General features: G+C 54.9%; 3 protein-coding genes and 1 long non-coding RNA gene across 9 annotated transcripts; 2 read left to right on the top strand and 2 right to left on the bottom strand.

Annotated features, from left to right (window-relative positions):
• The first annotated feature begins 267 nt into the window (after positions 1-267).
• Positions 268-31,586, top strand: DPP9 (dipeptidyl peptidase 9). 6 transcript variants are annotated; one of them, XM_084795912.1, is made up of 21 exons: positions 268-404; positions 1,742-1,794; positions 7,298-7,551; positions 12,851-12,963; positions 13,876-14,049; positions 14,120-14,288; positions 14,412-14,525; positions 15,653-15,781; positions 17,134-17,195; positions 19,887-19,987; positions 20,971-21,148; positions 21,239-21,401; positions 22,897-22,976; positions 24,100-24,252; positions 24,638-24,773; positions 27,080-27,225; positions 27,300-27,446; positions 27,910-28,062; positions 28,606-28,748; positions 30,017-30,128; positions 30,874-31,586. In XM_084795912.1, the coding sequence occupies exons 3-21, from the start codon at positions 7,329-7,331 to the stop codon at positions 30,964-30,966; spliced, it is 2,589 nt and encodes an 862-aa protein (XP_084652038.1). In that variant the 5' UTR covers positions 268-404; positions 1,742-1,794; positions 7,298-7,328; the 3' UTR covers positions 30,967-31,586. The 6 variants fall into 6 exon arrangements, 5 of the variants coding, with proteins under 5 accessions (XP_084652038.1, XP_084652036.1, XP_084652039.1 ...); XR_014781930.1 differs by lacking the exons at positions 268-404; positions 30,874-31,586 and adding exons at positions 467-1,533; positions 28,201-28,321; XM_084795910.1 differs by lacking the exon at positions 268-404 and adding an exon at positions 474-1,533.
• A 1,798-nt stretch (positions 31,587-33,384) lies between these two features.
• LOC311605429 lies at positions 33,385-34,643 on the bottom strand. The gene is made up of 2 exons (XR_014781938.1): positions 34,532-34,643; positions 33,385-33,575 (listed from the first exon to the last, which is right to left on the bottom strand). It is a non-coding gene; the product is annotated as an uncharacterized lncRNA (long non-coding RNA).
• On the top strand, positions 34,484-41,536 carry MYDGF (myeloid derived growth factor). The gene is made up of 6 exons (XM_084795945.1): positions 34,484-34,775; positions 35,838-35,888; positions 39,042-39,103; positions 39,393-39,474; positions 39,998-40,070; positions 40,660-41,536. Exons 1-6 carry the CDS (start codon positions 34,623-34,625, stop codon positions 40,737-40,739), a joined length of 501 nt encoding a protein of 166 aa, XP_084652071.1. The 5' UTR covers positions 34,484-34,622; the 3' UTR covers positions 40,740-41,536.
• TNFAIP8L1 (TNF alpha induced protein 8 like 1) lies at positions 41,370-54,350 on the bottom strand. The gene is made up of 2 exons (XM_084795946.1): positions 54,212-54,350; positions 41,370-43,623 (listed from the first exon to the last, which is right to left on the bottom strand). Exon 2 carries the CDS (start codon positions 43,616-43,618, stop codon positions 43,058-43,060), a length of 561 nt encoding a protein of 186 aa, XP_084652072.1. The 5' UTR covers positions 43,619-43,623; positions 54,212-54,350; the 3' UTR covers positions 41,370-43,057.
• Positions 54,351-60,948: the final 6,598 nt, after the last annotated feature.

Genomic DNA, 60,948 nt, shown 5'->3' with positions numbered 1-60,948 from the left:
GTCTTCCATTCCCGTATCTATTTAATTGGTGTCACCTCAGGGTCGGGTTGGCTGACAGGAAGCGGTGCAGGGGTGTCCACCCCGCAATCCTCTCCCGGACAGCGCGGCGACATCGGTTTTGCTGTCCTTCCCGAGTCACTCCCGCACATTGCGCCCCTAGAGCTTCGTAGATGTTGGTTCCTCCCTGATGTTATCCAATCAGAAGCTGCCGCTTTTGCAGCTCAACTTCCGGGTCAAAGGAGGCGCAGCCGGCGGGTCCCCCCCCCCCCCCCGGTGTCCGCCGCCTTCGCTGTCCCCCCGCGCCCGCCACTTCCGGGCCCTCGTCCGGGGCATGGAGCGTCGCTCGTGAGGCGCCGCCGGCCCCGGGGACGCCTTGCCCAGCTCGTCCTCCGCCCCGCGCCCCGGTGAGCAGCGTCCGGCCCCGGCTCGCCGCCTCCCGCCCCGGCTGGCGCCGTCCGCCCGCCTCGGCACCGCGCGCCCTGTCCTCGTCGTCCCCGCCGCCCCGATCGCCGCGCTTCGCCCGTTCCGGGCCGCGCCCAGGAGCTGCTGCCGCACCGCTGCGGAGACGCAGCCGCCAGCTTCATCGCACAGCGCGGCTCAGCCCGGCGTCCGCGCAGCCTCCGCCAGCCTCTGCCAGCCTCGTCTCCTTCAAACCCTCCCTCCCGGCCTCATCCCACCCCCAACCCCCGGAATCTGATCCCCTCAAGCCCTCATCCTCTCCCATTTTGATCTCCCAAATCCGGATCCCCGCAAGCCTGATCCCTTCCAAGCCTTATTCCCCCCCAAACCTGACGCCCCTTCGAGCTTGATCCCTCAAGCCTGATCCCCAAAACTTGATCCCGCTAACTTGTTCTATCAAGGCCTGCTTGCCCAGATTGTCCCTTTCAATCTGGACACCCCAAAGCTTGACAGCCCCAGCATGAACCTCTCCAAATGACCCTACTAGCCTTACTCCTCTAAGACTGATCAACCCCAGCTTGATTCTCCCGAAACCTGATCCCTCAGCCCTTAGCCCTCAGCCCTTATCCTTTGCCTCAGTTTCCACGTTGTCCCACGCAAAGCTTGATACCCTCCCAGACTCTAGTCACATCCTCTGTCTCACCCTTTTCTTTCGCTGATTAGCTTGAGCCCCCTTGGTCCTCAGCCTCAGCTTCCGGCTTCAGTCCCCCGCATCTTTAGCCTCACCCTCAGGGTCCAGGCCTTAGGCCCGCCCATACCCTTCCCCGTGCACTCGATAGCCCAGCCTTCCATCCCAGTGGTCCTCTCGCTGCCTCCCACCAGGCTCCCTTGGGAGCCCCCTGGGCAATCACCAACGTGCTTTCGAGGAGCTGGGACTGGTGCCCAGGAGGAGGTGTGGACCACAGTCACCAGTTCCCGGCCGGGTCCCGGGGAGACCGGGCGCTGAGGGACACGTCTCTTCCAAGTGAAACCCAGGGCATGCTGGCAGCCCCGAGGGGCTGGGAGGCTCAGTTAGAGTCTAGCCAGGTAGATAGGGTTAGGCCGCACAGGCGGAGACTCCCGCCCGCATGGAAAGTGAGTGAGAAGACGCCAAGCACATCACTGGCCCCCTCCATCCTTACCATCCTCACCGGTCCCCCAGTCCTCACCAACCGCTCCATCCTCGCCAGCCCCTCATCCTCGCCAAGCCCCTCATCCTCGCCAGCCCCCATCTTCACCAAACCCTCCATTCCCGCTAGCTTTTCCCGTCGGCCCACCTTAACGCCACATTTGTTCTGTCAAGGTCCGTGCCCCTCGCCTGCAGCTGCCATGGAAGCTCCTCGGACCCTTTAGAAGGTCAGTTGTGCTGGGATCGGCATCGAGGCAGGCTCTGGGGTGGGCCGGGGCTTGCTCTGGAACGTACAGGTTGAGAGAAAGTGCCTTGGGGGTTAGGGACCCCGGAGTTGCGGTGCCTGCTGCAGTGTTTTGCACATCTGACACTTCCCCACTTCCCTCACTGCAGTTGCCCTCCAAAGACTGGGGGATGGGGGGAAAAAAGAAGAGTTGCCAGTAAGCTAGGTTTAGGGGGGCTTGGCCCCCTCTTCCGAGTTCATATGACACAGCACCCAGCACGTGGGCATCAATCTCTGTGGTACGTTTTGCCTCAGAAAGACCAGTTGGGTGTGATTTTAAGTGGCTCATTCGGCTGACAGCTGTCATTATGAAAACCTTCTGTGTGCGAACTCCCGTCAATCCCCAGCCCCAGGCCTAAGTATTGTGGTTCCAATTCGATAGCTTTGGGAGATTGAGGCACAGAGAGGGTTGCTGCTTCTCCAGGGTCACAGCACAGATGTGGCTAAGCTGGGGGTTGAATCCTTTTCTCTAACATGGGAAGCCCTGCTTTTCAGCACTGGACAGAGAACACTGGTGACATGTCCATTCTGTGTCCAGGTGGCATCAAATATCTGGAAGGCTGTCAGACTCTTCTGAGAAGGCATCTGGGTGGTGACTGGGGACAGTAATTCAGAGGGGACAGTGGGTTGTGCCTTTAGACACTGATGGAGTGCTGCTTGGGGGGGGGGAAGCTGTCCTTCTTCTGGGATGGGTTGTTCTCTTGTGAGGCATCCTGGGCCCTGTGAGGTCCTGAAGTTGTCCCAGGCCTCCACCCACTCCTGACCAAGTTCTGGTCAGGACAGCCACACATGTCCCCAGACATCTCGTGGGGTCCCTAGTTGGCAGAGTTACCTACCTCAAGACCATAATGTCATCCAAGTAAGTTTTCCTAGTATTTCCTAGGTGGCATGCAGGGTGAGCACCTGCCTTGGGGGTGCCATTCTGTCTCCACAGTCCCCTGCGCTGGAAGTGTCTCCCCTGTCTTAGGGGAGAGAGAGCAACAGAGCTCATCAGCTCTGTGGTCTCAGCCCTCCCCACCCCCAACCCCGTACACACAAGATGTTGAGACAAACAGGAAAAGGTGTGTTTGGGCTTGGTTTGGGGTGAAAGTCTGAAGTGCAGGCGATGGTGGCCTTGGGTGCTGAGGTACCCTGGAGACAGGAGGGTGCTCAGCGGCTTCACACCCCCAAAGATGCTGTTGCTTGGGACCCAGGGAGACTCTTAGCACTGGGTGTCCCTGGTCCCCAGTACCCGCCTGAAGGCAGAGGTGAACTGTTGGCATTGCAGACCCTCCAATGGTCCCTGGTGCCAGTCAGTGGGTCAGGGTTAAAGGTCAAGTTGCATCTGGATTACGAGGATGGAGAAGAAGGTGAGGGAGGCCCACGTCGGGTAGAGTTGGGCCCCGCTGGTGGAGTTTAGGAGCCCCCTGCACCTGCTCTCCCTCTGCTGGTACCCAAGGACCAGGGCACTCTGGGTTATGTGTCCTGTCATGTCAGAGTGCTCCACAGTGTCTCCAGACTCTATTCTTTCTCCATCTCCTCCTCCATCTCTTCTTCCTCTATCTCCTCATTTTTCTCTTTCTTTCTTTCTTTTTTTTTTTAAGATAGGTTTTCTCTGTACAACAGCCCAGGCTATCCTAGAACTCTCTTTGTAGACCAGGCTGGCCCCAAACTCCCAAAGATCTGCCTGCCTGCCTCTGCCTTCTGAGTGCTGAGATTAAAGGTGTGAGCCACCTGGCCCGGCCCGGCCGTCATTTTTCTTATTCTCCATCTCTTCTTCCAGGTGGCAGGAGGGGAAGATGGGGGTGTCTAGGGCTGGTCCTCCCAAGATAAAAGGTCTAGGCGCGGTGACCCTGGCACCTGTGGTCCTGACACCAATGTTTCCCTGTGTCTCATGAAGCCACACCCTGTGAGACCTAGTCTTGGTCCCCGAAGTGCTGGGCATGAGCCAGGACAGCTCAGGGAGGACACAGGTCCTCTGTCTCTGGACTCCCTGTACTGTGGGGCATCTGCCAGTCACCACCTTCCAGCTGCCATGCCTCTTCACCTGAACTCCGGGGTTCTCCCCCCCCCGCCCCCACATCACCAGCCTCTTCAATGACCCTGCCCTCTTCCTTCCCAGGGGCTCCCTCTGGGGTCTAAGGCAGGAAGTCAGGTGTGTAAAAGTCGGTTGCTTCCAGCTTGACCAAGAGTTTTCAACCTTGTTTCCTGGTGGCTTTTCAGGCCACTGATGGGCGGGTGGGAGGGAAGTGTAGGTGGCTGGGTTAAGTGGCTTGGCATCGACTTCACCCCCAGCTGTGTAAACTCTTGCGCGGGAACTGCACTGCGGGGCAGGTTGGTGCAGGCGGAGGCCTTGCTGCCACCTGTTTAATTCCCCAACCCCTCTCTGGGTCCCCATTTCGCACTGGGATATAGTAGAGAGGCAAGTGGCACAGTTAAGCAATAGCCTGGCTGGAGCTCACGCTGGAAGGTGCTAGAACACATCCCAAAGCTCCCCGATGTCTCATTTCGTTTTGAGTCTCCTGGAGCGGATCTTTGCGGCCTGGGCCCTCTGCGATGACTCAAGGCAAGAGGCCCTCCTAGGCTCTCGCCTGTGCAGGTGTGATGGGATTCTAACAGCGCCTGAAGGGCACCCACAGGGCACAATTTGTGTTTCCTGCTGTAAGCTGGGCTGGGCCAGAATGAAGGTACTTAAGCCAGTCAGATCTGTGGGCTTGTCTGCCAACTGCTCCTACCTGTCCTTGCCCCTGGCTTCCGACTACCCTGAGGCTAGACTGCAGCTCTGGGAATCCCTGGTCTCCTCTGGGGTCTTTGACTCAAGGACCCTGGCACACCTGTGGTTTCTGATCTGAATTCTCAGAGCATCTCTTGAGCAACTGCCATGGCCATGCCCTGTGGGGGAGGGAGAAAACCGAGCCTGGTGGGGTGAGCCTGCTGCTTGGGGAGGTTCCTTTCTGTCCTGTCCAAGGTTTCCGCCACACTCGCCTTTCAGGGACTTATTTTGCTGCTGGTAGTCACAGTAAGGCAGAGTGAATTGAGAGCAGGAGCTCTTGCCTCAGTTTCTCCATATGTACAATGGGCTCCTATAAGTCAGAGTGAAATGTCTGTTGACCAGCCTGGCTCTCACGTTGACGTCATCACTTCCCTCCTGTACTTTTTTTTTTTTTTAAAGATTTATTTATTATTATGCATACATTGCTCTGCCCACATGCCAGAAGAGGGGGCATCAGATCACATTATAGATGGTTGTGAGCCACCATGTCGTTGTTGGGAATTGAACTCAGGACCTCTGGATGAACAGTCAGTGCTCTTAACCTCTGAGCCATCTCTCCAGCCTCTCTCCTGCACCTTTTAAGGCACCCTGAGCCGTTACTGCTATCACCTAACTATGTGAGGCTTATTTCTGATTTTTTTCCCCCTTTCATTGATTAATGTCTGTGAGTGCCTGTGTGGGCTTGCGTGTCCTGAGGAAACCCTGGAGGCCCTTTTGTGAAGTCATTTTCCTCTCTCCATTTTAAAAAGTGGGCCTGGGTGGAAATCAGGTCCCAAGTACCAGCCACCTGCACACTTCCCCCTGGGTTTGGGTTTGAGACCGTGTCACCTATGACTTGGATGGGACTTGTCATCAATCATCTTGCTTTGGCTTCTGCGTGCCGGGGTCACAAATGTGTGCCACCGCCACCATGCCAGGCTCTGTGGGTCTCTTTGTTTGAGACATGGTCTTACTGCGCAGCGCAGGCTAACTTGGGACTCGGAGATGTTTTCCTCTGCTGGGGTTAAAGGTGTGGCCAGCCCAGCCACGGTGGTCTGTTGCTGAGGAACTGGACAGCAGCTGACCAGCTGTGCCATGGGCCCCTCCACCGACTGCCCCCACAGTCCTGACCCTTTTTTGGTGCCACCTTCAGTTCTTACCGCCTGCCAGTGCTGAGGCCAGGTGGGCACAGTTGCAGAGGTTCCTGGAGCTTTTTTCCAGCCGCTCTGGCACGTCTAGAACTGGGTCACTGGCTCGAGTAGGTGTTTAGATTTCTATAAAGCAAATATTTGCCTGGTTGGTCCAGCTCCGCTCAGACTGAGCTGAGCCCAGTGGCAGTGACGGGGAGAGAGCTGCTGGCTTGGTGGCCACTCTCAGCCATGGACAAGGGTGGCTTGGAGGACACTGTCCCCTGGATGATGTCTATGTGAAGGTTCCTGTGGGTGTCCCCTGTGTGCAGTGACATGGCTGGCTTTTCATCTGGAAGCCTCAAGCATTTGTTCATTGTCAGTGATGTCCGTGGGGTGCTGGGTTCCACAAGCAAAGAGCGGGACAGAAGTGGGGCGGGGCAGGCATCCATCAAGTAACCATGGTGAAAACGCTTGAGGGAAAGCGACAGCCAGGTGGACAGGGACAGACTATTGAACCCATCTCAGAATAGGATGGCACTAGAAGGTTCCTAAGGACCTATTTAATACTTTCCTGAGATTGGTTTAGATGTTAGTCAACCTAGGATGAAAAAGCCCAGCCCAGAAAGGATGACATGTACCCTGCCATAGGAGTAAAAGGGGTCTGCCTTCTCTGAGGATCTGAGTAAGGCCTGGCTTCTCTAGGCACAGGTATGAAGAGGGGCATGTGCAAGAGTCTGGGGGGCGTAGGAGGGGGGCCTCAAACACCAGGAAACACAGTGGGTTTTTGTTGTGTGCTTCTGGTTCTTCATTTCCTCCTCCTCCTCTTCTTCCTCCTTCTTCTCCTCCTCCTCCTCTCTCTCCCCCTTCCCCTCCTTCTAAGATTTATTTATTATGTATACAGTGATCTGCCTGCAGGCCAGAAGAGGGCACCAGACCTCATTGTAGGTGATTGTGAGCCACCATGTGGTTGCTGAGAATTGAACTCAGGCCTTTGGAAGAGCCATCTCTCCAGCCCATGTTGTATGGTTTTTTTGTTTTGGTTTTTCAAGACAGGGTTTCTCTGTGTAGCCTGGACTGTCCTGGACTCACTTTGTAGACCACGCTGGCCTCGAACTCACAGCGATCCACCTGCCTCTACCTCCTGGGTGCTGGGATTAAAGGCGTGCGCCATCACACCCAGCCTGTTCTGTGCTTCTTGCAGCCTTGAGTTCCTATTAGTCTAGCATCCATCCCTGATCAAGCCCCAGCTAGAGGATTCTAGGCAGGAGCTCCATGTCTGATCTCATTGGGGGAATTTTAGGTGGTGGCTCCACCCTGAGGCGCAACTCAACCAAGGGATGGAAGACCAGGAAGGGTTTTTCAGATGACTGAGTGGTGCCGCTCAGGTGGGATCCAGTGTTACTAGCAGAGCCTTGGCTTTGAGAAGGGTAGAGGCAACAAGTTGCAACAACTTGAGAGATCCTTGTAACAGTGTAACTGCCCAGAATGACTGATGAAGAAGCGTCCGCCGTGAGGGCCGCTTGTCAGGAAGACAGCGCCTCCCCCCCCCCCCCCCACCTTACGCTTTGCACCGTCTCCTTGCACAGCTTCTCGCTGCCAGCACAGGAGCCGCAGAAGATGTCCAGCGGGGTCTCCCCAGCTGAGCAGGTGGCGGCCGGCGACATGGATGACACGGCAGCGCGCTTCTGTGTGCAGAAGCACTCGTGGGACGGGCTGCGCAGCATCATCCATGGTAGCCGCAAGTCGTCGGGCCTCATCATCAGCAAGGCCCCCCACGACTTCCAATTCGTACAGAAGCCCGACGAGTCTGGCCCCCACTCTCACCGGCTCTATTACCTGGGTAAGCCACCCCCCACCCCCGCCCCTTTCCCCTATGCTGCCAGGCCCCAGGCGCCCAAAGGTTTCGTTCAGGAGCGACCAGCCTGGGGCAGACAGTGTTGGTTCACTTCTAAGGTCAGCCATGCAGGTAGGTGACAGTTCAGGGTTATTCAGGTGGCTCTGAGCTGAGAAACTGCTCCCAGCGTGTGCAGTGCCCAGACACTGTCCTAGGCCTAAAGGGTTATAGAGCTAAAAGAAAGAACCCTCTGGGCCAGGTGGTGGTGGCGCAGCCTTTAATCCCAGCACTTGGGAGGCAGAGGCAGGTGGATCTCTGTGAGTTCGAGACCAGCCTGGTCTATAAAGCTAGTCTAGGACAGCCAGGACTACACGGAGAAACCCTGCTTTGAAAAACAAAACAAAACAAACAACAACAACAACAAAAGACAGAAAGAAAAGAAAAAGAAAAAAAAAGAACCTTCTGGAAATCATCTAGTCTTTCGTTTGCAAACAGTGTAACTTGTGCTGGTGACTAGAGGTACGGTCCCCTTGTACTGTGACACCAGGCTGGGCCACTTGTGGGTGGCCAGGATTCCTGGAGGTTGGTGTCACCACATACAGTTGAGAAAAACACTTTTAAGGCATGGTTCTGGTCATCTTCCAAGCCAGTCTTGTTGCTGCTGGTCTTGTGGCCTTGGTCCCCAAGACCACGTCTGTACGCGTCAGGGGCCCTCAGCATTTGAATACATGGATAAACGAACATTGTCACCTGCCTACCCCTGGCTATACATGGATGACAGGAATCAAGACGGACACTGGGTGGCTGTCCTCTTCCCACTACCCCCGTGCTTCCTCCTCAGAGCTGTCCCAGGAAGAAGTCACCAAACTGAAAATGCAGAGTAGTTGAGAACAAGCCGGCTTGATGTCATCAGTCGGCCGAGTGACTGTGTCAGCTGTGAGCCACAACAGCCGGGTGCATGGTCACGCTACCACAGAGGAAAGCAGGAGATGCTTCTGAGGCTCTTATCATAGCTGGGCCAGGAGGACAGGATTGCCTCAGGTCAGACAGCAGGTAGTGGCCTTCTCCACCTGAGGCCGCAGGATCCTCGCTTTCAGTGGTAGCCCCACCCACTCATTGCCTGGTCTGTCTTTGGTGAGTTAGCCTCAGCCTGCACCTGTTGAAAGGAAGCGGGCAGCCAGAGCTCTGGGCAGGACCTTCCTGTGACGTGGGTAACACCCATCTGCTTGTGGCCACATGGGAGCATCTCTGCCTCTGTGAATACATGGCCTTCTTCTCTTTCTGTCTGAGATTTCCCTCTTTGCCTCAGTCTTCTGAAGATGCTCATGGCATCGGCTCTTCTCCCGAGTCTGAGAGCCTTAATACGCCCACAGCTGCAGAGACCTGTCTCAACAAAGGCCCCAGGCTCCAGCTCACACTCTCTCTCTCTCTCTCTCTCTCTCTCTCTCTCTCTCTCTCGGGATCTCTCAGCCTCCCAGGACTGTGAGAAAGAACAGAATCCTCTGAGCTCTCAGCCACAAAGTGTACCTGGTAGTAGTGACCTTAAGACAGTTTAGGGAGCCAGGACATAATGCCACGAGGCTCAGAATGAGGTGCCTGTAACACAGAGCCTTGTAAGATCCTAACTTCGGCTTTGGGTCCACCTAGCACCTCAGGTCTCCTGTCTTCCCACCAGTGGAGCGGGTTGGGGGGGGGGCAGCGATTGGGGGGAGGAATTGACCTTCTGGCTCCAGGTTCCTGGGAATCCGATTGGCTCAGCCTCAGTCCCATTAACTCTTCCTTCTGTGTGCTTGGAGTAGGATTGTAAAGTCTCACCCACTTTCTCCATGTTTCTGGGAGGAATCTGTCTCTTGTAGGCTGGACCATGTGGGCTGGGGTAGGTGTAGCTTTGAGTTTATAGGGTTTCTGGAGAAGGACTCTGATTGGCTTAGCTAGGATGAGTATTCAAGTCATCTATGTGTCCGCCCTAGTGGGCGGGGCCTCTTAGAGAGAGAATGAGATTGGCTCAGGTCTTTGAGCCTGGTCATTCACATGTGGCCTCTGCATGCATCTGGGCTGAGATGCGCTTGACCCCAGGGTTCAGTGCAGGGTGTTGGAGGGCCGTAGATGAATGTGTAGTGTAGACAGGACCCTGAACACATGCCAAGGAGCGCAGAAGTCTGTGGTGATGGCCAGTTCTCTCTAGCTGACTCCATCGTCTCACTGACTGCTACCTGGTAGCACGAGCCTCAGAGCACCTCCTGATCCCTCTGAGACTTTATCCCATGTCCTTGTGTCAGGTGTCACTAAGGCTTAGGTGGCCGAGTCCCTGGCTGAGGGGTCCACTGTTGTTCTGAGAGTGTGCCTGACCCTGTCACTCCTGAAGACCTCCGTCCTCACGGGCTCAGGTTGACTGTTTGGGGCATAGAGAGTCAGTCATGGGTCCTCTGGGAAGGATGGGCCGAGCCCTGAGGGGACCTGCCAGCCCGTGCTGTTAGCCTACTCTGTTGCCAGCAGAGCAGAGAGGCCTCAGGGTCTGGAAAGGCCTGGACTCTGGTCTCCTGTCTTGGGTTCAAGATGCAAAGAACACTCTGGTCCAGGTTGGTTCCTGCCAGGTTGGCCAAGGCCACACTCCAGGGTAACTAGAGTGTGAGTGTGTGCCCAGGGCACCTACCACGCCTGGGGCTGGGTAGGGTGAGGAGTTGAAGTGGGTAGTGTGTGTGTGAGGGCAGAGCCCTCAGGTAGGCAGCGCAGCAGAGGCTGAGCGAGGGCTGTCAGCTGTCAGCAGTCAGCTCCACCCTTGCTTTCAGTGCCAGGCACCATGGGCTTTGCTGTAGGCACTGGAGGCCTGTTCAGGAATACACTGGCTCAAGCCATTGGTAGAACTGCTTGTTAATAAGCCATGGAGGGGAGGTGGCTTTGATGTCCTCAGCACAGACTCGCCTTGGACTTCCTGTTCGGAAGCCCCAAGGGCAGCAGTGGTCCAGAGCATAGGCTACTGCTGAGGAACCGCTACCCCACTGGCTTAGAGTGGGCCTTTAGTATGAATAAGGGACAATTCACATCTCAAAATGTCTTACTTCCCGCATTTCTTAGTTGTTTGTGTGGGGGAGGTACACATGTATGTCGTGGCACATGTGGCATATGTGTGGAGGTCAGAGGACAACATATGGGAGTTTGTTACTCCCATGTTACATCATGTGGGTCCCAGGACTCAGGTCATCAGTCTTGGTGGCAGGTACCTGCACCCACTGGGCCCTCTCATTGGCCCTGGGCTGTACTCTTAAAGGTGTGAGACACAGGCTTTATCCCAGCACTTAGGAGAGGCAGGTGATCTCTGTGAGTTCAAGCCTAGCCTGGTCTACATAGAGAGTTCAAGGGTCAGCCTAGTCTACATAATAGTTCCAGGCTAGCCTGGTGTACATAGCAAGTTCCAGGACAGCCTGGGCTACATAACGAGTTCCTGGACACACACTGACCCTGTCTCAGAAAATCACAACAAAACAAAACAGTCCAGGCAGCCGCAGAAATGGAGTGAGGCAGAGGTCAGACACAAGTCACTGTACAAGGCCCCGTGTTCCAGGCCTGCTCAGAGGAGCACCAGCACTGTCCCCAGCCTTCTGGACCAAAGAGAGGAAGTTGAGACATGGTTGGAGCTGGTCATTCTCTGCTGACCACTTAACTGATAATCACAATACTTCTACATTCCATGGGTTGCCACACACTGTGACCTCTGCTTCCCCACCTGTGGAGGATACACTTGTCACCTGCACCTGTCATCCCAGCATTTGGGAAGTCTGGAAGAACAGGAAGAATTCAGGGTTATCCATAGCTACCTAGCAAGTCAAGGACCAGCCTGGGCTACAAGACCAAAAACAACAACAACAACAAAAAGAAGCCGGGCGTGGTAGTGCACACCTGTAATCCCAGCACTCGGGAGAGAGAAGCAGGTGGATCTCTGAGTTCGAGGCCAGCCTGGTCTACAAAGCAAGTCCAAGACAGTCAGGGCGACACAGAGAGACCCTGTCTCAAAAAACAAAACAAACAAACAAAAAGCAAAAGAAAGGACAGTGACCTGGAGGGGATACACATGTTCCGTGCAGCGAGCGACAGGGCTAAGAGTGAGAGGGCTTGCACACGCATAGTCTGGCACTGAGCCCAAATGTGCTGAGGAATCAGCTACAAAGAGTTTGAAAAGCTTCTGCAGTGGGCATGGTGGCGCACGCCTTTAATCCCAGCACTCGGAAGGCAGAGGCAGGCAGATCGCTGTGAGTTCGAGGCCAGCCTGGTCTACAAAGTGAGTCCAGGACAGCCAAGGCTACACAGAGAAACCCTGTCTCGAAAAACAAACAACAACAACAAAAAAAAAAAAAAAAAAAAAGAAAGAAAGAAAGAAAGAAAAAAAAAAAAGAAAAAAAACTTCTGCAACAAAAACCCAGCCCGGCCTCAGCAACCAATTATGTCCCTCTGTCAGGGCTCAAATCCATTTGCCCACCGAGGTGACGCCCACAGGAACCTAGGGCAGGGGCCTGAGGAAGGTGGCTTGGAGTTGTTCCCGATCCAGGCTGGAGTGGATGGAGCCATGGCCGCCATGGCAGGAAGGCCCCCTAAAAGCACCTGCCATGAGCACTGTGGGAGCACACGCGTGTGCGCGAGCATGCACGCAGGCACGCACTCACTCCTCCATCCTCTCCCTGAGGTTTAGCCTTCCTCTCATCTGAGACTGCTTTAGTCCTCTGTCTTTGCTAGGGTCTCTCATAAAGAAGAACCTTCTAGAGGTACCCCTGACCTCAGGAGGGATGAGCTCTCCCACTGTCCTCTCTGACCTTCAGATGGGGGGTGATGCAGCCCCTGGGGCCCGGATCTCAGGATAGGAGAGCCTACTGCAGAAGTGACCAGACAGTGGGGCCAGAGCGACAGCTCAGTGGGTAAAGTGCTGACTGCATACATGTGAGAACCCAAGTTCAAATCCCCAGCCCCCCCCCCAAAAAAAATCCCCAGCCCCCATGTCAAAGCCAGGTGTGCTGACTGTACCTGTCACACCAGTACTGGTGCCAGGAAATAGGAAACAGGAGACTTGGGGCTCACTGGCCAGCTAGCCGAGTCAGTGGGAGACCCTGACTCAAAAAAATAGAGGTCATGTTGGTCATCCTAGCACTTGGAAGAAAGAGTCAGGTGGATGTTTGTAGGTCCAAGGCAGAGAAAGAGGTGGCGGGGAGACATAGTGATAGGTGCGTGGGCTGTGGCTAGAAACAGAGGGAGGCCTGGCCTGATACCCTCTCAGGTGGGGCCCCCAACTCTTGAGCTTTCTCTGACTTTTCCCTAGGAATGCCCTACGGCAGCCGTGAGAACTCTCTCCTCTACTCTGAGATCCCCAAGAAGGTTCGGAAGGAGGCCCTGCTGCTGTTGTCCTGGAAGCAGATGCTGGACCACTTCCAGGTGACCCACCCATGCCACTTCCGGAAACAGAGTTCTGACTGGGACACTTATCAGACCCACTTCTCCCTCTGCTCCTTCACATGAGGGCTGCTGACTCATGGGCCTGGCTAATGATTGATATCACTGCCCAGAGGGGCCCAGGAAAAGAAACACCTGGCATGGCTCTAGTCTGTGGCCGTAAACATTGCACAAGGCTGCAGCTCAGTGGCAAGCCTCGCCCAGCATGTGCAAAGGTCCTGGGGTCCCTCAGCGGGAACAGTAGCACCATCACGGTGGCATGCTCGAGCCATCCCTGACTTGAGTCTTGCCCAGTCACTCCCAGTTTGGGCAGGTAGACTTCAGCATAGCGCAGTGCTGGGAACAGAACCCAGACGTTCACACTTGCCTCATCCATACCCCAGGTCTGAGCTGCGCCCCTGCCCAGTTCTGAGGTGCACTGTATGGAACCCTCAGTTGGTACCCGATGGTTCCATCCCATCAAACCAGTTGTGGTGGTGCTGCATGCCTGTCAGTCTAGAGGCAGGAAGATGAGGAGTTCAGGGTTATCCTCTGCTAAGTAGTGAATTCCAGGCTAGCCCAGGCCACGGGAAACCTTGTCTGGAACAAAACAGACTCACTCCGTGTCCTTACACTTCTGCCCAGATATCTTGCCCACCGGGACCCCAGGGCAGGTGGTCAGGGGGACCTAGGGTGTGTTCTGTAGAGCTGTGAGTTTGGGTGAGTGGGATGTGGGAGGTCCCCACTGCGACATCCAGAATTGAGGGTGTCAGCAAGGGCCAGGGCCAGATGGCACCATGGGTACTCAGGGTGGGCATGCGGAAACATCACGAGTTCCCCTGGGCAGCGTGAGATGCTCCGTGTCACAACGGGGGGGGGGGAAACCAAGAGAGGCCCTGTCCCCTATGTCCCCAGGCCACACCCCACCATGGTGTCTACTCAAGGGAGGAGGAGCTGCTGCGGGAGCGCAAGCGCCTGGGCGTCTTCGGCATCACCTCTTACGACTTCCACAGCGAGAGCGGCCTCTTCCTTTTCCAGGCCAGCAACAGCCTGTTCCACTGCAGGGATGGCGGCAAAAACGGCTTCATGGTAAGCCACTGCCCACGTCCTGGGGTGGGAACGAGGGGCCAGCACCCTGACCCGACCTCTCTGTCCCCAGGTGTCCCCCATGAAACCGCTGGAGATCAAGACCCAGTGCTCTGGGCCACGCATGGACCCCAAGATCTGCCCCGCGGACCCCGCCTTCTTCTCCTTCATCAACAACAGTGACCTGTGGGTGGCAAACATCGAGACTGGGGAGGAACGGCGGCTCACCTTCTGTCACCAGGGTGAGGCCTGGGCGTGAGCAGGGTTGCGGGTGCCGTCCACATGTTCTGAGGATGGCTGTCATAGCCGTGAGTGGCATCTTGCTCCCGGAGGCTGTGAGTCACTCGCAGTGTGCCCTTCTCCAGGTTCAGCCAGTGTCTTGGACGATCCTAAGTCTGCAGGTGTGGCTACCTTTGTCATCCAAGAGGAGTTTGACCGCTTCACCGGGTGCTGGTGGTGCCCCACGGCATCTTGGGAAGGTAGGGAGCCCGATTCTCACTCAGCATTGCACTCCAGCCCAGGGCCTCACGCGCCTCCACTGAATTAGCTCATATGGTCCTAGGACCAACACCTAGGCACCCATTAAATACCCATGTCAGGGTCTGCACAGGACAGGAAGAAGACAGAGGCCATGCCTAACCTGGGCCTGCCAGTCACATACATCACTACACACGGGAGATAAGAGAACACCAGGTGAGCCATAGGCAACCCCTCACTGGGGGATTCTAGGCAAGGGTTAACCCCCTTGGCCACGCCCCCAGCCCCTCACTGGGAGATTCTAGGCTGAGCTCCACTATGACCACGCCCCAGCCCCTCACTGGGGGAGTCTAGGCGGGGCTCCACCCTGACCACACCCCCAGCCCCTCACTGGGGGAGTCTAGGCGGGGCTCCACCCTGACCACACCCCCAGCCCCTCACTGGGCGATTCTAGGCGGGGTTCCACCCTGACCACGCCCCCAGCCCCTCACTGGGGGAGTCTAGGTGGGGCTTCACCCTGACCACACCCCCAGTCCCTCACTGGGTGATTCTAGGCAGGGCCCCAACCTCTTACCAGACTCCTAGCCCCTCACTGGGGGAGTCTAGGCAGGGTCTCACCCCCCACCTCATTGCCAGGCCCTCACAGCAGGGAGGTCCTAGGTCAGTGCTGTGCCGTGCTCCCAGGCCTTCATTGTGGAGTTTTGTACTTCCAGGACGTATGTGTTGTTTCTGCGTGTTCAGGTTGTCATGATAAAAATCTCCCTGACTGAATGGCACAGACAGCAGAGATGCATGCATGACTCCACACTGGCCTCGGTGGTTCTGGGGTGCAATGTGACAGATCTGGCTTCTCCTAAGGCTCCAGTGCATACCCCATGCCCTCCCATGTCCCATGTTGTTGTGTCCTGGACTCCTGTCACACTGCTCTGCCTGTTGTGCCCATGGCTCCCTCACAAGAACTGCACAAAGGCCAGGCTCTAGGCTAGAGTTTGATTGTATGGTTTCAGGTGCCAGCCGCCTCTTTAGAGCCCAAGCAGGTGGCTTCTGACTGCTTCGTGCTGGCTCCTACTCTCAGAGCCCCTGTGTGTTGTGGGTGGGCGGCCTGAGTCTTTTCCCTGTGCCACACCAGGCTCTGAAGGCCTCAAGACGCTGCGCATCCTGTATGAGGAAGTGGACGAATCTGAGGTGGAGGTCATTCATGTGCCCTCGCCTGCGCTGGAAGAGAGGAAGACAGATTCCTACCGCTACCCCAGGACAGGTGCGTACCAGCAGCAAGGCCGGCCACCAGCTACATGACAGCTGGCTGGCGCAGTCCTGCCCCCTGGGTCCCCTCCACTTGGCTTTACTGGGTCTCATGGTCACAGAACCCAGAGGCCACAGATTCTCCAGGTCGGTCCAGAAAGTGAAGGTGCCAGTATCTTCCAGCTGCCAAATGGCACATCTCCACGCGTCTCCACGGCAGCACAGCCACAGACAGACAAGTGGGCCGCGCCTAATGGGAGGTGCCCTGGTGTAGTGGCCCCACCTGTCATCCTAGCCCTCAGGAGGCTGAGGCAGGTGACTCTTGAGTTTGGCCTTGTCAAAAACAAGCAGCAGGCTGGGCATGGTGGCGCATGCATTTAATCCCAGCACTCAGGAGGCAGAGGCAGGTGGATCGCTGTGAGTTCGAGGCCAGCCTAGTCTACAAAGCAAGTCCAGGACAGCCAAGGTTACACAGAGAGACCCTGTCTCGAAAAACCAAAACAAACAAACAACAACAACAACAAAAAAACCAAACCAAACCAAACCAAACCAAACAAAACAAAAAAAACAAGCAGCAACAACAACAGATGGATGGGGGGTGTGCAGATACTGACTCTCCTGGCTGGACCCCTGTTTCTTTGGTATCTCAAGGTCTTAGAAGCCTTGAGCCAGCAGCAGCCACTGCCAGCCTGGTCCCACCTCAGGTCTGCTGCCTGCACCTCTGTGGGAGTCACTGGTCTGGGACTGAGGCTCAGTGGAGGCAGAACTTTTTGCACAGAGCCCCAGGCCACACCCCCAGCATCATACACTAGATGTGGTGGGGCAAACCTGTGATTACAGCTGGAGAGTTCAAGGTCAGCCTCAGCTCCATAGAAGGTTCGAGGCCAGCTTGAGACCCTATCCGTTTTGTTTTGTTTTTTCTTTTTGTTTTTTCGAGACAGGGTTTCTCTTTGTAGCCTTGGCTGTCCTAGACTCGCTTTGTAGACCAGGCTGGCCTCGAACTCACAGAAATGCACCTACCCAAGGGGTGGGATTAAAGGCGTGCACCACCACGCCTGGCTTAAGACCCTATCTGTAAAAACTAAATAAATAAAATAGAATGTCATTGCGGATGCTCGGTGAGCAGGGACAGGGCCATGTCCCTCTGTGTTGTGTTGTTGCCCTTTCAGCTCCTGTCATAAAATCTGACCTGTCCCATGTCACAAAGCAGCACATCATATATGCTGGGTTAGAAATGTGGTCCAGGCGCTGGGAACTTAGTGTCATGCCTGGGAAGAACCGTGCCACCTCCCCACGGGTGTGGTCCCACAGTCCCTGGCCAGGGTGGCCTCTGGCAGCCTGACACTCACCTGGTCTTCCCCACCACAGGCAGCAAGAATCCCAAGATTGCACTGAAGCTGGCTGAGCTCCAGACAGACAGTCAGGGCAAGGTAAGAGCCCGGCTCAGGAAGCTCCCAGAAGGTCCGGGAGGCCTGTGTATAGCTAGCCTGCTCTCTGTGACCTGTGCTATAGCCAAGTGGCCTCCCCTGTCTCCTGTGGTGGTCACAGTGACTCAGGACTGTGGTAGCCACAAGCCCAGAGCACTGAGGCAGATGGCCAGGGCGCCAGTTGTCGGGTCATCTCATGTTTAGCAGGGCAGAGTTCTGGGTCCTGTTCTGGCCCCTCCTCCTTGGCACTGCTCACCTTGAGACGCTGGGTAGGGCCCCACCACCCAGAGTGCATGCCAAGCAGCAAGGGTGAGCGACATGGTCTCCAGCGAGTGCATCCACCTGCCTCTGCGGGCCCATCCATCACTCTGATGCGTCTCACCCCAAGGCCAGTGAGAGCAGCTGACAGCACTTTTGGTCCTTCAGGTCGCCAAGGGCATGAGACAGTGAGAGTCACTCAGGGCAGCCTCTGGGCCTGAAGCCATATGGTGTTTGTGTTTGGGGACACTGGGCCTTGGGCAGCTGCAGGAGCCTGGCCCCTGGGATTTAGTCTTTACTTTTATTTACTGTGTGCATGTGAGAAGGTCAGAGGACAGCTTGTGGGGGTCAGCGCTCCCTCTCCACTGTGTGGGTTCTAGCAGTGGGACCCAGCATCAGCCTTGGTGACAAGGGCTGTTCCCGCTGAGCCATCCTGCTGGCCTCTAGCAGGTTTCTGCGAAACCTTTGATAACACCCAGGGAAAGTATAAGGTCGACCCCTGTGTCTTTGTTAGTTTGTACTTTTTTCGTTATGTATATTAGACCCTCCCTCGCCAGGACCCTTATATAGTCTGCAGAACATTTCAGCAGTACCATGATGTGGATGTCAAGGGTTTCTTTCTTTCTTTCTTTCTTTCTTTTTTAAATATTTATTATGTATAGTGTTCTGCTTGTATGTACACCTGCACACCAGAAGAGGGCATCAGATCCTATTATAAATGGTTGTGAGCCACCATGTGGTTGCTGGGGATTGAACTCAGGACCTCTGGAAGAGCAGTCAGTGCTCTTAACCGCTGAGCCACCTCTCCAGCCCTTCTTTTCTTTTTCATAATGTATATAAGTACAGTGTCGATAGACACCAGAAGAGGGCGTCGGATCCCCTGGACTGGAGTTACAGGCTGACATCAGCTTCCCTGTGGGTGCTGGGAACTGAACTCGGGCCTGCAAGTTCAGTAAAGGCTCAGCAGCTGCCCCATCCTCAGCCAGAGCCAGCCTCTGCGGCAAGCAGGCGCCTGAGCTGGGTGTAGGCTGTGGGCTGCTGACCCCACCAGGGTTGCTGCCCATGACCCTGCCCCCCTTTCTCCCCATCATCCACTTGCCCAGCCTGCCCAAGACCTGCCGCTTCCCCAGGGATGACCCAGGGCACAAACAGGCGGTTCTAGAACCATCTGGATGTGGCAAGAAGCAGTGGCCTGTTGTGTGTCCATCCATGTTGTACCCCCTCCCTCATCCCTGCCCCTGTAGAACGAGCTGTCACCACAGTAGAGGGCCACAGGTTTGTGGCTTTGACTGCAGCAGTGTGGTCTGAAGCCATACAGGCCGAGGGTCCCAGGATGGGTGTTTGTAGGGCAGGCTTTCTCTGAGGGCTGGACAGGGTCTGTCCCAACAGCTCAGATGACCACCTGTCCCAAGGCTCCAGTGGATGCCATGTTAGCGCGTGCGTGCGTCTGCATCGCTCCCTTGTATGATATAACATGCTGAATTAGGATCCCACACACAGTATGACTTCCACCTCAGTCACTGCTTGCCTGCCTTCCTTCCTTTCTTCCTTCCAGGGTTTATGTACTTTTACTTATTTATTTTGATTTTTAAAAAAGATTTATTTATTATTATGTATACAGTGCTCTGCTTGCATGTACTCCTGCAGGCCAGAAGAGGGTGCCATATCACATTACAGATGGTTATGAGCCACCATGTGGTTGCTGGGAATTGAACTCAGGACCTCTGGAAGAGCAGTCAGTGCTCTTAACCACTGAGCTATCTCTCCAGCCCTTTTTTTTTTTTCCGAGACAGAGTTTCTCTGTGTAGCCTTGACTGTCCTGGACTCACTTTGCAGACCAGGCTGGCCTTGAACTCACAGCGATCCACCTGCCTCTGCCTGCCTCTGCCTCCTGTGCACCACCACGCCCGGCCCTTTTTTTTGTTTTTTGTTTTTTTTGTTTTTGGTTTTTTGAGACAGGGTTTCTCTGGGTAGCCTTGGCTGTCCTGGACTAGCTTTATAGACCAGGTTGGCCTCAAACTCATGGAGATCTGCCTGCCTCTGCCTCCCGAGTGCAGGGATTAAAGGCGCGCGCCACCACACCCGGCTACTTTGATTTTTCTGAGACAAGGTCTGTCTTTGTAGTCCTAACTCCTAGAATTTACTGTGTAGACCAAGCTGGCCTCAGACTCACAGAGGTGGTCCTGCCTCTCCTCCCTGCCTCGCCCCCGGCAGGATTGAAGGACAGCACCACCACATCCTATTACTCTTTTAGTGCTCTTGTTTAGTTTGCATGTAGTGCTCATGGAGGTCAGAAGAGGGCGCCAGAGCCCCTGAAGCTGGAGTTCCCAGCTTGTCAGACACCAGGTGGGCGCTGTGAGTCCAACTGTCAGGGCACAGAGAGGAGGGAGGCTGCGGAACTGCGGAACTGCGTGTGACATGGCCCTGTTTCTCCAGATCGTGTCAAGCTGCGAGAAGGAACTGGTGCAGCCGTTCAGCTCCCTCTTCCCCAAGGTGGAGTACATCGCCCGGGCTGGCTGGACACGGGATGGCAGATAGTGAGTGTCCTGGGGACAGGCAGGTATCTGGGGACCCATGACTTTTTCCTTAGAGTCCCTCTGCTCCTCAGCCGGCAGGAGACAAAGCAGGGAGGGGGACTCAGGTGTCAGGTCAGTCTGAACAAAGTCCCGAGGGTGGGCAATCCCAGGTGACCCAGCGTGGAAGGGACGAACACCAGGCCGGGATGCTGAGCTCTCCATGGCTGGGTGGGATGCAGAGACAGACCGCCCTCCTCACTGTTTCCTTCCCCCTCATCCTCCTGCCCAGGCTGATCTAGAACTTGGTTTGTAGCCAAGGATAACTCTGAACTTACAATCATTCTGCCTCTGCCTCCCCGCTGATGGGATGGCAGGTGTGCAGCCATGCCTGGCCACGCCATGTCAAAACAGAAGCCCGGGGTTGCAGGACCACAGTGTAGCCTACACGAGACTCACAGAACAGAATAGAATAGAATAGAACCGAATATTGTTCGTTTAGTTAATGTTGGGTGTGATGGCATGCACCTGTTATTTCAAAACTCTGAAGGTGGAAACAGGAGGAGCAAGAGTTCAGAGTCAGCCGAGCGTGGTGGCGCACGCCTTTAATCCCAGCACTCGGGAGGCAGAGACAGGCTGGTCGCTGTGAGTTCGAGGCCAGCCTGGCCTACAAAGTGAGTCCAGGACAGCTGTTACATAGCTGTTAAACTCGAAAAACCAAAAAAGTAATAAATAAATAAAAAAGAAAGAAAAACTCAGGAGTCATATGTCAAAAAAAAAAAAGCCACCTGTGTGATTTGAGAATGCTGTCCCAGGCCGTAGTCACGTGGATTATTGTCACTCAAGCTTCTAATCTGTCCTGGAGATTGTGTGTACACCAGTTAGACCTCCTCCACACCCTGAGTGGCCCTGGGCCGACTCCCAACAAGGATGGACCCTGTGGCCCTGTCCCCCGTCCTGCCCTGCCAGCCACTGAGGCCCGGCCGCCTCCTGTCTCGTTCCCCCAGCGCCTGGGCCATGTTCTTGGACCGTCCCCAGCAGCGGCTGCAGCTTGTCCTCTTACCCCCGGCCCTCTTTATCCGGTCCCCCGAGAACGAGGCCCAGCGGCAGGCGGCTGCCAGAGCCGTCCCCAAGAATGTGCAGCCCTTTGTCATTTATGAAGAAGTCACCAACGTCTGGATCAACGTAAGTAAGCAGGTCCCCAGTGGGACGCCGAGCTGGCCTCAGGGGCTTGCTCAGCCTCAGTTTCCTCTGACGAAACATCTCTTTCGGCAGGTCCACGATATCTTCCACCCGTTCCCACAGGCAGAAGGCCAGCAGGAATTTTGCTTCATCCGTGCCAACGAGTGCAAGACTGGCTTCTGCCACCTGTACAAGGTCACCGTGGAGCTTAAAACCAGTGACTATGACTGGACAGAGCCTCTCAGCCCCACAGCAGGTGAGCAGATTCTTAGTCACAACGCAGGAGGCCACACCCTGACCCACCTTGTGCCTTTGGCAGCAGCTGGAGCCGCGTGTTTGTTGATTGACTAGGTGAGATTTCCTCAGCGCTTGGGCCTCTGCTACTGAATGAAAAAAATTAATAAGGAAGGACATGGCTGCTCACAGTTACGGCTGGGGAAGTGTATTGTAGATAAGACGGAGGACATAGCCAGAGCGACCATGACCAGACTGACCTGGGCCTTGTGAGGAGAGAAGAGGAGACAGAACAAGAGAGGAGCCGCAGAGTGGCCTGGGCCAAGAGACTGCCATAGCCAAAATGGCTGAGTAATACTGGGGCCAGAGGAGCTGAGGGAAAGGAGGCCCAGGTGAATTTAGGGGGAGGAACAGGATATGCTGGCCAGGCGGGCCCTGTGGCAGGTAGAGATTGAAGGATGCTGGGACATGCTGCCAGCATCTGCTTTGATTTGTCAGTGGACACCTCATTTAGCCATTTGTCCTGGGTTTGAGGCCTAACAGCCGCCACCAGGGTATCAGAGTTTAGCCCGTGTGCCATCGCCATGTGCCACCTGCATTCGGTTTTGTCTTGTCATTTCTTGGTGCACATGTCTGTGTTCCAGCTTCAGCCGTCTTGCCTCAGGGCTTCAGATGCTCTGGGCCTCAGCCAAAGTGGCTCTAGGGGCCAAGGAATGTGTGAGAAAGAGCACGGGGTGTGGCGGTGCTCACCTCGGACCCCAGATCCCCGTGTGCTGAGGCCGGAGGGGCAGGGCCTGCGAGGCCCCATCCGAGTAGTCAGGCACAGTGTGTGGTCCCAGGAGACTCTATCGGAGGAGCAAGGGTGGTTAAAGATGGCGACTTGGCCTTGGGGGACATAAAGAAGGTAAAGGTGGCAGAGTAAGGAGGATGCGGAACACTGTGGTCACAGCAAGTCACGTGCCTCCTGCTGATGTGCCGCTGCAGAGATCTGATGGGGACTAGGAAGGCATGGAGGTGTCTTCTCAGCGAAGGCCCAGGGCAGGGGACCCAGCTGTACAGAAAGGCTGTGTGGTGGAGCCTGAAGGAGGCTCAGGTGGGGAGGACGCCTGCAGGCGGCAGGGAGGACTTAGGACTTGGGCCATGACCCCGAAGGAAGCAGGAAGTGGTTGGTTCTAATGCCAGCGTGCAGTGAGTGTTAGGAGTGTGGTTTGCTCACCTCTGCCTGGTTGCTTGATGGAAGCCTGGTTCTGGTTCTGGTGACCCAGGATGACCTAGTCAGAAGTGGCCACTTGTCACATGCCACACCTGCTGTAAGTTAGGAAGGCCCCTTCCTGGCTGCTCTCCCTCAGCATCAGGGACCAGTCCTGCTGGCCCCTGGTCCTCCCTGACAGGCTCCCTTCCAGTCTCCCGTTAGGCCAGGCTGGCCACCCGGCCATGGCGGGGCTTCCCTTGGCTGCAGTGCTACCAGTCCCAGCCCGTTTCCCTGTCCCTCACCATTCTGCTCTCCTTCCTCACAGATGAGTTTAAGTGTCCCATCAAGGAGGAAGTCGCCCTGACCAGTGGCGAGTGGGAGGTGTTGTCGAGGCATGGCTCCAAGGTACCCTGCCCTCCCCAGCCCCTCCAGCCGCTTGGGGCCCTGTGCGCCCTTCCCTTCCTTTTTCTGCTGCTCTGTCACCTACCCTGCTCCCACCAGGGGCCCCAGGACATCAACACTTGTGTCAGCGGGGAGGTGTGTGTGGAGGCCTAGCCCGGCCCCAGTACTGCCTGGGACCCTGCAGCCCGCTGTATGATTGAGTGCTGTGAGGAGGCCTAACATCCACCAGTCCTTGCTGGGAGCTCCCCACATGGTGGGTGCATGCGTCCAGACACCTAACCCAGGGTCCCCCAAGCAAAGAATTGGGTTTAAATTTATTTACTCTGTTCCTCCGTGTATTTCTTTTCTTTTTAAAGATTGTGTGTGTGTGTGTGTGTGTGTGTGTGTGTGTGTGTGTGAGTGTGTGTGTGAGTGCTCTGTCTGCATGAACACTTGCATACCAGAAGAGGGCATTAGAGGGTACACATGGTTGTGAGCCACCATGTGGTTGCTGAGAATTGAACTCAGGACCTCTGGAAGAGCAGCCAGTGCTCTTAACTACTGAGCCATCTCTCCAACCCCGCTCCCACTCCATGTATTTCTAATTATGACCAGTTGTTTAACTTTTTGGTCCCAGAGACAGGGCTTCTCTATGTGGCTTTGAACCTTTGACCCCAGAATTAAGGTAAAAATGAGGCTGAAACATTTTCAAAGTCTGAGAAGAGAAATGTGCCCCACCTGCCCTGTCATCCCAGCACTCAGGGGGCCGAGGAGGGAAAGCCTTCATATTTAGGCTAGCCTGGGATACACAATAAGACAGCCTCAGAATAAAACAGCTGGACATCATTTTTTTTTTTAATTTCTATTTTTCTCACATAGCCCAGGCTGGCAATGAACTCACCTATGTAGCAGAGGGTGACCTTGAACTCCTGATCCTCCCAAGCTCTGGGTTACAGGCATGCTTATGTGGTGTTGGGGATGGAACCCAGGGCCTTGTGTGTGCTGGGCATGCTTTCTCCCCCCCTGAGCCCATCCACGGGACCCACACAGTCGAATGTGCTACAGGGCTGCTGCCTGGCCCCCCGGGGATGGGAGGAAGGAAGTGTGGCCGAGGCACACTGGTCACAGGAGCCCCCATTACCCGCAGATCTGGGTCAACGAGCAGACGAAGCTGGTGTACTTTCAAGGTACAAAGGACACGCCCCTGGAGCATCATCTCTACGTGGTCAGCTACGAGTCTGCAGGGGAGATTGTGCGGCTCACTACACTCGGCTTCTCCCACAGCTGCTCCATGAGTCAGGTGGGCATGCCACGGCCCTGCGCACCCCCATCTCCCAGGGCACAGGAGGACCCTGCCCCTGCCCACCCCCACCTCCCAGGGCAAGGAGGACCACACCCCTGCCTACCTGTGCCACCTCCCAGGGTACAGGAGGACATAAGAGTGAGGAGGCTATCTCCCCGATCCAGTTGTCATCCCTTAGCCTCTCAGAACATTCTAGAAATCAGGCGGATCCCTGTCCATCGGGGATGAGGCCAGCGCCTCTAGCCTGGGAATGGCCCTGCCTGGGTTATTTCCTCATCTGCCAAGGGTGTGGCAAGGACCCGTGGGTGGGTGGGTTTGTAAGGTGTCTCTGGGGAAGGCAGAGCCTGCTCCTGTACACTGACTGTTACCCTTCGGCCGGCAGAACTTTGACATGTTTGTGAGTCACTACAGCAGCGTGAGCACGCCGCCCTGCGTGCACGTGTACAAGCTGAGCGGTCCGGATGATGACCCGCTGCACAAGCAACCACGTTTCTGGGCCAGCATGATGGAGGCGGCCAGTGAGTAGTGTGGCCTCGGGGAGATGGCCCCGCCAGCTGGGCCAAAGGGCAAGTTAGACAAGCGAGGCTCTCAGTGACAGGTGACAGCAAGGGAGGTTCCCTGTGCCTCTGCCCTGCCTCTCCCGACTCAGCTGTGGCTGCAAATGCAGGTGCCTCGCAGCTACCTTGGCACCCTGGGGTTAACTCTCTGACAGTGCCTCTAAGAGGAAGATGTAGGATTTTTTTGTTTTTGTTTTTGTTTTTGTTTGATTTGGGGTTTTTTTGCTTTTTGGTTTTTTTGTTTTGTTTTGTTTTTTTGTTTTTTGTTTTGTTTTTTTGAGACAGGATCTCTCTCTCTGTGTAGCCTTGGCTGTCCTGGACTCACTTTGTAGACCAGGCTGGCCTCAAATTCACAATGATCCACCTGCCTCTGCCTCCCGAGTGCTGGGATTAAAGGTGTGCGCCACTATGCCTGGTCTCCTGTTTTTGTTATTTGAGACAGGGTTTCTCTGGGTAGGCTGGCCTTGAACTCAGAGATCTGCCTCCCTCTGCCTCCAGAGTGCAGGGATTAAAGGCACGCGCTACCACTGCCCATCAGAAGTTGTAGTTTTGACGAGGAGTTTAGGGTCTGTCACCAGAGAAGCCTCAGAGAAAGAAACTGTGTTCTGAGACACTGCCCAGAGTCTCAGGTCCTCCTCTGCTCTCTGCTCATGAGGACCTTTGAGTTCCAGTTTCAGCACACAGGACTTTGAGTGCTTGTCAATCCACTGTCCTGAAGCATGCCTTGGAAAGGCCTAGAATAGTGGTGGGGGCTCGGTGGCAGAAGGCAACCACACCTGCAGCCCTGGCCCTCATCTCCAGAAGTCCTGTGTCCTTATGAATGTTCTGCTGTGAAGAGACACCAGGACCAAGGCAACTCTTTTTGTTTTGTTTTGTTTTTTTGAGACAGGGTGTCTCTATGTTAGCCTTGCAAAATACATTTAGTCCAATTTCAAAAGTCCCCGTAATCTATCACAGTTTTTGGTTTTGTTTTGTTTTGGTTTGTTTTGGTTTGATTTGGTTTTTTGAGACAGGGTTTCTCTGTGTTAGCCTTGGCTGTCCTGGGCTCACTTTGTAGACCAGGCTGGCCTCAAACTCACAGCAATCCACCTGCCTCTGCCTCCCGAGTGCTGGGGTTAAAGGCGTGCGCCACCACCGCCCGGCTAGAAGAAGTCTCTAGGCCACATACTAATATTTTCCTTCTCTACAACCTCTTGGGCCTGGCCTCCACAGTTGGAACCACACTCAGCACCACCGTCTTACATGCTCTTACTAGTACGGCCCAAAAGCCACGCTTAAATCATTCCATGGCTTTCCTAATCCAAAGTCCCCAAATCCACATTCCTCCAAACAAAAGCCTTGGCAGGCCTATCAATACCCGACTCCTGGCACTAACTTCTGTCTTAGTTAGGACTTTATTGCTGTGAAGAGACGCCATGACCAAGGCGTCTCTTGTAAAGAAAAACGTTTAACTGGGGTGTGCTCACACCTCAGAGGTTCAGCCCATGAACATCACGGTGAGAGGCATGGCGGCGTGCAGGCAGGCGTGGTGCTGGGAAAGGAGCTGACAGCTCACATCTTGATCCACACGCAGCAGAAGGAGACTGTGCCTGTAGCTTAAGCATAAGAGACCTCAAAGTGCCGGGCAGTGGTGTCACACGTCTTTAATACCAGCACTTGGGAGGCAGAGGCAAGTGGATTGCTGTGAGTCCGAGGCCAGCCTGGTGTACAAAGCAAGTCCAGGACAGCCAAGTACACAGAGAAACCCTGCTTCGAAAAACCAAAAAAAAAAAAAAAAAGAGAGAGAGAGCGAGAGAGAGAGAGCGCTCAAAGCTCATCCCAACATCCCAACAGTGGCCACACCTCCTAATAGTGCCAAGCATTGACACACATGAGTCTGTGTGGGCCACGCCTATTCAAGCCACCGCACCAAGTGTGGTCACCCCAGCCCGCAGGAGGCAGAGGTGGGAGGCTTGTAAGTTTGGGTCCAAGCCCGCCTGGCCTATATGAAGAGATGGTATCTCAGGAAGGCAAGGCCTTGGTCCCTCCACGCCAAGTGACCAGTGTGGCTGTGTATGAGTCGTTGAGAAGCAGAGCAGGGAAGCCATGGTTGGGGGTGCCTGCATCGCCATGAGGCCAGTATTAGCTTCCATCTTACTCCTCCTCCCAGGGTGTCCATTGGGCTCTCCCCCAATCCCCTGTGCAGCACCCCCAAGATTATTTATTTTCCAGACAGAAACAGCAGGGGCCCTGCCAGCCATTCTCCCTCAGCACCCCTGTTTCCTCAGGCTGCCCCCCGGACTATGTGCCCCCGGAGATCTTCCACTTCCACACCCGTGCGGATGTGCAGCTGTACGGCATGATCTACAAGCCGCACACCCTGCGGCCCGGCAGGAAGCACCCCACTGTGCTCTTTGTCTATGGGGGCCCACAGGTGGGTGCACCCTGGCCTAAGCCCTGCTCCCCTGCCTCCGCCACCGCAGCTCTCACCGCCCACCTTGCCTGCAGGTGCAACTGGTAAATAACTCCTTCAAGGGCATCAAGTACCTGCGGCTAAACACCCTGGCATCCCTGGGCTACGCTGTGGTGGTGATTGACGGCCGGGGCTCCTGTCAAAGGGGCCTGCGCTTTGAGGGTGCCCTGAAAAACCAGATGGTGAGTCCTGCTCCCGCCGCAGTGTGGCCCTTGGGAGCAAGAGGGTCCCAGGGGACACAGGTGCCCTCTACTCTTCCCAGGCCAGAGAGAGGATGGTGGCACAAATGCAGCCTGACACTGTGGAGCTGCCTCAGTCCAGGGAGCCCAAGGGGGTGACAGAAGGGAGTGGACAAGAATGGTGGGGCAATTGTTGCGTGTGGTGACTCTGACGATTGGTGATGCTGCTGCTGGTGGTGGTGGTGATGCTGGTGACAGTGGGGATAGGGGTGGGTGGGTGGGTGGGGTTGGTACCAGCCCTGCAGACATAAAAGCAGCTTCAAGGCGGCCAGTCTGGGGAGACACTTCCAAAGTACGATTCTGAGTCTACGAGGAGGGGCTTCCCAGGAGTAGTGACAGGGTGACATGGTGTGTGGGTTGCCGGGCACCGCCCAGGGGGAAATCACAGAGCGCCGGGCTTCCACAGGGCCAGGTGGAGATAGAGGACCAAGTAGAAGGCTTGCAGTATGTGGCCGAGAAGTACGGCTTCATCGACCTGAGCCGCGTCGCCATCCACGGCTGGTCCTATGGTGGCTTCCTCTCGCTGATGGGGCTCATCCATAAGCCCCAGATCTTCAAGGTGGGCCCCGCCTCCGTGTTAGCCAACGGCAGCCTGATGCCCACACCCCCTTAGCCCCCTTGTTCCCAACGCGGAGCCCCAACCCGGAGCAAGCACTTCGGCAGGGGCCTTGCCACCTGGCTATCTCTCCCCCCGCAGCCGTCCCACGAGGCCAAGTCCCCCTCCTCATTGCCCGCCACCACCGACCCCCAGGATGGCATCCGCCAGCAGCTCTCTGTGTGGGAGGCCAAGCCCGGGACCCCGCCTCGGAGGGGCAGAGGTGGGGCATGCTGTAAGGAACAGCAGGGGGAGCACAGGCCCCACCGGGACTGGCAGGGCACTGCGGGGCGGCGGCGGCCATGAGGACGGGCCCTCCCTCCACACCCTGCCCTGCATGTCCCTGAGCAGCTCAAGACCCACAGGGACATGTCTCAGGGCCCCTGCCGGCCACCACTCTCCATGCAAACACTGCCTAACCCTCCTCTGAGGCCCACAGTCCCAGCCAAGGCCAGGCCCCGGATTTGACACTTTCTCTCTCCCTGCCCCATACCTTCCGTCTTCCAGGTAGCCATTGCGGGTGCTCCTGTCACTGTGTGGATGGCCTATGACACAGGGTATACGGAACGGTACATGGATGTCCCCGAAAACAATCAGCAAGGCTACGAGGCAGGGTCTGTGGCCCTACACGTGGAGAAGCTGCCTAACGAGTGAGCCACCCACTCGCTTACCCAACACCACTTCCAGCAGGCCCCGGGGCTCCTATCCTCCGTGCCAGCTGTCCCACTTAGCTCAGGCATCCAGGTGCCTACTGGGGGTGCCATGGCACCCTGGCTCCCACACAACTCCAGTAGCCCCAGTGAGCTCCTGTCCTGCCTTGATGGCCCATCTGGACCCTGCACTCCTTGGGTTGTATGTCAGACAGAGACAGCCACTGGTCACAGTGACATCCCCACCATTGCCCATATCAACCACCAGGCTCCTGCAGTCAAGATCCCACTCATGGAGCTGTGCAGGCAGATGCCAGGGCCCGGGCATCACTCCCTGGGATGGCTCTTTCTCTGCAGGCATAGAATGTTCTAGGCCATGATGGGTATACTATGTTATAAAACCACAAAGGCATCAAATTTGCCTGAAGCATCAGTGCTGCAAATTAGTGTATGAAGTTGAAATAAAAGGGCTTGGGCCTGGGCCCATGGCAGAGCGTGTGCCCAGCATTCAGGAAGCCCTGGGCCCCATCCCAGCACTACAGAACCCAGGCATGGCTGCTCATGCCTATCAGCCCAGCACTCAGGAGGTGGAGGCAGGGGATCAGGAGTTCAGCTACATGGACCGTTTAGGGACAGCCTGGGCTATGTGAGACCCTGTCTCAAAAAGAAATAGCTAGGCGTGGTGACGCACATGTTGGGAGGGAGAAGCAGGTGGATCTCTGTGAGTTTGAGGCCAGCCTAGTCTATAGAGTGAGTCCAGAACAGCCAAGGCTACACAGAGAAACCCTGCCTAGAAAAAACAAAAACAAAAATCAACCAGTCAATCTCATATAAAAGAGAAAATTCACCTTCTTGTTTTGTTTGTTTTTCTTTTTCTTTTTTTCTGAGACAGGGTTTCTCTGTGTAACAGAGCCCTGGCTGTCCTTGACTCTCTTTGTAAACCAGGCTGGCCTCGAACTCACAGAGATCTGCCTGCTTCTGAAAATTCACCTTCTTGGTCACTCCCACCGCTTTTGATTTTCTGAGGAGTCACAGGTGGCTGCTGGCAGGTGCATAACGTAGTGGTTAGTGGCGGTCACAGTGGGAACGTGCTTCCAGAACATTCCACCATGTCAGAATGCCTGGGCATGGGGCTACTGTAGACACCCCTTTCCCTCCGCTTTCATCCTTCCTGCAGCTGGAGCTGGGGAGTGACTGAGCCCACGGGCACCGCCCCCCTCCCCTTCCCCTCCCCGCAGGGGCCTCACCTGCTCCCCTGTCTCCTCCAGGCCTAACCGCCTCCTCATCCTCCATGGCTTCCTGGATGAGAATGTCCACTTTTTCCATACAAACTTCCTGGTGTCCCAGCTGATCCGGGCAGGGAAGCCATACCAGCTCCAGGTACGTGGTTCTGGGGGTCAAGGTAAAGTCCCAGGCTCCGATCCCCTGCTCCTGCTTCCTGTCGTCTGAGCTCCCAAGGGTCGCATGTTCAGTCACGTCTTTATTGACCAGCCTGTGCCAATGGTTGGCACCTCTCAGGTTCCTTCGGTACTGGGAATACTGGTCCTTGGTGATTTATACCAGAGATCCCAACTTTGATGAATCCACTTGGCTGGGGGAGCAGGGGCTGACTAGAGACCCAAGAAGAATCCCCAGAGGGGAGGGGACATTTACAAGTCCAGCGAGTCCCAGACAGTGGGACAGCCATGGGAGTATGGCGCTCAGGGCAGCAGGCTGGTGCAGGTGGATGGGACCTGCTGGGTCAATCCTTGGTGAGGCATGGGGCTCGCTGCAGAGGGGAGTCTTAAGCACTGAAGTGGGGGAGAGGGCTGCAGTGTGTGGGTAGACTGTCGGGGAGACGTGGGCCAACCAGGACAGTAGAAGGGCAGGGCTCCCTCTCAGAATAAGGTGATGAGTTTGCCTTTTCTCACTGAGAGAAACTCAGGGCACCTGCAGTTTGGGTGGGGGCAGTGTCCTCATTTGTGACTTGTCCAGAGATGGATGATAGAAAGTTGTGAGGCTTTCCCAGCATCACTGTGGGACTGGAGAAGAGATCCACTCACCCTACACCTGGTGACCCAGTGGCGAGCTGTTCGTGCTCCCCACGCCAGCGGGCGGCCCATCACCTGCCTTGCCTCTTCCGCAGATCTACCCCAACGAGAGACACAGCATTCGCTGCCCCGAGTCTGGAGAGCACTATGAGGTGACGTTGCTGCACTTCCTGCAGGAGCACCTGTGACCTCTGCCCTCTGCCCTGATGCCACCGCTGCTTTTCTTGCGTTTTTTGTAATCTTTTAATTTTTGAAGCTTTCAATTTGTTTGCTTGCTGCTGCTTGGAGGCCAGGACAGAGGCGATGGCAGCCCCCATGCTGCCTTCCTCGGGCTGGTGAGGAGGAAGCTGCCAACATGCCATCGTTTTCCACAGCCACACAGGGCTGCCACGGTCCGAACTCGCAGCACCATCCCAGCGCAGAAGCATGTGCCGCCTGCTGCCCCCCCTGCAGAGTCGTGTGTGTTTGGGGAGCATTTTAAATAATTATTTAAAAGACAGGACATAAGCGGTACCGAGATATGAAATTGGAGGTACGGCACTGGGCGGCTGGGGACCCCACGCCTTCCCGACGCCCAGACTCTGTGGAGCTGCCAAGCCCGTATCCAGGCGCCCGCCCTCTGCCCTGCCTGTCCCCTGCCCACCAGAGTTTGGGCATAAAGAAGTAAAAAGGAAAAAAAAAAAAAGATACAAAACAACAAACCAGAAACCACCTCTACATATTATGGAAAGAAAATATTTTTGTCAATTCTTATTCTTTTATAATTATGTGGTATGTAGACTCATTAAAAGATTCCAGATGGAAATGATGCCCCTGTGAGGCGCCTTCTCACGCTATATTGGCTGCCCGAGTCGTATTGGGCAACCGAGGCGGATAGGAGGGGTTCAGGAGGGTGGGGCAACTGCTCAGGTACTTAGGACAGCCCTATGTGGGCTCCATCCCAACACTTGGGAGCAGAGACAGGTGGATCTCCATGAGTTCAAGGCCAGCCTGGTTTACAGAGCAAGTTCTGGGACAGCCAGGGCTACACAGAAAAACCCTGTCTGGAAAAACCAAACCAAACCAAACAAATGGACAAACAAACAAGAAATATATATGTATGTATGTATGTATGTATGTATGTATACACACACACACATATATATGTATATATGTGATGAAATGCTTCCTCTTAAAAACCTGTAGTGGAGACAGGAGTGTGAGATGGAAATGCCATGTGGGTCACCTGGTAGCTTCTGCCAGGTTCTGTCCCTACCCTGGGAAGCACACGCATGGCTTGTGTGATTAGTGAAATAGCCCCTCCATTCCTTATCATTTGAAAGGAGCGTGGGAAACAGAAATTGGGGCGCGTGAGATGGCCCAGAAAGTCAGAACACTTGCTGCCAAGACTGACAACCTGCACTGGCCCCCCCAAAAGCCACAATGAAGGAGAGAGAACTGACCCTGGAAGCTGCCCTCTGACCTTCATATGCCAAATAAATAATGTAAAAGTGACAACTAAGAAAAGGAAGGGACAAGGCTGGGTGTGGTGGCTCACTCCTTTAATCCCAGCACTTGGGAGGCAGAGGCAGGCGGATCACTGTGAGTTCGAGGCCAGCCTGGTCTACAAAGCGAGTCTAGGACAGCCAAGGCTAACACAGAGAGACCCTGTCTCAAAAAACCAGAAAAAAAGAAAAAGAAAAGGAAGGGACAAGAAGTGACTGAAAGCAGATGGGGGGAGGGGGGGGAGCAGGCTGGGGTGGGCACCAGCAGCCATCGAGGCAGTTTGAGGGGAAAAGAGAGCCAGTTCTTATGACTGGATTGAGGATTGCTTGTCCCTGGCGTCCATTACTCATTTTCCGTTTTGCGTGGCTGCCTGCCCCAACTCACGTGTGGTCAGGAGAAGTTTCAGGAATCAGCCCTGCCACCATCTAGTTCCAGGGCTGGAGCACCAGGCAGTAGTCACAGAAGGAAGCCCCTTTGCTCACTCATCCATCTTGCCGGCCATCAAAGTCTAAATTCCCCCCCCCCCCCAGGGTTTCTCTGTATAATAGCCTTGGCTGTCCTAGACTCACTCTGTAGACCAGGCTGGCCTTGAACTCAACATCGATCCACCTGCCTCTGCCTCCCGAGTGCTGGGATTAAAGGTGCGCGCCACCATGCCCGGCTCTGAAGTCTAATTTTTAACAGTCAGAGAGATGGGAATACTGCTCAGCATGCTTACAGCCTTGTAATACCTGGGATACACAGGAAGCTGCAAAAATCCACTGTCACTACACTGGGATGTCCTTCATCTTCACCATAGGACATGCTCAAGATGGCCTGTCTGGCCGGGGCTGAGTGGGAGCTGGCTGACGTGTCTCTCCTGGTAACACTTGCAAAAATCCTCAAACTGAACAGCCACTTCTAACCTATGGAGTTCAGCCATAGGCCAGAGGACTATCAGCCACGTGGCATTTGAGACGCCTTGGGCTCCATAGGCAGCACCAACAAAACCTGTTATACCCGCACTGGTGAAGGGGAGACCGGAGAATCAGAAGTTCAAGTCCGTCCTTGCCCAAAAATGAAACTGCAGGCCAGCCTGGGCTAAAATTAGCCACCTGAAAAAAAATATGATAACAGAAAAAAAAATTTTATAAGTGAATTTATTTATTATTATGTATACAGTGTTCTGTCTGCATGTACACCTGCAGGCCAGAAGAGGGCGCCAGATCTCATTATAGATGGTCGTGAGCCACCATGTGGTTGCTGGGAGTTGAACTCAGGACCTTTAGGAAGGGGCAGGCGGTGCTCTTAACCTCTGAGCCATCTCTCCAGCCTGAAAAAAAATATATATATATATTTTTTTTATGTGTGCAGGGGTGTCTTGTCTGTCTGTGCACCACATGTGTACCTGGTACCTGCCGAGGCCAGACGAGGGCATCGGGTCTCCTGGAAAGGGAGTTAGAGCTTTGACCTGCCTTGTAGTTGCTGGGACCCAAACCTCGGTTTCCTCTAAGAGCAGCCAGTGTCCTTGATTGCTGAACCATCACTAAAGCACTCACAATATTTTTTGAGTGAAACTTAAAATATAAAGTAAAATAAATTACGAAACGAAAAACAATCAAGTGGGCTGAGGTGGTGCACGCCTTTAATCCTAGCACTCAGGAGGCAGAGGCAGGTGGATCTCTTGAGTTCGAGGCCAGACTGGTCTACAGAGAGAGAGTTCCAGGACCCTGTCTTGAAAAACTACCAAAAAAAAAAAAAGTAAAATAAACTATTTTAACAAGATAATCTACAGTCAGTTGGTTTGGTTGTGCACGCCTTTAATCCCATCACTCGGGAGGCAGAGGCAGGTGGATCACTAAGTTCGAGGCCAGCCTGATCTACAAAGCTAGTCTAGGACAGCCAAGACTACACAGAGAAACCCTGTCTCAACAAACAAACAAAAAAAAGTTAATCTACAGTCAACCCCGTGTTATCCTTTAGAATGAGACCAGGAGCCCATTGAAATGAGAAATTAAAATATCGGAATAAAAATTTCACCCTAAATACAATGACGTTTGGCAAATTTGATTTTGGGGGAACCCGGACTTGGAGGGAGAAGGGGGTGGAAAACACAAATGTTAGGTGAAAACTCTGACCCCCGAGCCTCGCTGAGATGGAGTCGCCCCCCCCCCCCCCCCCGTCCACCCGCGAGCGCCAATCGGAGGCGCTGGAACACATCACGTGCGAGGCGAGTCCCGCCCCACCGTGGCGGCCAAAGCAGAGGCCCGGCTGGGGCGCGAGCGTCACCGTGTCGTGCCGACGTGTCCCGCGCGGGTCCCTCCACGTGTCCCTCGCCGCGCCCCGTCCGCCAGCGCCTGCGCCTTGGCCCGAAACCAAGATGGCGGCGCCCAGCGGAGGCTTCTGGACCGCGCTGCTCCTGGCGGCCGCGGCGCTGAAGTTGGCGGCCGCCGTGTCCGAGCCCACCACCGTGCCGTTTGACGTGAGGCCCGGAGGCGTCGTACATTCCTTTTCCCAGGACGTGGGACCCGGGGTACGTACTAAGTCTCCCTCAGGGGCACCGACGACTGGGAACTGCCGGTGTCGGGCGGGTAGTCCCGGAGACCGGTCCGAACGGCAGAGGCGGGGCTGCCCCGTCTGCCACCTGTCAATCACTCCCTACCTGCAGAACGCCCCTCCCCGCCCCCCATCTTCCTTGCCCATCACCTTCTAGAAAAGGAAATGCTGGTTGATGAGAGAAGCGGGTCTCTGGAGACTTGGCTACATGCAGGTCCCAGGAGGATTTGCTCGCTGTCCTCGGACCGGAGAGGAGTCGCCCCAGGCTTTCCACGGGTCCCGCAACTTTACCTCTCAAAAATGACTGTGAAGCTAGCAGCCAGCCTAGCCTGCTCTGCCCCAGCCTCAGCCTCCCCGGCTTCCCCTGACAGCTCTGTCCCTGGTGACCGTTTCCTAAGAACGTCCTCGGAGCCCGGGGCTTCCTGGCAGGAAGTAGCCAGAGCTTAACACCTCTCAAGGGTCCCAGGTACTGACCACAAGGCCAGTGGCCTAGGAGGCTGGCTGCCGTCCCAGGAAGCCACAGGGATGGTTCTGACCTCATGGGAGGCAAGGAGGCCGATGCCCACTGCAAGGCGTCTCGGTCTTCCTTGTGTACCGGGGATGGAACCTAGGGTCTCCTTCCGTGGGGGATCCTTAGGCAGCATCTTCACCCCCCTGACCACGCCCCCGTTGTCCTCTTACTGGAGGATTCTAGGTAGGGGTATTACCCTCTCTGCCACACCACCAGTCCATCACAGTAGGATTCTAGACGGGGGCTCCCCTCTTGATCACCTACCTAGGCGGGGGCTTTACTGCTGATGCACACCACAGTCCTCTGTGAACTGTTTTTACATCAGGACACCACCCAGGCTGGCTTATCTTACAGTTCTCCTTCGTCAGCTTCATGGGTACCTGGGCATACGGTACCATGCCCGTGGGGGCGGGGGAAGGGACGTGGGGGGCGGGGTAGGAGGTGGAGGAGGAGGTGGGCTGGGGGGGGGCTTGATTCTGGATACTGAGATCTAAGCCCTTCAGCCTCCTTTTATTTTCTCTTTCCCAGGGCAAGTTTGCGTGCACATTCACGTACGCTTCCCAAGGAGGGACGAACGAGGTGAGTTACTCGGGATCTCACACGGCTGGTGTCATGAGAAGTGGCCACACTCTCCGACCACCGAATCCAACCACCGAGTCCTCAGTCACATGAGCCTGAAGGACCCCTAACTGCCTTGCCTTTGCCTCAGAGCACCAGCTTCCCACCGTGCTGATTGCTGACTGTTTATCTCTGTCATCAGTGAGCCGTTGCCTTTCTTACTGGGATTTTTGCTTGTTTGTTTGTTGTTTTTTCGAGACAGAATCTCTCTGTGTAGCCTTGGCTGTCCTGGACTTACTTTGTAGACCAGGCTGGCCTCCAACTCACAGGGATCCACCTGCCTCTGCCTCACGAGTGTTGGGATTAAAGGCATGCACCACCATGCCCGACTCTTTCTTTTTTAAGATTTATTTATTATGTATACAGCATTCTGCCTGCAGGCCAGAAGAGGGCACCAGATCTCATTATAGATGGTTGTGAGCCACCATGTGGTTGCCTGGAATTGAACTTAGGACCTCTGGAAGAGCAGACAGTACTCTTACCTCTGAGCCATCTCTCCAGCCTACCAGCCTGCTTTGTTTTGGTTTGGTTTTTCGAGACAGGGTCTCTCTGTGTAGCCTTGACCATCCTGGCCTCACTTTGTAGACCAGGCTGGCCTCGAACTCAGCGATCCGCTTACCTCTACCTCCCGAGTGCTGGGATTAAAGGCGTGCGCCACCACGCCCAGCTGTTTTTGTTTTTTCAAGACAAGGTTTCTTTGTGTATCCTTAGCTTGGCTGTCCTGGACTCACTTTGTAGACCAGGCTGGCCTCGAACTTATAGTGATCCACCTGCCTCTGCCTCCCAAGTGCTGGGATTAAAGGCATGCGCCACCATGCCCAGCCCTAGCCTGCTTTCTTATAGAACCCAGGACCACCAGCCCAGCAATGGCAGCACACATATTGGGCTGGGCCCTCCCCCTTCAATCACTAGTTAAGAAAATGCCCCACAGGCTCCTGTAAAGCCTGATCTTATGGAGGCATTTTCTCAGCTGAGGCTCGCTCCTCTCCTGTGACTGTAACTTGTGTCATGTTGACATGGAACTGTCCCAGGCTGCAGGTCCTCAGGAGAGCAGTTATGCTGCTCACTGAGCCTGTCTCCCGCCTGGCAGTCTGCAGTCAGCTCTGGGGAGTGGTTCATGCTCCTGTCCTGCTGTTGCCATTGCTGCCTGATACAGGGCTGGGCCCAGCCCTCCCCCAAGAGACAAACACAGATCCCACTTCCAGAGACAGCTTCTCATGTGTGACAGTGACAGTTTTTATTACAGTCTGGTGGGACCTCAAGGATACTGCACTCTGTGAGATACCCACCCACAGAAGCCACACATTGTGGGATTCTGTTGCAGGAAGTGTCCAGGATAGGGGAACCCAGAGACGGTAGGTGGACGTGCGGGGCTGGGAAGGGGCTTAAGGGAAGGTCAAATGTGGGCTTTCCTTTTAGATTGATGGAATATTCTGGATGTATGGTAGTTATGGCTGTGCTATGGAGTAGACCTCACTGGCTCATGTGGGTTTTGGTTTTTTTTTGTTGTTGTTGCTGTTGTTTTGGGTTTTTGAAGCAGGGCGTCTCTGCGTTAGCCTTGGCTGTCCTGGACTCGCTTTGTAGACCAGGCTGTTCTCGAACTCACATCGATCTGCCTGCCTCTGCCTCCTGACTGCTGGGATTAAAGGTGTGGGCCACCATGCCCAGCTGATTCATGTGTTTAATGTGAATAGTTCAAGAAAAGGAAATTTTCCACTTCTGTCAGCAGTTTTACGGTTTGGCTGTGTCTGAGATTAAGTGGCTATCAGAGGGGCCAGTTGAGGCTGGAGAGATGGCTCAGTGGTTAAGAGCACTTGCAGAGGACCCAGGTTCAATTCCCACCATCCACATGGCAGTTCACAGCTGTCTGTAGCTCCAATTCCAGGGGATCTGGCACTTTCACAGACATAGATGCAGGCAAAACGCCAACACACATAAAAAAAATAAAATACGGCTGGAGGTTAAGGGCACTGACTGCTCCTCTAGAGGTCCTGAGTTCAATTCCCAGCACCCACATGGTGGCTCACAACCATCTATAATGTGATCTGGCGCCCTCTTCTGGCCTGCAGGCGTACGTGCCGCCAGAGCACTGTGAACATAATAATAAATAAATACATCTTTAAAAAATAAAATAAAACAAAGAGCGGCCAATAGCAAGCAGGAGGGGCGGCAGCTCACTTGAGGCTGAGGCAGGAGGATCAGGAGTTCAAGGTCATCTTCCACTTCAGAGAGAGCTCAGGGACAGCCTGGGCTACACAAGACTCTGTCTCTAAGGAAAAAGCAAAGCATGAACTCTCACATGGGCAGCAACCACTGGAGCCAGGACCTCAGCCTGGGCGTGAGTGTGATTGGGTGTCAGGGCTTCACCCTAGGGAAACTGCACCCTAGCAGCTGCAGGCCATGGAGACTCTCCCCTGTGCAGCCGGGACAGGCAGGGCTGGGAATGCTCACCATGAGAACTGGTTGGTTGGTTTTGTGTTTTTATTTACTTCCTGCATGAATATCTGTGCCCCAGCTGCATGCCTGGTGTCCGTGGAGACCAGAAAAGGGCTTCCGGTCTCCTGTAACTGTAGTTACAAATGTCTGTGAGCCACCATATGCGTGCAGGGGAGAACACGGGTCCTCTGAAAGAGCAGCCAGTGCGCTTAGGTGCAGAGCCGTCGTCTCTCCAGCCATGGCTGGGTTTTGGTTTTGGTTTTAGTTGGCTGTGTTGGATTGTCGGCTTTTGACACAGGGTCTCATGTAGCCCAGGCAGGCTTTCTACTCCTTATGTAGCTGAGGCTAACCCCTCGTTGTCCTGAGTGCTGAGTGAGAGACATTCTCCACTCCCCTATGCCCGGTTTCTGGGGATGGGGCCAGAGCCCATGCCAGCCCCCGACCCCCAGCCCCCAGCCCCCAGCCCTTGTCTGAGTTTTAGACAGAGTCTTACTGGTGCCTTGCTCTTCCCAAGATGCCACAGGAAGAAGGTGGCATAGACAGTGTCTTGATCCACAGGCACGGATGTGACTGTGGTTCTAGCTTGGGACACACAGCTTGGGAGGGGCCGTGTGTGGCTGGCCTTGCAAAGAGGCTGAGCACCTGTTCTTGCTCACTGAGCCTGTCCTTTCTCCCCAGCAATGGCAGATGAGCCTGGGGACAAGTGAAGACAATCAGCATTTCACCTGTACCATCTGGAGGTGAGCCGCTGTGCGTGCGCATGCGCCGGCGGGGTCTGTCTCTCTCTCTCTCTCTCTCTCTCTCTCTCTCTCTCTCTCTCTGCAGCCCCTGTGTGTGCGCATGCGCCGGCGGAATCTGTCTCTCTCTCTGCAGCCGCTGTGCATACACTGCTGGAGGATGGGGATGTCTGTCTGTCTGTCTGTCTCTCTCTCACTCTCTGTCCCTCCCTCCCTCCCCCACCCTGGGAATTTTCCATCATGGAGCTCTACGTCATCTGGGGCCCCCAGCACCAACTCTTATCTCCCACAGGCCGCAGGGGAAGTCCTACCTCTACTTTACACAGTTCAAGGCCGAGGTGCGGGGTGCTGAGATCGAGTACGCCATGGCCTATGTGAGTGCCAGCCATGGGGACCTGAGGATGGGAGGGGTCTGCAGAGCCCCAGACCCCATTCACTGTAAAGGACAGGACCCCATGTCATTCAGCCACCCTGCTGACCCGTAGGGCTCCCACCCGGGTTGGGGACATCAGCAGGAGGCCCACAATGGGGGTGCCTGGCCCATTTGTCTGCATAGACCGTGCTTCACCTCAGGAGGCCAGAAAAACAGGAGGTTGGCAGCAGAGGCCACTGCGCCCTGCCGAGTGGCTGGAGGAGCCAGGGTGGGGCAGGGTGGCCTTAGCCAATGACAGGGTCTACCCTCAGAGCTCCAGAGCTCTACAGCAGCCAAGGTGACAGACCAAGGCTGTCTGCCCCTGTGAGCTGACCCTCTGCCCAGCCTCCACTCTGGGGGTGCTGCACCCTCCCTAGCGAGCATGCCTGGCCTTAGGCCATGGTGCTCAGAAGACCACACCAAGGGGACTGGAGGGGACTTCTCTCTCTGTGATGTGTCTGTTGAAATGATCTGTTCAATTTTAGTCCAAAGCTGCCTTTGAGAGAGAAAGTGATATCCCCCTGAAAAGTGAGGAGTTTGAAGTGGCCAAGACAGCAGGTAGGTGAAGAGGGTCCCCAACACCCCGCAAGAGCTGCTTGGAGGGAGGAGGAGGAGCCTCATGACTATACACTGCAGAGCAGAAACTGTCTCAAGACAGGGCAGCACATCTGAGGCAAGCTGCTGTATAAAGCAAGAGAGAGCACTCAGTGCCCAGCTCGAGAGGGCCGAGTGCTTCAAAGTGCCTGTGCTAGACTCTGTGAGGACCTGGTGAGGGAGACACGACCGAGTCCCTGGCCTCGGTCCACAGTCCTTGGAAGAACCTATCCAAGGTTTCACTGGGGGCACTGTAGGAGGAGACCCTAACCCTGACCACGCCCCCAGCCCCTTACTGGGGAATGCTAGGCAGGGGCTCCACCCCTGACCACGCCCTTCCGCCCTCTGTAATTTCCTAGTCTCTCTAAGTTTCCCAGGCCGCCCTCGATCCCCTCAGCCTTTTTCAGTATCCAGAGTGGCTGCAGTAACAAGCCTGTATCTCGATGCCTGGCCTGGAAGTTTTCCACTTCCATCCAACTCTCGCCCTGCTACCCCTTGGCCTCTTTGCCAGCTCTGGTTTGTGTCATGGCCCGACTGTGCTTGTGTCTTGCAGTGTCTCACAGGCCTGGGGCCTTCAAAGCTGAGCTCTCCAAGCTGGTGATTGTAGCCAAGGCGGCACGCTCGGAGCTGTGACCCTCCCCTGTTTTGGGCCTTCACAACCTCCTTCCTCAGGCACACGGCCCCTCTCCGTGTGTGGAGCCCTGGTTCCGGAAAGATCTGGCACTGCCTTGCGCAGGTCACGCTGCGACATCCCACCGAACTCTCTGAGCCTGTTGCCCATCTCTCCAGGGAAGGTGCAGGGCGTGTGCTGGGTGGGACTGAGGGACTTCCTGGCTTTCCTGAAGTCAGACACTGTGGTTTCCCCTCCATGCCACAGATGAGTGTCCCCAGGCTGCCTTCTCACCCCACCCAGAGCACCTCTCTTCAAAAGGATGGGAAGAGACAGGAGAAATAAACAAATGAATAACCGTCTTAGCCTGGGCTCTGTGGGGTGAGGAGTGACACGCATTCCCACCGTCTTCCATAGCAGCAGTGCAGGCACAGACACGTGCGTCTCCTAAGAGTGACCAGCACACAGGTGCCAGCACAGTGGGTCTCAGGGCAGCCAATGCCTTTGTGCCCCCAAAGACTAACCACTCTCTCTCCACAGAGAAGCTGACAGGGCACATGACTACAGCAGGGCAGTGTGGGGCTCAGGCTGGGATGCAGGGAAGATACTGTCTTTAAAACACACACACACACAAATATATATATATATATATGTCCAAGCAGAGGTGGTGCACACCTTTAATCCCCAGCTCTTGGGAGTTGGAGGCAGATAGAACCATGAGTTCGAGGCCAGCCTGGTCTACACAGTGAGTCCAGGACAGTCAGTGCTACAGACAGAGAAACCCTGTCTCAAAAAAACAAAATAAAAAATAAACAATCTAGCTCTGGTAGAGTCTTCTGTGTACACGTTGGCAGCTGTCTGCATACACTGAAACACTGAGGAGGCCGTGTCACTCCTGGCTGGTCCCACAGGCTCCAGGTTGTAAACTTTGCCCTAAATACACACAGCTCTGGATGTTCTGTGTCCTCCCCCAAAACCCCAGACAAGCTTCCTACCTGCGGTATTGCACAACCACTGCGCCAGCCCCTCCACACACGAGCTACAGATGTGAGGATGTGAGCTCTTAGTTCTCAGAGCTCTTCCCCAACCCTCACGGGGATTCTAGGTCAATGCTCCTGACCACCCACCCCCTGCTCCTCACTGGGCCATTCCAGGTCAGGGCTCCATCCTTGACCACCCCCACCCCCCACCTCTCACTGGGGCGTTCTGGACAACTAACCCACCTCAGCTGTGCACAAAAGTACCTGAAGCCTGCCCACCTTTGCAAGGACAAAAGTTCTGCCTCATAGTGCCAGCTGGGTCAAGCCTGGTGTGGTGCCACCGCGGGCGCGCTCATATTGGAGGCGATGTGCTCCGGCATTTGCAGTCTGTCAGTTACAAGCCCCAGCTGCCATACAAAGGGAAAAGACGGAGTTGTTTCCCAAATAGGGAATTATACTTTAACATATACTTGTGTTTCCAGTGATTTGACCCTGCTCTGAAGCTGGGGACAGCCTCTGAGGTCCCCAGGTGTGGCAGCAAGTCCTGTCCTCCCTCCCAGTGCAGATTTCAACTTTTCACCGGGATCAGCGCCCTGTTTGCTCAGTGGGCAAACCTGTAGCTCCAGAAGTGCCCCACGCCCGGAGCCGGGGACGGGTCTGTGTGGACCTGTTCACATGGAGGTCAGAGGCCAGCTTTCCAAAACTAGTCCTTTCCTTCCACTGCAGAGGTTTTAGGGGATCAAACTTCAGTCACCAGGCTCAGCAGCAAGCGCCCCTTACACCCTGAGCCATCTCACTGTCCCTATTTCGTCCTTTTACTAAATGCCTGGCTGGGTGCAGCCTCCTAACAGGATCTCAGAGCAGGATTGTTTTATCGAAGAGTCAAGACCCCAACACTGAAGCGTGCTTGGAGTCCCTCCTTCTGAAGGCATCGTCCCATGCCCTTAATCTGTCTACTGATGTCCTTGGTTTGTAGGAGCATCACTACTTGGTGCCCAGGTCCTGCAGCATTGGCAGAGTGAGCTGCCTTGTGCCAACAGCTCTCTAAGGACCGTTGTGGCAGGCGCAGCCGCATTCAACTCTAGTCTGGTGCCAGAATTTGGACTCCCTTTCCTAAGGCACCTTGATAAGGCCTGAGGTTTAGGAAACAGTCGTTTGGCAGGGGTTTAGGGAGCAGCAGGAGGCTCAGGAGTTCAAGGCCAGCCTCAGCTATATAAAGAGTTTGGGGGTCAGCCTGGGCTACGTGAGACAAAAGCAGCTAAGTTACAGCAAGGCAAGACACTGCCTCAGGCACAGGCGGTTTTTGTGTTCTTGGGGACCAGTCCCCCGTGGACGGAGGTCCCCAGGTGGCTGGTTGCAGGTCAGATGCCACCTTCATCTACCATCCTCCCGAGGCCATCACAGATGCGGCACAGGTGGCTCCGGTAGGGCTCTGTCGGGCTGTACAGTGCAGCCAGGAAGTCACCATCCGCAAAGTGGCCGAAGACGTGGTTGATGCGGCCATGGGACTTGGCGGTGAGATGCCGGCCAGTCACCTGGTGCAACAGGTCCCTACACTCTAGCAGCCCCGCGGCCAGCACCCGCCGGTCGAAGGTGAAGTCCACCTGGTGGAAGCTGAGCGCCGTCATGGCCAGGCTGCGGACGCGGACGCGGAACCGTTGCAGCTGGGCCAGCTCGCTGCCATCCAGCTGGTCCGCCCTCAGCAGCACAGCCACCTTCACCGCCACCTTCACCAGGTTCTTCATCACCCTCTGTGCCTCCTTCCGGCTGCGAGTGAACTCCTTGGTGGCCTGGTACAGTTCATCCAAGATCTGGCTGCTGGTGTCGTCCACAAACACGGCCACCATGGCCTTGGAAGCCATCTTGCTGAGGACTTTCTTCTGGGCCTGCAGGGCCAGGCTCTTAGTGCTGAAGGCGTCCATGGGTCCTGCCAGGATGACAGACATGGGGTTCGTGTCAAGGGAATGAATGCAGGCAGAATGGCAAGATCTGGCCAGGGCTTGGTGCCCTCTCTGCTCCCGCCCGCCAGCCAGATGTTGCCTCGCTAAGACTTGAGGCTTCTGATGGCTGCCATTCAGGAAGTAGCCAGGAAGTAGCCAAGAAGGCAGGCAGGCTGGCTCCCGTGGAGCAGCCATGACCTTCTACCACTATGCAATTCAAGCAGCGGGAGAATTTCCCCCAAACCACACTACTGAAAACCTCTGAGAGTCCTCACTCGTCTTCCGTATATAACTTCTATACATCCCTCAAAACCCTACCCCCTAAACCCTGGCTTCTCTCCTAATGACCTCCTACATACCTCCCAGTGCCCGGAGCGCCCGACTCTCCCAGCAACAGATTCGTCCCTCACCTCAGCCTGGGTACTGCCTCCTCCCTCCAGGAAGCCATCTCTGCACTCATAAGCTGACCTGTGAGGTATTCCCTCTGAGCCATGCAGGCTGCACGGCTGCAACTGCCTCCACCAGGCCACAGAGGGACGTTGGAGTGCCTTCTCCCTCATCTGCTGTGTTCTTGGGGACTCCAGAACCTTCTGGGAGTGAACAAACCCAAAAGACCAGGAGGCGGGGGAGTTGTGCAAGGAACGACACACACACACACACACACACACACACACGCACACGCACACAGAGTCATCTCTAGACCTGGCCCTTGGGTCTCTGTTTTGTTTGGTTGGTTGGTTGGTTGGTTTGTTGTTGGTGGTGGTGGTTTTTTGTTGTGTTTTGTTTTGTTTTTTTGGTTTTTCAAGACAGGGTTTCTCTGTATAGTCTTAGCTGTCCTAGACTAGCTTTGTAGACCAGACTGGTCTTGAACTCACAGTGATAAACCTGCCTCTGCCTCCCGAGTGTTGGCATTAAAGGCATGCGCCATCATGCCAGGCTTGGGCCTCAGTTTTTGCCCTAAGCCCTGGCCAGCTGTCCACCACCCACCTCGCCCTAACAGCAAGGCCCGCCCCAGCACCCCCGGAGTCCCCTACAAAGCCTGCCTTTATGTGAGCCCAGACCCCGAAAGGAGGGAGCCCCCACTCGCAGCTGTTGTCTCCCTGACCTTAGAGGTCAGGTCAGGCACAAGATGGCTCTGTAGGCTTCCCTGCCCCCATCGCTCACCACCCCCGCTGTGCACTAGCCAAGGCCCAGGGACTGGTGCTGACACAGGGCTAGGTGGCAGCTTGGCGCCTGCCACGTGAACCCATTTCATCACTTCGGCCAACGCCATCCTGCAGTGGACAAAGCCATTGCGAGTGGCCCAGCCAGCAATGAATGCACAATGGTAGAATCTGTCCCTTCAAAGGCCACTGTACCACAAGGACACACAGCAACAGAAGAGTGTCTGCCCCATGTCCCCACACCTGAACGCACCTGCCTCCTCTCTAATGTCTATGAATGGTGCTGAGTCCGAGGTGGGCAGAGTGTTCGCCTGGCACACAGAGCCCTGGCCTCCGTCCCCAGCACCACGTCACCTAGGTATGGTGGCACACCTGTCACCCAACACTCAGAGATGGAGGCAGGAGAATCACAAATTCAAGGTCATCCTTGGCTACATGGGGAGCTGGAGGTTACCTTGGGCTACCTGACCCTCTCAAAAAAGAAAAGAGAGAAATGAGACTGGGGATTGGAGGCTGGAGAGGTGGCTCAGAGGTTAAGAGCACTGGCTGTTCTTCCAAAGGTCCTGAGTTCAATTCCCAGCAACCACACAGTGGCTCATAACTATCTATAGTGAGACCTGATGCCTTCATCTGGCCTGCAAGTATATATGTGGGCAGAATACTGTATAAATAATAAATAGATACATCTTTATTTATTTTTACTTTATTTTATTTTATTTTTTATTTTTTATTTATTTTTTTAGTTTTTCGAGACAGGGTTTCTCTGTGATAAATCTTTAAAGACACCAAGCATGGTGTCGCACGCCTTTAATCCCATCACTCAGGAGGCAGAGGCAGGCGGATTGCTGTGAGTTCAAGGCCAGCCTGGTCTACAGAGTGAGTCCAGGATAGTCAAGGCTACACAGAGAAACCCTGTCTCAAAAAGCCAAAAAAAAAAAAAAAAAAAAAAAGAAAAGAAAGAAAGAAAGAAAAGAAAAAGAAAGACAGACAGACAGACAGGGGACCTGGAGGGACCTCTACTCTACAGCACCCTGGGGGTTGTTTTCCAGTTGACACTAAACAACGAGCAGCTCTCAGAGAAACAACCTCTGGAGGCCCTGTTTGGCTTGTAGGCTGTGTGACCCCCAAGAGGACGGCTGACCGTCTCTGGGCCTCGCTTTTCCCACGGACAAAACTGAATTTGGACTCTATGGCTCAGAACTGAAGCTGAGTGTACGGACGGACTTCCGGAAGCAGGAAGACTGTTGTGGGGGTGGGGGTGGGGGTGGGGGGGCGCACAGCTGTGGTGAGTCCTGTCCCAGCATTCCCAGCTCCTCTCCAGCAGCCACCTGGGGCAGCCAGCTGCTGGCCTCCACTTCCTGTTCTGAAACCCATTGTTCTGACAGAAACTCCCCCGTCAAAGTCACCGGGCCAACATGGCTGCCTTCCTTCCTGCCTACTGGGCCTGTGTGACGGCCACGTGAGGCCTTCAGGGCTGGGACTTTCCCAGAGACAAGGTGCTGTGGCCTTGGTCCCTGTCCATCCAGCACCCAGCCATAGTCTGGAGCAAAAACTGCCCGCTCCAGCTTCCAGAACTCAGCTCCAACACTCACTCAGTCATTCAACTGGCCAGTGGGCATCTAGGGAGCACCATTGTGTACCAAAAACCGGGACACAAAAGTGACCAAAAGATCTTCCCAGTGTCCCCACTTCTGCAGTCGTCTGATTATAATATAATTTGAGAGCCATAATAATAATAATAATAATAATAATAATAATAATAATAATAATAATAATTGTTATTATTATTATTATATTTTTTGTGGTTTTTTTTCAAGACAGGGTTTCTCTGTGTAGCCTGGAACTCTCTTTGTAGACCGGGCTGACCTACAAATTCACAGAGATTCGCCTGCCTCTGCCTCCCGAGTGGCTGTGATTAAAGGCGTGCGCCACCACCACCCTGCTCCTTAATTCATTTTTTAAATGTATTTTCCTCTTGCCTCAGCTCCCCCCACCATGAGATGACAAGTATGTGTCAGCCGGGCGTGGTGGCGCACGCCTTTAATCTCAGCACTCGGGAGGCAGAGGCAGGCGGATCTCTGTGAGTTCTAGGCCAGCCTGGTCTACATAGAGAGTCCAGGACAGCCAAGGCTACACAGAGAAACTGTCTCAAAAAAACAAAAAATGAAACAAACAAACAAACAAAAAACCCCACAAGACAAGTGTGTGTCAACTGTGTCTGACTGGAGCCCCAGAATTACCCCTGAAGAGGCCTGTGAGGCAGCTGGAGAAAGGAAACAGAAGAAACCGATAGAGACAGGAAGAGTGAGGATCGGGCCTCGGAGATGGGAAAAGGCCAGGTCAAGGTTGACAGAACGGCCACTTGTCAGGAGCTTTTGAACTCCCAGGACCGGAGGGACAGGTCCCAAGGAAGGGGACAGCAGGGGTAGGGCTGTGCAAAGGCCCTGGGGCAGAGCCTCGTTGCCTGTTAAATCAGCCTGGAGGCTTCAGTCCCACTCAAGGCCACCTTCACTCTGAGGATCCAGCCCAGCCGTCACCCTGAGGGAACAACACTCCGCACTTCCCCGGTGGTGGGCCACACCTTAGATTTAGTGGAGTTTTTAAGGTTTTGTTTTATTTGAAACAAAGTCTCACTGTGTAGCCTAGGTTAGCCTCAAACTCACAGAGATTTGCCTGCCTCTGCTCCCCAGTGCCGGGATTACAGGCCTGCACCACCATGCTTGGCTCGCTTAGACTTGTCACCTGCTGCCACACTCTTCTTGAGTTTTCTCCTTGGAACCATGCTGATCACCTGGGCTCCTGGTACCCCACAAGCAGCCGCTGGGTTCCTGCTGGCTACAACACCTGCACTTACGTGGGGCTGGGTTACGCCTGACCCTCCCCTTTGGTACAGACAGGAGCAGCCCAGGTGTGTAGCCCTGTCCCCTGGAGGGAAGAGGGTGCCTCTCTGGACTCAGCGATCCATCACCGGCCCCACAACATGGCTGAACCACAGGGCCTTTGCACGGCTGCAGCCTCCAGGAGGCCCCTCTGAGCATAAAGGTCTAGGCTCAGAGGCACCCCCCTGACCCAGTTTGTCTTTTTCTTTTTTCTTTTCTTTTCTTTTTTTTTTTTCTTTTTTCTTTTTGTTTTTTGAGACAAGGTTTCTCTGTGTAGCCTTGACTGTCCTGGACTCACTTTGTAGACCAGGCTGGCCTCGAACTCACAGCTCTGCCTCCCGAGTGCTGGGATTAAAGGCGTGCACGACCAATGCCCGGCTATGGTTTGGCTTTTTCTTTTCCCCCAGCTTTTGGTTGTCTTCTGGATTTGTTTTGTGAGTGAGGGTCTTATGTAGCCCAGGCTGACCCGAAACCCACAGTGTAGCCTTAAACTCCTGATCCTCCTGCCTCCACCTCCGCGTGCTGGGATGACAGGTGTGCGCCATCACGCCTAGTGCATGTATGCCGTGCTGGGGTGGAGCAGCTCTGCTCTGTGGGTGCAACACATGATAGAGGAGCAGCTGAGAGGGTGGGACCCCGGTCTCTATGGGTCTTGGTGGGGTCTGCAGTACATACACCAGTAGGCATACAGCTGGTGCTCAGTAAATGCCTGTGCAATGACTCATGGACACCTGAATGCTAAGTGAGGTGTGAAGAACTTTGGAGAGAGAAATGTGAACAGATACTGAGCCCCAGCCCGGCGGGGGCAGTGGCTCACGCCTTTAATCCCAGCACTTGGGAGGCAGAGGCAGGCGGATCACTGTGAGTTCGAGGCCAGCCTGGTCTACAAAGTGAGTCCAGGACAACCAGGGGTACATAGAGAAACCCTGTCTTGAAAAACATTATATATATATGGAACCCCAGTGAGTGGAGATTCAAATTGGGGTGACCCACATGTGCCACCCAGAGCACAGTGTAGGGAAGCCAACATCCTTCCCAAGTACCTTGGAGCCTGGGACAAAGCCACACCCTGTCAAGTGGCCCCCAAGACGGCTGAATGAATAAAGAGCTTGCTGTCTAAATATGCACAGCTCAAATCCCCACCCCCCACATAAAAAAAACTAGGCAGGGGGCCGGGCGTGGTGGCGCATGCCTTTAATCCCAGCACTCGGGAGGCAGAGGCAGGCGGATCACTGTGAGTTCGAGGCCAGCCTGGTCTACAAAGGGAGTCCAGGACAGCCAAGGCTACACAGAGAAACCCTGTCTCAAAAAAAAAACAAAAAAAACCAAAAAACAAAAAACAAACAAACAAACAAAAAACCAGGCATAATCGCAAGTGTCCACATCCCCAGAGCTGGGGAGGGAGAGATATGGGGGAACCCTGGACTTCCGTGGCCTGCCAGCCTAGCCACCTCACTGAACCCCACGTTCAGTAAGACCCCGCCTCAAAGAGCAAGGCGGACAACAACAGAGGACACTTGAACTTTGGCTCTATTCTCCACAGACGCACACAGATGACCCTGGGGATGTGGCCATCAGTGGTGGCCAGGTTGGCCCCTGGACAACAGTGTGCACCACGGAGCCAGCTGGGTCTCACAAAATGTTTCCTGTCACATCGAGTTTTAACCAACAAACATGTGACATGTGCCTCACTTTACGACATTCGCCCACAACCATCCTCCGGCTTCTAGAACCAACAGCCAAGGGAGAGCGTGCTCAGCGTGCCTGAGACCCTGGGTTCCACCTCAGCATCGGATTTACCAGGTGTCACAGGTGGTCTTTAATCCCAGCACTCAACAGTCAGAGGCAGGAGGATGTCTGTGAGTTGCAGGTCAGCCTGGTCTACACAGTGACCTTATCACCCAATCATTGCAAGAACTAGAAGACACGTGATCCCCAGCTTCCTCACAGACCCCCTCCACAGGCCCCCCCATTGCCCCATCCTTCCAACCTCCAACCCCTGGCTTGCTAACACACACACACACACACACACACACACACACACACACACACACACACGCCCCGCCCTGCTTGCTCATGACCCTACCCTGCCTGCTTTTGTAAATAAAGTTTTATTGTCACACTTCATGTGCACTAATTTGCACACCATGCAGGTGGCTCTCTCTTCCAACCTAGAGGCAGATGGAGGTGCCTGGGCCCTTGGGTCTTTCCACAGCTGACAATATTTCCTCTTGTCCACCAGTCTGCCAGGCCCTGCCAGGCCCCATCTCCACAGTCGGCCACACAGAGATGAAGGCCAGGCTTCTACAAAGTCTGAGGGTCATCATGGGGTCCATGTGGCCACCATGGCCACCTTCAGCCACAGAGGTGGCATGAAAAAAGTGAAGCTGGGAAGGCCATTTCCAACAGACTCAAGAGGGAAGAAAAAATGAAAAAAGCAGCCAGATCTTTGGGCAGTCTCTACACCGGTGGCCACTAGTTTCTTTTGACAGCTTTCTCTCTCTTTTTTTTTTTTTCCAAGACAGGGTTTCTCTGTGTAGCCTTGGCTGTCCTGGACTCGCTTTGTAGACCAAGCTGGCCTCGAACTCACAGCGATCCGCCTGCCTCTGCCTCCCGAGTGCTGGGGTTAAAGGCGAGCGCCGCCACCACCACCCAGCTTTGACAGCTTTCTTTCTTTGTAATATGATTTACACGTGGACATGGCATTGGGTGTATGTGCTTGCTGCCAAGCTCCATGAACTGAGTTCGATCCCTGAGACTCACTAGACGAGACCGCCGACTCCCATAAGTTGTCTTCCTACCTACACACACACACACACACACACACACACACACACACACACACACACACAGTAAATAAATGTAGTAAATAATAAATACAACACGATTTACTTAGCTGGAAGCACTCACTCCTTGGCTTTTAATCTGGGTCTAACAACCAGATGGCAAGATTCCCAAACCCAACAGAAGCTCTCGTGAGGCCTACGCTGCCGCCCGCTCCTGGGCAGCCCCCGGCCTCATGAATTCTTTATGTCCCACACGCAGCGCATCCATAATTGATGCCACCAAGGCCGCCGTCCTCCCCCTCCACCCTGGTTGACTGTCCGGGGGCAGCTGGACTGCAGACCCGCTGAGGACTCCCATGGGGAAGACAAGAGGGTGGGGTGCGGCCCTCAAACAGGGTCCCCACAGCGCTGCAGTGACAAGGATGGGGGAGGCAAGACGGGTATGTACTGAAGAAAAGAGCTGTGGAGAGGGGCGCAAGGTGGCTCAGGTCGTAAAGGCTCTTGGTGTCAAGTCTGACGAGCCGAGTTCGAGCCCAGGACCCGCTTGGTGGAAGGAGAGCTGACTCTAGCCTGTCTTCTAAGCGCCACACTCACAAAAAGGAATGAGTAGATATTTTTAAAGAAACTGTGGCACACGCCTTTACCCTTTAATCCCAGCACTTGGGAGGCAGAGGCAGGCGAGTCGCTGTGAGTTCGAGGCCAGCCTGGTCTACAAAGTGAGTCCAGGACAGCCAAGGCTACACAGAGAAATCATGTCCGGAAAAACAAAACAACAACAACAACAGCAAAAAGAAACTGTCACAGAGTCACAGAGGGCTTGGGTCCTTGCTTGATTCAGCTCCCACACATGGTTTCTTTAGAAACTGGGTTTAAGATAAGGCCCCACTCTATAGCATGATAGCTTTGGATTTACCATAATCCTCCTGCCTCAGCCTCCTAGTTTTGTTCCACCATACCCAGCATCCGTTCAAGTTTTTTTTTTTGGTTTTTGGTTTTTCAAGAGAAGGTTTCTCTGTGTAGCCTTGCCTGTCCTGGACTCACTTTGTAGACCAGGCTGGCCTTGAACTCACAGCGATCCACCTGCCTCTGCCTCCCGAGTGCTGGGATTAAAGGCGTGCGCCACCACCGCACAGCTCCATTCAAGGTTTTAACAAATATGAAGGTCAAAGGTGTGTGGACTGAGCCCCAGAACGTATCAGCTCTGCACCGTTTCTCAATGCTCCACAGGCTCCACTCTGGTTCTTCCCACCCTACCCAGGATCCCAGAAATGCCAGAGGCCCCTGTGAGCACCGAGCCAGCTCCCTCTCTCTGTCCTCAGCCCTCCATGGCTCCGGCCTCCCTCAGTGTTGGGGCCCCGAGTCCTCCAGAGTCCTGCTCTCCCTTCCCCATCCCCTCCTGCCTCCCTTCTCCCTCGGCTCCAGCCACCCCCTGCCCCAGGGCCTTTGCACATGCTGAGTCCACCACTTGACAATGCTTTTCCCCTAGGTCGCTATGTGGCTGTTTTGCCCTTGTCGCTCCCAGATCCCTCCTGTCCGTGAGCGCCCAGCTCCCCGGTCCCTTCCTCATCTTAACAGGACAGAGTCCAACTCTACCAACGGTGAGGCAGGAGAAGGTGGGCACCGAGCCAGCTCCGGTCACTGCTGTGCCCTGGTGCCATTACTCATTACACTTGACTTCTCAGTGTTCAGGGACTGTTTGTCAAATGACTAAGTAACGTCTCATAAAAGGAGAAACTGAGTCAGGGGCCTGGGAGCTGACAGATAAGCACAGAGGAACAGTAAATCAGAACTGGGACTTGAATCTAGCCCCTAATGAGGAGGAGCTCATCTCACAGCAGTTTCCCTCTGGGGGGGGTCCCCCCAAAATTGAGGGAGGGCTACTGATCCCATCAGGAATGGAGAGGCCCGGCTCCTCCCCCACCCCAGGGTTTCTCTGTGTAGCCTTAGCTGTCCTGGACTCGCTTTGTAGACCAGCCTGGCCTCGAACTCACAGCGATCCATCTGCCTCTGCCTCCCGAGGGCTGGAATTAGACGCGTGAGCCACCACCACGCGGCTGGATTGGGGCCTCAGAACACTGGGTTTCTGGGAAGAGTGGCCTTGCTGGGTCCCTGTTTGTGCCTCACCTTCTTTAAGACCGGATAGGCCCCTGTGGCCAGCACTATGTGGCCTCAAGATACACTGAGTCCTCTCATATGGAACGACTAAACAAATTTTAGTGGGTTGAGTCCAGGACTCAGAGGGTAAACTGAGGGACAAGTCTCTCATGTGCCTCCATACCCTCAGGATCTGCCACTCACACAGGACTCCCAGCCCCGGCCGTGTCTGGCCCGCCTGCGCCTGTGCAGGTGTTCAGTGCAGACAACTCTTCGTTTGGTTTTAAGTCCTCGTGGCCCCGCCCCCACCCCTCCCAGCCACCCACATCCTAGGTGCAGCCCAGCTCCTGAGCTTGTTATGTTTTAAAGTTGGCGCCTGTGTTGATCTGCCTGGGTTGGACAGGACACGGCATGTGCAAAGGTCCTGAGGCTGGACATTCCACGTGGAGAAGAAATGACCACTTGGAGGTCCCAGGACAGAAAAACAGGAAGTTTGGCACACAAAGTCTTCCTGCTCTTCATTCCTTCTTTCTTTTTTTCTTTTCTTTTTTTTTTGTTTTTGTTTTTTGTTTTTTGTTTTGTTTTGTTTTGTTTTGTTTGCTATTTGATACAGGGTCTCACTATGTAGTCATGACTAGCCTGGAACGCACTATGTAGCCCTGGCCTCAAACTTACAGGCATCCACCTGCCTCTCCGTTCTAAGCATGGGGTGAAAGCTATGCACCACGACCTCTGGCTTATGTAGTGTTGGGCCTTTGAACCCAGAGCCTCTGGCTCGCCAGCAAGCACCCTGCCTGCTGGCCTATATCCCAGCCTCCCCTCTGCTTTAGACATGGCCTCGCTGTGTGGCCCACACTGGCTCGGCCTCTGCTGTTTGGTCTTTGATTTTAATCCTCCCAGAAGCCTCAGGGAGTCATGAAACAACCATCCTAAGTCACAGACAGGGAAACTGAGCCTTATAATTACATTACTTGTCTGAGTTGTGTCCTGACCCCAAGGCAGGCCTCCAGAGATTTCACAGCCCGGGGCTCGGGAAGTGACCCAGAGGCCTGTTTCCAGCTTGGCTTTCCACCCTGAACCTCTCCAGACCCGCTGCTCACAAAGGTGAGAAGCCAGATGCCAGCTTCCCTCTCTGACTCCACCTGCCTGGCTGGCCACGGGCCACTTTCTGGGCCTCGCTTTACCCTCCAGGCCACCACTGAAAAAGCCAGGAGGCCACAGACCTGGATCAGGTCACCTGCCAATTATGTGAGAGGGACCGCCCCAGTTCCCAGCTGGTAAAACTGAGTCCAAGGCCCTGAGGCGAAGGGAAGCTTGCAGCACCAGTCCCAGTCACGGTGACCCGGCTCAGGTGTGATCCCAGCACCAGCTAGAGCCACGGTGGGGGGTCCAGCCAGCCACTGCAGGGAGCACCCTGATTATTTTGGACTCAGGCTGCACACTTGCACAGGGCCAGTCCATCAAATCCCCGACACACACAAGGCAGATACTCCATTACAGTAGCCCACGGAACCTGCTCAGCAAAGCCCCTGCTCCCACAGCCAGTCACAGGTATACAAAGGGAAACTGAGGCCAGGATGCACATAGGGCGGGGTGTGGACATGGAGGGAGGGGAAGGACCCAGGATGGCTGGTACAGGACCCCATCACTCACCTGCTCACCGGGATTCGTCTGGCAGTAAGTTTTGTGCCGGAGCCTCTGTAGGGCGGGAGGCTCCGGCCAGTGGATCTGAGCCCGGCGGCTGGGCGGGAGGCCACGCCCCCTACATGACCACGCCCCCCACACCCATCGGGGCACGCCCCCTCCAGACTCTCACTGGCTCAGCAAATGGTAGCCCACGGGCGGTGTACGAAGGGGCCAATGGCAGCAGGCCTCTACAAGGAGGTGGGAGGCGGGACGGGGGCGTAGGTGAGGGCGTGGCCTCCGGCAGGGGGATTCCTCCGGAATAACTCAGTGCCGGATGCTCAGGCAAGGGCGGCGCAGCTGGTGCAGCTGTGGGAAGGAAGAGGGGAGAGGAAGGAGACTCTGGCAGAGAAAAACGGGGTACGCGTGCACTCTGACAGAGATCCGAGAGGGCAAAGCAGAGAGACTTGCCCCCGCGAGGCACATGCACCCCTGCTGCCCGGCCTCAGTTTACCCACTGGGTAGTTAGGGTCCAACCTGGGACTCCCGTGACAAACGCACTCTAACATTTGCCTTGGGGCGATCTTTGGGGTTTCTGAGTACTGTGGAGAACCCTCTTCGCTGGGTGTCTCTGGGGTAAAGCGATGTCCTCGCTGTCGGAGGCTGGACGGGACGCAGCCAGCTGCCCTCCAGGAGTCCCAAGAACTCAATCTGGGAGTGGCTCCCACATCCCCACCACATCCTACCCACTCCCCACAACCCCTACCCTACCCCAGACTTCCACCCTTAACCTCGCTCCAGGTCTGCACTTCCTGCGCCTGTTTGTCCCAGTCACAGCAGCCGCAACCTGACCTACCCTGTCACCGGTCTTATGGCTCAAGACTAAATCCAGTCTTTATATCTTATGAGAGACAGAAACTGAGGCCCAGAAAGGGTAAGTGTCTTGCCTGGAGCAGCACAGGCGCAAATGGTCTCCCTGATTTCAGATTATCTGTGCTACCTGATGTCCGGGGCCAGGATCTTGAGTCCAGTAGCCATCTGGGCATCGTCCATGGCCTCCACCCGTTCAGTGCCAGGAGCTCCCCACCCCCACCCCCGCCTCCCCGTGTGAAAACCACACACGACCCCAGACATGGCTTAGTATTCCCAATAGAGACCACAGCTCTAGATTTTTATACCCCAGACCTCAAAGTATGAGTGTGTGTGTGTGTGTGTGTGTGTGTGTGTGTGTGTGTGTGTGTGTGTGTAGTCTCTGAAAACGTTTTTTGGTATCTGGTTGCCAAAGCACCTTGATTTAGTGTGTCTGGAGAACCCACAGACAGCGTGAGTGTGACAAAGTGGGGCTCAAATTCAGTTGTGTGGGTTAAGGGCGTGGCTCAGGGTTGGAGCCCAGTGAGCGGCTTGGGGGCGTGGTCAGGGGGTAGAGCGATTGCCTAGCGCGCAGGAAGCCCTAGGTCCACACTCAGCGTAGTAGCAGTAGTAGTAACAACTTACAAATTGTTCTTGAGGATGACACCGCTAGGGGCATGTAAGATGGACCTAACCTTTGGAAAACGATGTGAAGTTTCTGCAAGATCTCCATGGCCCCCAGACATTCCCCACCTAAGTACACCTGAGTAGAAAGAGGAGATTCTGAGGTGTGTTTATGGCAGTTTTAATTGAATTATTCATAGGAGCCAAAGGATGCGAGCAACGTAAGTGTCCATCACTGGGGAGATAGAGAGATGAGATGTGGTCCATAGAGAGCGAGAGGAATATTACTTAGCCTGGAAGAGGGAGGTGATTCAACCACCTGCTCCACATGATGTTTAGTGACATGAGCCAGACGCAGAAGGACACACCCCTCAGAGTCCCACTCACAGGAGTTTCCTGCATTAATCAGAGCCACAGAGACAGGAAATGGGGTGATGGTTGCCCAGGGCTGGGGCGAGGATGGAGTTAGTGCTGAATGAAAATGGAGCTTCAGAGCAGAGATGAGTAAAGGTCGGGGGGGGGGGGTCAGGAGGAGATTAGCGCGGGGGCTGGAGAGATATCTCAGTGGTTAAGAGCACTGGCTGCTCTTCCAAAGGACTTGGGTTCAATTCCCAGCAACCACATGGCAGCTCACAACTGTCTGTAATTCCAGTTCCAAGGGATCTGACACCCCCACACACCAATGCACGTAAAATAAATTTAACTAAATAATTAGATTTAAAAAAAGATTAGCTCAGAAAAGGGCTTCACCAGAGCTGAGAGTTGCACCCCAAGAAATCTGCTTGGCTTGAGAGGTCCTGGGATCTGGTCGGGGTTGCGCAGATTCCAGCCGCGCCCGGCAGGAGGCGCTCTCTGCACGCGTCCCGGAGCTCAAGTCCTCGCTCCTAGCTCCCGGCTCCAGGCACCCGGGTGAGCGGGGCCTTCACGAATAGGAGGGGGGTCGGGTCGCAGGGCCACGTCACTCCAGACTCAGCACCAGCAGCTCCTCAGCGCCCCACAGTCTGCCTTGCAGCCCTCCGAGCTATGTGACCTCGATCAAGCGACCTCTTTCCCTGGGCCTCTCCTGGGGCCTGAGCGACGAGACCACAAGAATGTGGACAAGGTTGGGACCCCACATAAGACAGGGGCTCTGTCTGCAGGGCCGCTAAATCCCTCACGCTGTGAGACTGCGTTGGGGTGCAGGCCCTCGTTCTCAGAGCTTCCTCACTCCATCAGCCTGTCTGGCTCAGTGAGTGACACCCACACACCGGAATCCATCTGTCCCTAGGCACTGGGAACGACCCTCCAAGGGAGGGAAGTGGACATGGGGGACCTTTGCTGGGGTCCCCCACTGTGGACCTGGCCAGGAAGTTCCTGAGACAGTCCAGGGGGTCCTGTTCCCTCCTTAGGGCCAGAGGCTGGGCACGCACGGGGTCTGAGGCTGAGGCTGTCTGCCCAGCTGGCCTTACCACCAGCCAGCAGTCGCCGCCAGCAGTCGCCAGCCCACAGGCTTGCGTGGGGGAGGTTTGAGCATGGAATGGGGTGTGCAGCGCCTGGTGCTGTCCAGGCTGGTGTCTGAGGGTGCTGACTCTCTACCACCTTGGTAGGGATCAAGGGCCAAGATTCCTGTGACCTTAGGAATAGACTGGGGACGGGCCCAGTGGGTACAGTGTAGGCCCCGAGTCCCCAGCCTGACAAATAGCTGTCATCCTGCTCTCAAAAGAAAAGTAGAGGCAGGATGATCGAGACTTCAAAGGCAAAAGCAGGCGGATTTCTGTGAGTTCGAGACCAGCCTGGCTTACAAAGTGAGTCCAGGACAGCCAGGGCTACACAGAGAGACCCTGTCTCTAAAAAAAAAAAAAAAAAATGTTCAAAGTCTTTAATATATAGTGCAGTGGAGGCAGGTCTATGTATTATGTGAGTTCCTACCTCAAAAAAGTAAGCCAGGTGTGGTGGCACATGCCTATAATCCCAGCCCTCGGGAGACAAAGACAAATAGATCACTGTGAGTTTGAGGCCAGCCTGGTCTACAAAGTGAGTCCAGGACAACCAAGGCTACACAGAGAAACCCTACCCCCCCAAAAAACAAAAACAACCACCACCACCTTCACCACCATCACTAATAACAAAAGAATATAGGCTAAGTTACCACCTCTCTCTTGTGTCTCCCTCCCTCCTTCCTTCCCTTCCTCTTTGACAGGGTGTCCGTAGCCCAGGCTAGCCTCTTTCTTGCTACGTAGCTAAGGATGGCCTTGAACTTCTGCTTTACCTCTCCATGGGCCACCCCACCCGGTTTTACTCCCTTTCATTCCGTGTATCCCAGGACGACTTCAAACTCATCATGCCCCTGTCTCAGGAATCAGACTGCGGAGGACACAGCTGGCCTCACCAGGCGCCCATGTCCCCGTTGGTCTACCAGGATTTGGCATATGGAAGGAACTCACTAAATGTTCATTAACCAGTCAGGGGAGGTTTCGGTCCCAAATGCGCCCCCATCCAGAAGGATGGATTTGTCACAGCAAGCGGGAATGAAGTCACATTCAGGACCAGAGGACTCACTCACCCCAGGATACGCCTGTGTCCTCTCCCAGCCTGCCTGGGTCTGACCAAGTCACTATCACCTTGTCCTCAGAGGTCCTGGGATGTCAGTGGCTTTGGGGGGGGGGCGCGAAGCTCAGAGGGCCTGGAGGACCCCACCCACCCACCCTGGTGAAGCCTGTTGGGTCTTGAGCTCGGTCCCAGGTCTCAGAAGATACAAAGAAAGGAAACCTCACCCTCACACCCACCAGCTGTCTCCACCGGTGACATCACCGGGGCTGCTGCATCTAGACTGCTGCTGGCCGCATTTTCCCACCTCAGGGAGGTGCATAAACAGCACAGCAACCAGATAAAGGGGTCACCCAGCGGCCCCACGCTGCTGCTCGGAATCTGGGGCAATAAACATTAGGTAATGTTTTGCCTCTGGTCTCTGGGGTGCCCCGAGGAGAGACGTGCTGTGATGGTGTCCCTCCAGCAGGTCAGAGATTGGTGTTCACTTCCCCTGAGATGCACAGCATCCTGCACAGAGCAGCCAGAGCTCCGACTGCCCTGTGCACTCTGCAGGCTTCCTGAGATCGCTGCAAGTTCAGCTTCCTCCTCCCTCTGTCAAAACACAAGTCCTCCCAGCACAAGCGCTACTGTAGCCCAGGCTGGGAAGCAGAGGCGGGGGCATCTCTGCTGTGACTTTAAGGCTAGCTTGGTCCAGGCTAGCCCACCAGCCCCTGCTGGCCTGCTTCCTGTGGCCCCCCCATCCTCCCTGCTCTGCCCACTGCTTCCTTGGCTCCAGACACTTGGATCTTCTTGGTGCTCCTCCAACACCAGGCTTTGTCCTGTGGGGGGCTGGAGAGATGGCTCAGCGGTTAAGAGCACTGCTCTTCCAGAGGTCATGAGTTCAATTCCCAGCAACCACATATAGTGGCTCACAACCATCTATAATGTGATTTGATGCCCTCCTCTGCCTGCAGATGTACATGCAGGCAGAGAACTGTATACATAATAATAAATACATAAATTAAAAAAAAAAGACTGTCCTGTGGGTCGTGCCCTCTTTCCCAGGGGCTTTTGCTCATGCTTGCTGCTCCCCGAGCCTGCAACACTGTTCCTTTAAGATGGTCATAAACATCCTTTCTTTCTTTCTTTTTTTTTTTAAGATTTATTTATTATTATGTATACAGTGTTCTGCCTGTATGTACACCTGCACACCAGAAGAGGGCATCAGATCCTATTATAAATGGTTGTGAGCCACGGTGTGGTTGCTGGGAATTGAACTCAGGACCTCTGGAAGAGCAGTCAGTGCTCTTAACCACTGAGCCATCTCTCCAGCCCCTAAACATCCTTGCATTGTGAGGCGTTAAGGAAGGAGTAGGAATCTCCTGCCCAGGCTGTGGATGGAAGGTGGGGGGCTGTCTTCTTTCCCCACGAGGGAAGGGAGACTGTCTTTTCTCCGTTTTGCTCCAGAGAAAAACCTTGTTCAATCGACTGAGTTTAGTCATGAAGAATTCTTTTTTTTTTTTCCCACCAGGCCTTAATCTCCCCTTCAGAGAAGCAGGTACCGTTTCTCAAATACCTGTCACCATTTCAAATGTCAAGGCTGTCCCAGGCCAGCCTTGGCTGTGGGGAGCCGTGTCTCAAACAAGAAAAGGAAAGTAGAGCTACAAGGAAGGGTAGGTGTCCCGCTACCAAGTGGAATAGGCCTGGGAGACCCGCAGCCAACCTTTGGAGGAATTGAATCAATTGAGCTAGCTAGATCCCTGACCACGCCCCCAGCCCCTCCTGTGTGGTTCCAGGTGGGGCTCCACCCCTGACCACGCCCCCAGCCCCTCCTGTGTGGTTCCAGGTGGGGCTCCACCCCTGACCACGCCCCCAGCCCCTCCTGTGTGGTTCCAGGTGGGGCTCCACCCCTGACCACGCCCCCAGCCCTAGGGGCAACTTGCTTATTAGGGTAGGGTCAGGGAGTCATTATTTCCCTTTTTCTCTTCCTTCCTTCCTTCCTTTCTCTCTTTTTTGTTTTTGTTTTTGTTTTGTTTTGTTTTCTGAGACAGGATTTCTCTGTGCGGCCTTGGCTGTCCTGGACTCACTTTGTAGACCAGGCTGGCCTCGAACTCACAGCGATCCTCCTGCCTCTGCCTCCCGAGTGCTGGGATTAAAGGCATGCGCAACCACACCCTGACTCTAAAGATTTGTTTATTTTTGTTATGTGTACAGTGCTCTTCCTGTGTGTATGCCTGTAAGACAGAAGAGGGCACCAGATCTCTTTGTGTTTATGAGACACCATGAGGTGCTGGGAATTGAACTCAGGACCTCTGGAAGAGCAGCCAGCAGAAGCTGCTCTTAACCTCTAAGCCATCTCTCCATCTTCTGGTTTTTTTTTTTTTTTGGTTTTGTTTTTGTTTTTTTCTAAAGACGGGGCATCTCTGTGTAGCCCTGGCTGTCCTAGAACTCACTCTGTAGACCAGGCTAGTCTCCAACTCATAGAGATCCATCTGTCTCTGTATCCGGAGTGCTGGGATTAAAGGGGTCTGTCACCACCGCCCAGCAAGGAGGTCTTTCTATAGGAGGTGTTTTGGTTTCTGAGAAAGGGTTCCTCTTTATAGCCCAGGCTGGTCTTGAATTCACAATTCTCCTGTCTCAGCTTCTTGGGTTCTCGGCTTCCAGGCCTGCTCCTCCAACGCACCCCGTTTGGAGGAGAGTTCAGTCCTGAGGTTCCAAAACACTAGGCTCTGCCCGTGTGTTGAACTCTTCACCAGGCACTGGAACAAGGATGCCCCTCAGGAGGC

This window comes from Acomys minous (genome assembly GCF_964271855.1).
Source record: "Acomys minous genome assembly, chromosome: 9".
Classification (NCBI taxonomy): Eukaryota; Metazoa; Chordata; class Mammalia; order Rodentia; family Muridae; genus Acomys; species Acomys minous.
This window is presented reverse-complemented; position numbering and strand designations above follow the sequence as displayed.

Coding starts and splice junctions, on each gene's coding strand:
- DPP9 (XM_084795910.1), top strand. CDS start 1,438: ATGCTGGCAGCCCCGAGGGGCTGGGAGGCTCAGTTAGAGTCTAGCCAG. Junction 17,196..19,886: donor AGACAGACAGTCAGGGCAAG/GTAAGAGCCCGG, acceptor CTGTTTCTCCAG/ATCGTGTCAAGCTGCGAGAA. Junction 27,226..27,299: donor TTGTCTATGGGGGCCCACAG/GTGGGTGCACCC, acceptor CCTTGCCTGCAG/GTGCAACTGGTAAATAACTC.
- MYDGF (XM_084795945.1), top strand. CDS start 34,623: ATGGCGGCGCCCAGCGGAGGCTTCTGGACCGCGCTGCTCCTGGCGGCC. Junction 35,889..39,041: donor CCCAAGGAGGGACGAACGAG/GTGAGTTACTCG, acceptor CTTTCTCCCCAG/CAATGGCAGATGAGCCTGGG. Junction 39,104..39,392: donor TTCACCTGTACCATCTGGAG/GTGAGCCGCTGT, acceptor TATCTCCCACAG/GCCGCAGGGGAAGTCCTACC.
- TNFAIP8L1 (XM_084795946.1), bottom strand. CDS start 43,618: ATGGACGCCTTCAGCACTAAGAGCCTGGCCCTGCAGGCCCAGAAGAAA.